The 69,003-nt window shown below is 55.6% G+C and overlaps 2 protein-coding genes across 3 annotated transcripts; both read right to left on the bottom strand.

Annotated features, from left to right (window-relative positions):
* Nucleotides 1-18,048: 18,048 nt before the first annotated feature.
* HES6 (hes family bHLH transcription factor 6) lies at nucleotides 18,049-19,977 on the bottom strand. 2 transcript variants are annotated; one of them, XM_032407372.1, is made up of 4 exons: nucleotides 19,802-19,977; nucleotides 19,642-19,728; nucleotides 19,438-19,519; nucleotides 18,049-19,203 (listed from the first exon to the last, which is right to left on the bottom strand). In XM_032407372.1, the coding sequence occupies exons 1-4, from the start codon at nucleotides 19,880-19,882 to the stop codon at nucleotides 18,779-18,781; spliced, it is 675 nt and encodes a 224-aa protein (XP_032263263.1). In that variant the 5' UTR covers nucleotides 19,883-19,977; the 3' UTR covers nucleotides 18,049-18,778. The 2 variants fall into 2 exon arrangements, with proteins under 2 accessions (XP_032263263.1, XP_032263275.1); XM_032407384.1 differs by having other exon boundaries at nucleotides 19,075-19,203; nucleotides 19,478-19,519.
* Nucleotides 19,978-24,391: 4,414 nt separating this feature from the next.
* On the bottom strand, nucleotides 24,392-63,993 carry PER2 (period circadian regulator 2). Its single transcript, XM_032391405.1, has 23 exons — nucleotides 63,866-63,993; nucleotides 54,012-54,244; nucleotides 53,479-53,541; nucleotides 52,151-52,302; nucleotides 49,607-49,728; nucleotides 48,628-48,829; nucleotides 46,351-46,402; nucleotides 45,361-45,503; nucleotides 43,736-43,814; nucleotides 41,004-41,110; nucleotides 40,293-40,446; nucleotides 39,914-40,022; nucleotides 39,053-39,178; nucleotides 38,558-38,639; nucleotides 37,206-37,365; nucleotides 36,993-37,117; nucleotides 35,967-36,131; nucleotides 35,004-35,243; nucleotides 32,325-33,163; nucleotides 30,885-31,071; nucleotides 29,636-29,828; nucleotides 28,552-28,702; nucleotides 24,392-26,547 (listed from the first exon to the last, which is right to left on the bottom strand). The coding sequence occupies exons 1-23, from the start codon at nucleotides 63,869-63,871 to the stop codon at nucleotides 26,398-26,400; spliced, it is 3,840 nt and encodes a 1,279-aa protein (XP_032247296.1). The 5' UTR covers nucleotides 63,872-63,993; the 3' UTR covers nucleotides 24,392-26,397.
* Nucleotides 63,994-69,003: the final 5,010 nt, after the last annotated feature.

Here is a 69,003-nt window from a genome sequence, read left to right as displayed (position 1 = left end):
TGTGTCCCTGGCCTGCCCTCCTCTCGGAACTGTACACACATATACCCCACCTACCTCCTGAGCATCCCCCTTGGATACCTAGTAGGCACCTCAAATCATGCCATTTACAGTATATGCCAAACACAACTCCTGCCCTCTCCCCAAAACCTATTCACCCTCGTCTTTCTCAAATCACCATTTACCTAGGCATCAGCCTTGATTCCTACCTTTCCCTCATCCCACACATACAATTCGTTAGTAGATCTTGCCTGTTCTACTTCCAAAACTCTTCCACGTCCCATTTCTGCCACTGTGACCCTAGACCAAGCCCCATTACAGGCATATCTCATTTTATTGTGCTTTCTTTATTGTGCATCACAGACACTGTAGTTTTTACAAATGGAAGGTTTGTGGCAATCCAGTGTGAAGCAAGTCTACTGGCGCCATTTTTCCAATAGCATTTGCTCACTTGGTAATTCTCGCAATATTTCAAACTTGTCCACTATATTCGTTATGATGATCTGTGCTCAGTGATTTTTGATGTTACTACTGCAGTCATTTTGGGCACTATGAGTGGCGCCCATAGAAGACAACAAACGTGACCAATAAATGTCGTGTGTGTCCTCACTGCTCCACCCACTGGCCGTTCCCCATCCCTCTCCTTGTCCTCGGGCTCCCTGTTCCCTGAGCCACAACAATATTGAAATTAGGTCGGTTAATAACCCTGCAATGGCCTCTAAGTGCTCAAGTGAAAGGAAGAGTCACATATCTCTCACTTTCTTTTTTTTTCTTTTTTTCTTTTTTTTATTTTTTTAAAGATTTTATTTATTCATTTGAGAGAGAATGAGATAGAGAGAGAGCATGAGAGGGGGGAGGGTCAGAGGGAGAAGCAGACTCCCTGCCGAGCAGGGAGCCCGATGCGGGACTCGATCCCGGGACTCCAGGATCATGACCTGAGCCGAAGGCAGTCGCTTAACCAACTGAGCCACCCAGGCGCCCACATATCTCTCACTTTCAATCAAAAGCTAGAAATGATGACGCTTAGTGAGGCAGGCACGTCAAAACTGAGACAGGTCAAAGGCTAGGCCTCTTGCACCAAACAGTCCTCCCAGTTGTGAATGCAAAAGAGAAGTTCTTAGGGAAATTAGCAGGGCCATGCCAGTGAACACACGGTTGAGAAGAAAGCAAGGCAGGCTTATTGCTGATATGGAGATAGTTCTCGTGGTCTGGATAGAAGATCAACATTCCCTTAAGCCAAAGCCCAATCCAGAGCAAGGCCCTGACTCTTCAATTCTGTGAAGGCTGAGAGAGGTGAAGAAGCTGCGGGAGAGAAGTCGGAAGCTGGCAGAGGTTGGTTCAGGAGGTTTAAGGAAAGAAGTCAGTCGTCAGTCTCCATAACATACAAGTGCCAGGTGAGGCAGCAGGTGCTGATGAAGCTGCAGCAAGTTGTCCAGATCTAGGGAGATAACGAACGAACGTGGCTACACTAAACAGATTTTTCCTGTAGACGAAGCAGCCGTATGTTGGAAGAAGGGGTTATCTAGGACTTCGACAGCTAGAGAGAGGTCAGTGCTTGGCGTCAAAGCTTCAAAGGACCGGCTGCCTCTCTTGTTAGGGGCTCATGCAGCTGCTGACTTAAAGCCAATGCTCACTGACCGTTCTGAAAATCCTGGGGATTTTGGGATTGTGGGAAATCTACTCTGCTTGTGCTCTATAAATATGATAGCACATCTGTGTCCAACATGGTTTGCTGAATATTTTAAGCCCACTGTTGAGACTACTGCTCAGAAAAAAAGACTCCTTTCAAAATATGACTGCTCACTGACAACGTACTGGGTCACCCAAGAGCCCTGATGGAGATGGACGAGACGAATGTTGTTTCCATTCCTGCCGACACAACATCCATCCTGCAGCCCATGGATCAAGGAGTCATTTTGACTTTCAAGTCTTATTATTTAAGAAATACATTTCATGAGGCTCTAGCTGTCATCGTGGCTCCGCTGATGGATCTGGGCAAAGTAAACTGAAAACCTTCTGGGAAGGATTCACCATTCTATATGTTTTATATTAAAACAGTCATGATTCATGGGAAGACGTCAAAATATCAACATTAATAAGGGTTTGGAAGAAGCTGATTCCAGCCCTCACGGATGACATGGAGGGTTCAAGCCTTCTGTGAGGAAGCCACTGCAGATGGGCTGGGAACAGCAGGAGAACTGGAATTACAAGTGGAGCCGGAAGATGGGACTGGATTGTGACAAACTTGTGATAAAACATGAGGGGTGAGGAGTTGCTTCCTATGGATGAACAAAGAAAGCGGTTTTCTGAGACAGAATCTAGTCCTGGTGACGATGACATGAAGACCGTTGAAGGGACAACACAGGATTTAGGATATTACATACGCTTAGGAGATAAAGCGGCGGCAGGAAGTTCTACTGTGGGTGAAATGCTATCAAACAGCATCACATGCGACAGAGAAATTGTCCGTGAAAGGAAGGGGCCATTGATGCACCAAACTAACTTTGTTGTCTTATTTTAGGAACCTGCCACAGACACCCCGGCCATCAGCAGCCACCACCCTGATCTGTCACCAGCCATGAACATCGAGGCAAGAACTTCCTCCAGCAAAAGGACTATGACTCGCTGAGAGCTCAGATGACGGTTAGCATTTTTTAGCAATAAAACATATTTTAATTAAAGTATGTATATTTTTTAGACATAATACTGTTGCCCACCTCACAGACTACAGTATCATGTAAACATAACTTTAATATGCACTGGGAAACCAGTAAGTTCACTTGACTCACTTAACTGCAATATTGGCCTTATTGTGGTGTTCTGGAACCGAACCCCCAATATCTCTGAGGCATGCTGGCATTTCTTTCTGAGACAAATGAGACTGCCTCCTCCCTGTTAGACTCTTGCCCTCCTATAGCGATTTTTCAGAAAGGGAGAGAGATCATTTTAAAACACAGCTTGGCCTATTGCCCTCCCCTGCTTTAAGTTTCTCAGTTGCTTCCAATTTGCTTGGAATCAAATCCAAACTCCCTGCCATGCTTATGAGGTCCTCCATTAGCTCCCCTCCTCCCCCCTCCAACCTCATGAGTCCCATCCCTTGTCTGTGGCGCTGCCCCTGGGCTCCTTTCTTTCTCCAGGACACAGCAGGTCTTTGGACCTCAAGCCTGGGTCCCTGCCGTTCCCTTTGATTAGAACAACTTCCACTCCTGAAGCGGCTGCTCACTCCCCAAATTCAGCTCAAAGGTCACTTCCTCAAAAGGCTTTTCTGGACCCCATCTCAGGCACTGAGATGAGCAATACACATTTATGAATATATTTGACTTTTCACAAATGAGATTTGATCTAACATTTTCTGAGAATTTTTAACCAGGAAAATAAATTTACTAGGACACTTTTATACTTTATTCATGTAAGTCAGTGATACATAGGTCACCATTATTCACTTTTTTTTAAGATTTTGTTTATTTATTTGACAGAGAAAGACACAGTGAGAGAGGGAACACAGACACAGTGAAAGAGGGAGTGGGAGAGGGAGAAGTAGGCTTCCTGCGGAGCAGGGAGCCCGATGTGGGGCGGGAGCCCGATGCGGGGCTTGGTCCCTGGGGTCACGACCTGAGCCGAAGGCAGATGCTTAATGACTGAGCCACCCAGGTACCCCACCATTATTCACTTTTTTATATAAAAAATACTTTTACTACTTTATTTCCACCGGGTACATAATTTTCTGCTATTTGTAATGATTGATTTCTTTGATTTTTTTTTTTTAAGTAAACTTTTTTTTACTGAAGTAAAACCATACTTACAGGCAAGTACACAAATCCTAAGTGTATATAGCTTGATGAATTTTTACCAAGTAAATACTCCCACTAACTAGGACTCAGATCACAAAACAGAGTATTTCATGCATCCCAGAAGCCATTTCCAGTCACCACCCTCAAGGTTAGCACTATGCTCCAGGTTGATTTTGCCTGGGTTTGAACTTCATATAAGTGGAATCATACAGTACGTGCTGTTCCAACTCTGACTTCTGTCGCTCAGCACCACGTTGTTGAGACTCGTCTGAACTGTTAGCGGTCAGACCTGACCTCTTCTCGTCACTGCCGAGTAACCTCCGTCTGGAGGCAGCGCCCTCGCGTTACAGACGGCTGAGTTGTGTGCAGCCTGAGGCTCTGAACGCTCCCATGCGGTCTCCTGGTGCGCACTGGCTCTTCACTGGGAGGGGCCCAGGGAGGCAGTTATGGGGTCTTGGGTATGTTTACGTTCTGCGCGGTTGATGATTTTCCTTAGTTGACTTTTTCATTGTGGTAAAATATACATAACAGAAAACTTACCATTTTAGCCATTTGAAGCGTCCCCTTTAGCGCCATTAGGTGCCTGACGACGCTGCACCACAACCACTGTTTCCAGAACTTTTCAGCGCACCGGACGCCAAGTGATACCTCCCGACCCCTTTCTTCCCCTGCCCCCAGTACACTCTAATCTGCTTTGTCTCCGTGAATTTGCCTACTCTAGGTAACTCGTGTAAGTGGAACCCTACACTGTTTGTCTTCTGTTTGGCTCATTTCACCTGGCAAATGTTTTCAAGATTCACCCATGTTGTAGCATGTATCAGAACTTCCTCTTTTTTTTTTTTTTTTTGCTAAATAATAGTCCAAAGATTTTTCTAAAGACTTTTTTTTTTTTTTTTTTAATGTTCTAGGCAAGTGAATTCACTGTGATTGGCTCATTTATTCCAAAGAATTGTCTTTATTTTTCATGCATACTTTTCTGCAGTAATATAACAATCAAATTTTTGCAATGCAAAAAAAGGTTTCAAAGATTAGAAAAATTTAAACAGAATCTGTGACCTTGAAAAGTTGATGTTTCTTTGTGATGGTCTCTAAAATGGAAGTGTTTTTTTAAAAATATTCAATCTGATGGTTTATTAGATGACGCCTTGCAGAAGATGATGAAATCAGAGAAACAAAGAATGGCAGAATATTTTTTTTTTAAAGATTTTATTTATTTATTTGACACAGAGAGAGAGAGACAGAGAGCACAGGCAGGGGAAGCAGCAGGCAGAGGGAGAGACAGAAGCAGGCTCCCTGAGGAGCAGGGAGCCCGATGCGGGGCTCCATCCCAGGACCCTGGGATCATGACCTGAGCCGAAGGCAGTCGTTTAACTAACTGAGCCACCCAGGCGCCTTGAATGGCAGAATATTTTGAATGATTTTAGCTATGACACTTTGAACAAAAAATAACGTGCATCTTAGAGAATCCCAAGAAACTGCTGGAAGTCCCTATGTCTTGTCTAATAAAATACAGAACAAATGTGTAATGCTGTAAGCAAACCACGTAGATCGCCTATCAAGAATAAAGGATGCAAATACTTCTCCTTACTCTCTGATTGTGCTCACTGTGAACAAGTGTCAGACTGTGAGGGCTGCTTGCGTGGAGAGTAATGTCGTAAGGATAAAATAACGTATACTGACTTTATCGAAATGAAAGAAAAAGCCTCCTAGGTCTAGCGCAGGAAAGTAGAGGTTGGAAAGAGAGTTGATATAAAAAGTGCTCGTGAGCAGGGATGTAATAAGGGAGCAAGGATGGCGAGTTATACAAGAGCGCGTACACCATGATTTTCCCCGAAATATGACTGTGTCACCTTGGTGCCTCCCTCACTCATAATCTTCATGTGCAAAAATGCCCCTTGTGTGAAACCAGATTTGATAAGCTTCTTTAGCACTGTGTAAAAGCCATAGACATGTATCTTTTTTTGTGATTTCAAAAAAAATGAATGAGCAGAAGGGATATTCTGATGTCTGTTCTAAAACCTCCGTTAAAAACACATCCAGATACCCCATGAGGTTCAAAATTAAATGCAATCAGGCACTTCACCCACAAAGATATTTATAAATATTGAAATATATATCAAATGAAAACTACAATACGTTGACATTGAAAGCATCGTAGTGCAAACAGACTGCACACGTCTCCGACTGTGTGGGACGCTAGACAGTGAAACAGGACTGTGCATCCAGCTGGGCTTAATGCTGTCCCTCTGCTTACGGCACAAATGTAACTTGAAAGTCGCCGATGAATGTAAGATTGTAGCAGAAGATATGAACATACGGCCTGAGTTTCAAAATAAAATATGAAAGTTGAAAAGGAATCGCTGGACAGTGGGGCTGATGATGAGAAAGCTGCACATCCGATGGAGATTAAGCTCCCAGACACTCTCCTGCCACGCTGGAAATGAAGACATGAAAAACGAACACGTCTTCAGATTCTAATGCTGTGCCAGGAACTACCTCTGAAGGCTACACATTCCAAGTTCAGGATGGCACTCCTGGAACCTTAAAAAAAAAAAAAAAAAAGTGCTGTCTTCAGATTCTGAATTTTTAACTGGAGAAAAATTATTTTCTGTGTATACATCTGATTTCCGCAAAGCAGCCACCGATTGGACTCTTCAATATTCTGACGTAAATCCAGAGTGTAGGAGCACCAGGGCCCCTACACTTCTTTCTCAGATTTTCCTCCCTGTTCCTCCACTCCCAAGACTGGACCATCAGGGGCTCTGGAAGTATAAAGAGATTGCGGGTACAGAAGTTTCATCTGGAATTATCTAAGCAGCATGCAATATCAGTACTTGATGATGTACAATGATCCCCGTGTCTGGCGTCTACATCTTCTAGAAGAGTTCACAGGGCGGAGTGCACGCCTCTCTACTCTGGGAGCGGCCTCGAGAAGGCCGTTCACCCTGCCCGTCCCAGTGGCGTCCCATAAGACATCTCGGTAAGCTGCAGTTCATGACCATGAAACATTTAAGCTCATCACGTGGTCAAAAGAAATCAACCTGGCCATTCTCTCCACTGAAAATAAGGAATAGACTTTGGAAATATGACTGAGTTTGTTTCCATTAAAACTGGTAAGGTAAAATCATCAATTGGTTTTGTATAAATATTTAAACTTAAGAAATATTTTGAATTTTAATATACCTATTTTTTAAATTTTCAATGGGTTTTCACCTGCTTTAATGCTCTAGAAATTCCTCTTGCTTTGTGCTCCAGGATTGCCAGGCAGGGTACTGAGCGTTTGCCTCTGAGAGGGAGTGGGGACTGATTGAGGAGCATGAGGGGACTTTCTGGGGGTGACGGGGATGCTCAGGATGTTGGTAAGGGTCTGAGTTACAAAGGTGTACGGATTTGTCACAACTCAGCAAGGGTTCACTTATGAGCAGGGCACTTCACTGTAAGTTTTGGGCCAAAAGGAATACTGTGGACAATGAATTCTAGTTAACGTGTGCATGCTGAGGCACGTAGGGGAAAGCATCCTGGAGTCTCTAATTCACTCTGAATGCATCAAGAAAAAAATGGACTCATGGATGGTTGCCCAGATGCAAGAAAGTCTAGGAAAATGTGAATGGTACAACTGCAGATTTCCATAGTAAAGTGTTGGGGAAGAGAGAAGGCGCCTCTCATCCTCTATACTTTGCTGGTCCACCTGAGCACCCCCTCCAGCCTGAGTGTCTCCTGGTGGAACCACTGGGGCGGATCTGGGTCCAGTATCCTGAGGGAGAAGTGGGCAAACCTCCAGGGGGCTGCATCAAGCCTCGGAGGAAAGAATTGGCACCAGGCAAGAGGAGTTCTGGAGTATGCTCCCCAAATCGGGCAGGGCTGGGGCCGGGAATCCATCTTCTCCCTCCCTTTTCCTTCCATTCCATCAAGGCTGACAGCTTTGCCGGTAAGGAAACCTTGAGCCCTTCCTAGATTCGGTTTATTACTTACACAGACGATGAAAGGAAGAATAGCCAAAGGTGCCAGCTCCCCAGGACCCTCATGCAGAGTAAAGGGGAAGTGGCCAGATGACCATGATGTGGAAGACCGCCCCTCCTGCTGAGGGCCCCTGCCCTCCCTGGCTAAGCTCCTGTATGGCTTCAGGCCTCATCGGAGCCTGCAGGTGGCGCACCCTATGTCAGGACAGCCCTGGGGACAGGGAGTCAGCTCCTCCCACGCCGTTCTGTTCGGGGAATATCACAAGGCGTTCTCTCAAGACTTGGATCCGTCTGGGGTCCAAGCCTTGTCTGTGTGGCCGGGGGCACCAGGGCCCCTACACTTCCTTCTCAGATTTTCCTCCCTGTTCCTCCACTCCCAAGACTGGGCCATCAGGGGCTCTGGAAGTATAAAGAGATGGCGGGCCCACCGTGGCTCTGAGGAAAACAAATAACTCGTAAGCTTTTTCTTTTTTTAAAAAAAGATTATTTATTTGAGAGAGAGAGAGCGCGCATGAGCGGGGGGGAGCGGCAGAGGGAGAAGCAGGCTCCCCGCCAAGCAGGGAGCCCGATGCGGGGCTCGATCCCAGGACCCCGGGATCACGACCTGAGCCGAGGGCAGACGCTTCACCGACTGAGCCACCCAGGCGCCCCTAAATAACTCGTAAGCTTAAGAAAAGATGCTCCATGTCACTCGGGAAATGGGAACAAACAATAATCAGATGCCCTGGAAAGGCTTACTCAGGGAATGACGTAGACGGAATGCTTTTTAAAGGAGGGCACCTCTTGCCACTGCACTGGGTACAACTCTCGGGGTACATCTCTCTCGTGATGGAACAATTCAGGCTACAGTTTGAAAAATGCCAGTAAAATAAGCAGAATATCAATGCACGGAACGCAGTATTGGGACACCTGGAGGCCCGGGGCCGCTGGAGGGGCAGAGACAGAGCGGCCCCTACCGCGGCCCTCGATGACCCCACTCTCCGGGTCCCCACGCCCGGGTGACCCCCTCCCCTGGAGTGCGGCCTGCACCGGACAGACAGATGCCCTCTTAAATGAGGCTACAAAAAAGGCAGCCTTCCTCCTCGCCTGCCCTCCCGGGCTCCCCCAGAGGGCAGCCGCCGGCCCCGCGCTGAGCTGCCCTCTGGAGAGGCCAGTGTGGCAGAGAGCAGGACAGAACGGGGCCCTCAGTCGGACAGCCCGGGAGGAACCGGTCCTGGCGCCACCAGCGAGGGAGCTGGCGCGTGCAGCCTGCCTGCGTGGAGCCTCTGACGGCCACGGTCCGCAGCCTCGAACCCAGCCCGGGGCGCAAGCCCCCGATGAAGCCGTGCCTGGTGCCTGGTCCCTGACTCCGGGACGGAACAGATGCTGGCCTTGGGCTGCTAACTTGTGCGGCGACTTGCTACACGGCCACAGATAACTCTGCTTGTCCACTTCTGTGGTTTTCCTTCTACGGGATACGGAGTCCGTGGCCAGCTCCCGCTGCCCCGGCTCGGCCTACCCTCCCTGCTCGGGCTCTGGCCCCCAGAGTTCAGGGAGGGCGAGCAGCACCGCTGGACTGCAAGGCCGCTGACAATCCCAGTCCCCACTGACCCCGGGAAGCTGCTCCCCGGGAAGCTGCTGGAGAGGGAGCTCATGTGGGGAGAAGCAGAATGAAGCCCCAGAGGGGGCGCTCTCTCTGAAGCACTTCCGGGTGCTTCACCCTCCTGGTTCCTGCCCCCCCCCCCCCCCCCCCCCCCCCCCCCCCCCCCCCCCCCCCGTGTCATTCCAGGGACCAGAGACGGCCACAGGAAATTCTCAAGTCAGATTCAGGAGCATGGTGACCTCTGGGGTCTAAAGGTAAGTCCTCCTCCTCTGCTTAACCTCCTACCTCCCCCTGTCAAGAACCTGGCTGTCCTGCAAGGCTCACATACCACCTCCTCCAGGAAGCCTTCCTTCAGGAGCCTCTGCTTGCGGAAGGTCATGTCACCCTTTCCTCCACCCTCCAGCCCTATTTCTTGTTCTCTCGTGGCCTTTGTGTCTTGTACATTAATGATCAGGAAATGTCTGTCTCCCCTGAAATTACATTGTCCTTAAGGGAGAGGCCCTGCTGCTCCGGGTGGTGGGATTTCCTGCTGGAACTCTTCCTGGTTACAGGGGGCACGGGCTGCCCCCGAGGTGTGTTCTCAGCTTCTCTGGAGCAGCGTGTGCATGCCCGCTGCCCGCCGCCAGCCCGCCCATCCAGGGCCCAGCAGAGGGGTCTCACACGGCTATGCCGTTAGAGCACGGAGACAGCCAGGCCTCAGCAGAAGTCCAGGGGTGTGGGCCTTGCTACAGACCAGCTCTTAAGGCAAAGCCCGAGGACAAAAAGCCAAGAGCTCTGTGCCCAAAGGACCTGCGGGAGCTTTTGGAGGAGGAGCCAGCTGGCCACGGGCTCCGCGGAGAGTCTCGGCGTTCCTAAGGAGCCCTCACCAGACCCTTCAGAGAAGCGCTGGGGTCTGGCCTCACAGCCTCACCCTGTAGCTCTGATCTTCCCACAGGATAGATGTGGGGATATGTGGTTCCCCCTCCTGACTTTGCCCGGCATCTCCAGCTGAGCCCGGGTCCTCCACTGAAGTCTGAAGCCCCCACGAGAGACCCCTCCCTGCACTGGTCCTCAGCTATGTTAACTAGGTAGCCCTCTTTTTTAACCACCAGAGTCAAGCCCGGCAGGAGCTGTCTGTGGGCACTGGAGGAAGAAACAGAAGAAGGGGAGCATCCTGCCCCCCACTCCCAGCCCACCTCTCCCCGTGGGCAGCCGGGCTCCCCGAGGACTCGCCTCAGCAAACGCTGGGCACGCTTCCGTGGTGCCCCACAGCTCTCCTCAGCATGGTGACTATGGTAGCCAAGGCGCTGCCCCAGGAAGAGAGGAGCGGAGGGCCCGGAGGAAGAGTCACCTGCCCTGCAGAGCTGGGCTGTCTCGCTCCGCCCCACGGCCAGAGAGAGGGGCAGGCAGCAGCCACAGGGCAGCGCGCTCCCCCGAGGGAGGGAGGCTAAGGCAGAGGAAGGCTGGAGCAAGACAGGGAAGGAAAGGCAGGAACAGAGGTGGGGGTAGAGGCGGGGAGAGCCCACGGAGGGTGGGCGTGGAGGACAGGTGCGATGGGGAAGGGCAGAGATGAGGGGCAGCAGAGCACGAAGAAGGAAAGAGAACAAGGTAGAGACAGAAAGAGAGGCCATTCTAACCAAGACCCGTGCACGTTTTGCCCCCACAAAATTCAATATCCTTCTCTTAAAAAACTTGTTTTCATCGTCGTAAATCAGTGAGATAGGGATGTCTACTATTAAGGAGAGTGCAGAAAACTGCCCCCTTCTCCACTGAAGGTGGAGTGTAATGCAAGACAGGTTTTCAGGGCAGCAATCTGACATTTACACATTTTCATGACATGCCATCTTAATTCTAGAAACATAGGGTACATGTTGCAAAGTACACAGGCTGTTCGCTGAGCACTGGTCTTGGAAAAGCCTTGGAAACCCTGTCTGCACCCCGGGTGAGGCTACTGTGCATGGGAAGCCTCTGCGCGCGGCATCGCGGTGGGTCAGGCGGGCCCCGCGAGGGAGGGGCTTTTCCTCCTCACCACTGTGTCCCTGGTGCTGAGGACAGAGTGTGCCACGTCCCGGGTACGCCACTGAATCAGGGTTGTACTGCTCGGTTCTAAAAGTTGCAGAATGGTACGTATAGGATGGTCCCATTTGCAGAAAAAGACGTCTATCCTAGATACGTGCTTGCAGAGGCATGGAGAGCATGAAAAGGGTCACCCAAGAAACTGTTAACTGTGGAGACTCCTGGAGCGGGGGATGAAGGGATGGGGTGAGAAGACAGAAGGAAGACCCAGGTTTTCCATGGCCGGCCCTCTGTAATGCTTGACTTTTCCTGGGAGTGTGTATGGCTTTTTAAAGAAAAATCTAGTTTAAGAAAAGTTACTTAACCTCTCTGAGCCTCAGTTCCTCACCCGTAAAATGGAGACTAGTAATACCTACGTCGGGTCGGGGTCACTGTGACATTTAAGGAACGGATAAGATCCCGTACACCGAGGGCCCTGGCAGCTGGCGTCAATGAAGGGATGGCACTGCTGTTGTTACGGAAGGAAATACAGACACACCAGGAACGACTGTGAGGAGACTATGGGGACCCAGCTGCCCAGGCCCCAGAACCAGCCCCACTTGCTATTTCTTCTCCCTGGAACATCCCTTCCCTGGAGAGCTGCTTGCTCGTTCCTCCACATCATCACTTCCCTGCTCGAATGAAGCCTACCAGCCAGGTTGTCTCTAGCCCACCCACCCACACCTGCACCCTGCTTCCGCGCCATTCCTCCCTGTCCTCTTGACCTACTTTATTTTCTTCTTGGCACAGAAACACTGCCTGCCGTATCATCTGTTTTTTGTCTGGTTCCCTGCTAACAGTGCACGCTCGAGAAGAAACTTGATCTCCAGCAACTGGAATCATGCCTGACAAAGAGTAGGCATCCAGTAAATATTGTGAGAGAATAAATAAACATTGTCTGAGTTCAACCATCAGGAAAATGAAAGAGAGACACTTGAAAACTGCCTAAAACTGGGTGCCCGGGAAAACCTTCCCAACCTTGAAAGCAACTGCAGAGAAGAGCAGCAGGGGTGTGTGGTGTGTGTGTGTGTGGCCACACACCTGGCAAGGAGACGGAAACAGGGACGGGAGCGGGGGAGAGGGGCTTGGAGGCGGAGCTCTGAAGATCTGAGTGGCCCCGGGGAGTCGTGGGCCTCCCGCGCTCTGCTCATCTGCACAGTGCTGGGCTTCTGAAGGCCTGCAGTTCAGGAGGTAATCCTAGGTGTAGTTTTCCTAAGGATCACTGCCATCCTCCAGCTGGGCGGTAAGAACCTGACCTAAGAACGTGGCAGCAGGGACAGCGGGAGAGGGACGAGGAAGGAGATGCAAACTCATTCATTCGTTACAGCGACTAAAGAGGTAGAACTGATAGTTCCTGGACGTTGCTCACATGGTGCAGCGGAAGGGCGAGGAGGGATCTCCTTGGCTGTCAGGCATCTGCCCTGGGTGGCTGAGGACGGCCGTGGTGCCCTCGGGGACCCAGAACACGACAGGAGGCGCAGGTCCTGCAGAAGAGCTGGGTTCAGGTGGAATTTGCTGAGTTTGAAGAACCTGCGGGAGCCATGAGAGCCAACAACCAGGGGCAGCTGGATAAATGGCACGAGAGCTCCAGAGAGCCCAGCTGGGCCGGAAGTCATTTTGAGAGTCAGTGACACAGGAGGGAAAGCCATGGAGATATACAGACTTTCGTCTAGAGATAAGAGGACTAAGGAAGGAAACACGAACAGAGCAATAAATCGTGGGCTGAGAAGAGCCCTGTCTAGAATCTGAGGAGGAATGGGTGAAGAAGCAGCAGGACAACTAGACCGAGAACAGGGTTTTGAGAAGCATGAGGTTATGGACAGTGCCAAATGCTGCAGTATTTACATAAGAAGAAAACTGAAGAGTCTGCTTGGCAATAACGACTTCATCAGAGACTTCCAGAAGTCTTCAGTAGAGTGAACAGAAATGTGGGCCAGAGTGAAATTTTATGATGAGCAAACAGGTGAACAAATGAAGAAAATGAGAATAGAAATGATTTTCAAGAAACCTGACTGTGAAGCAAATGCCAGGACAAGACTAGGGGATCTCAAGGAGGTTTAGCAAGTTTGTTGGGAGAGAGTGGGTAAGACAGAAGGTAGAGCTTACAGTTGGGAGCTAGCCTCACTGTGAGGGGTGATTGAGATGCCTAAGGGCAGGACAAGATTTTCCGAGGTTCAGGGAGGGCAGGATCTGGAGGGGGCAAGAGGATAGTACCCCAAGTGTCATCCACTGATGGTTGAGGCAGCAGTGAAGCAGAACAGGTCCAGCCAGAGTGAGATACCTGGGCGCTCCCACGAGAAGCTGGTAGCCTCTGGGTCCCCAGTGTAAAACCTTATCCCTTCTCCTCCTAGATGCACCCAAACCCAAGGACGGACCTGAATAATCTGGTAAGCAGGTGGCTTCCCTGGCTGCTCTCAAAAGCGATGCCTGTCTACCTCTGCAGGTTGCGGGGGCCGGTGGCTCTCTGTGGGCTCTCGGCCATTTAAGAGAATCCACGTTGCACGACAGCAGGGGTCTGTCTGGGCAGTTCGTCTTGGGCCGCAGCCCACACCAGGTGCTCGGCGCAGGCGGAGAGTGAAGGCCGCTCAAGGCGGGGCTTGTCTCGGGCACCGTCAGCAGGGCTCGTGCTCCCTCCTCAACGAACCCGCTCCCGTTCCACAGCCCGCAACGACCCCCTCCTTCCTCGGCACCAGCCCTGCGGGCTTTGCCTGCACCTTCATGCTCCGGACCTCCCGAGACCGGGCGGCAGTCTGCGCAGAGCCCGGCCGGGGCGCCCTCTGTCTTCGCGTCCTCACGCGGATGCGCGGCTCGAGCTACGAGGCGCCTTGCTCTCTTCCTGTCCCGGTCGCAGGGCTGCTGGAGAGACGGCAGCCCAGCCTCTGTCGGCCACCCGGCCCCTTAGCCGACCGCGCGAGGTTCCCGAAGGCGGCTGGGCTCCGCCCCGCGGAGGACCCTGCTCCGGGCGTTCGCGGCAGGGGGCGTGGCCTCCGGGCCCGGAGGCCTCTGGGAGTCGCGGTGCCGGCTCCGCCTGAAGCGGCCTCGCAGAAAGGGACGTGGAAGGAGAAGAACTACATCTCCCAGGAGGCTCCGCGGTTCGCCGCCGGCGGGCGGGGTGGGGGCGTGTTCAATGCCTCCGCCCCGCTGAGCGCGGAATGCCTCCCGAATGTCCCCAGGGTGCCCCCCAGCGTCTCCGAGCGCCTCCGTGAGCTGGGCGCCGGGGAGTCCAGCCCGAGGGCCCCTGGAGCTCCGCTCCCTTATTCCCAAATTCCTCCGGTTTCCCCAGCGCCGGCTCCAGGCCGTCCAGGAATAGCACTGAGCGAGACTGGCCGGATCCCCGCTCTCAGGTCTCTAGCCAAGGCCCGAGCCTAGAGCAGAGCTACGGGAGGGAGGGACCCTGGAGGCGGCCTCTGCCAGGAGCCCCACGTGGAGGTGGGGAGGCGAGTTAGCCCTGCTGCCCAAGTCCAGGTTAAAGATGAGATGAGGATGTCAGCACTCTGTTGGTGGAAAGATGACAACTGGAGACTGGATTTAGAAGTAGAGCTCATGGGGAGCCTGGGGGGCGCAATCGGTTGGGTGCCCGACTCTTGGTTTGGGCTCAGGCCGTGATCTCAGGCTGTGATCTCGGGTGGTGGGATCAATCCCATTGTGGGACTCTGCGCTCAGCGGGGAGTCTGCTTGGGACTTTCCCTCTCACTCTGCCCCTCCTGCTCGTGCTCTCTCTCAAATAAATACATAAATCTTAAAAAAAAAAAAAAAGTATAGGTCATGCACGTGATCGGCTGGAGGTGAGATGACAGGCAAAGAAAGAGTGTGGCTTCTATAGATTTTTTTGCCTAATCAGTAGGGTGCCATGAATGGGCAGTGAGTGGGGTAGTGACAGTGCATCAGGGGTGAGAGTCAGTGGCGCTTGGGCTGTGGTTTGTGATGCCCATCGGACGTTGGAGTGGAGATACTAAGCAAACAGGAGAGTGTAGGGGCCCACAAGGATGGAGGTGGGCTTTGGATCAAGGGCGCACGATGGAACAAACCAAATGGACCAAGTGGGGTCTGGGCAGGGGTGATAGGGAAGGACACAGAGTCTCAAGTGTGCATCTAGGAGAGGCGAATCTAGCAAAGGAGATTGGGGATGGCCAGTGACAACCCAGGACACCCGGTGTTTTTGAGTTCGAGAGGAGAGTTTCAGGAGGGAGGGACTGATAACTCACGAGTGCTTCACTGGAAGAAGGTTGAGCAAGAAACTTAAGGCAGGACCACTGGACTTGGAAACTTGGCAGTCACTGGAGATTTTGACCAGGGCAGGGTCATTGGAGGGGAGGGAACAATGGCCTGACGGAGAGGCAGGAAGGGAGGTGAGAGGTGCGCAAGTGGAGACAGCTAGCGTAAACAGCGCTTTTACAGAATGTTGCTTTCGAGGAGAGCAATGAGGCAGAAGCTAATAGGGTACGGCAAGTCCAAGGAGGTTTTATCTCCGCTTTCTCTAGATGGAGATATTTCAGCTTCTTTGCAGAATGAGGCAGAGGGAGGAGAGATTAGTGATGCAGCAGAGTCACTGAGAGGTCGGAGGGGACCGAATCCAATGCCTGCGTGGAAGGCTGGCACCATACTGCATCATGATGGAAGGCAGGATGCCTGGGCAGAGGCCCACGTGGGTATGGTTGGCAGAATAATGGTCCCCCAAAGATGTCCACATCATCATTCCTAGAACTTGTAAGTGTGTTACCTTACATGGCAAAAGAGGTTTTGCAGATCTGATTGAGGATTAAGGGCCTGGAGACAGGGAGATTATCCTGGATTATCCAGGTGGGCCCAGTCTCATCATGAGGGTCCTTAAAAGTGGAAGGAAGAGGGAGGCACAAGGGTCAGAAGGAGATGTGACTATGGAAGAAGGGTGTGATAGATGCATTGTTGCTGGCTTTGAAGGTGGAGGAAGGGGGCCACCAGCCAAAGAATGTGGGTGACCTCTGAAGCAGGAAAAGGAGAGGAAATGGATTCACTCTCAAGCCTCCCTGAGGGAATGTAGCTGTTCTGAAAGCTCTAGGCTCTTCTTTAGCCTAGTGAATCCTATGTCAGACTTCTACAGAAATGCAAGATATTAAATTAATGTTACTTTAAGCCACCAAGTTTGTGGCGATTTATGGTAGCCACAGAAGACTAATACAGTGGGCCAGGGACTTGAAGTGGGAGGGAGGCTCATCTCAGGGAATGACGAAGCAATGCTACCAAAGTCAAGAGCAAGGCCTGTGAGGGAGCCTTGGGGGTTTCAGAGAGGGGAGGTGGTATGAAATAGTTGTCTGGCACAGTGGGAAATTTGCAAAGAGCTTTTGAAGGAATGCAGGCAGGAAGCTGGTGGTCCAGGCTGCAAAGAGGCGAGAGCAGCTCTCACTCATAGAGGCTGATTGTGGTCGCCGCTCTGGGGACCACTTACATGTCTGGTGAAGAGGCTGCTCCAGAGGCACACAGTAGAAGCTGACTCAATCAGAGATGGGAGGAGGGCAGGACCAGAGCTTGGGCTTAGTGGCTTCTGACCTGAGGAGGCGACACCCTTCCCCCCAGGTCAGCCTCCTGCACCTTGCTTCCCGAGTCCTGGGTCCCCTTGGCCCTCTTCCAGGGTCTCTGGGAGAATGTGACAAAGTGTGGGCATGAGAGGAAGGAGTTGATGCTTCCAAACAGTCCCTGGCGGATGCCCCCCAAATGGCTCTAGGACTCATCACAGTGGCCTTTGGGTGCTGTCGGAAGCCAGCACGGGCACCTGTGCTCCATCCGTGTCCCCATGGACACATCCTGCATCAGTCTGTCTGGGGCAGCTACAATAAGCCCTCTCGAGCCCTCCCTTACGGAGCTACCTCTCCCACCCCGTCCCAACCTCTCCCCAGTCGCTAAGAATAAATCGCATCTGGTTAGAGCCTAGTGGCTGAGGTCTGAGACTGAACCACAGGGGAGCCCATGTGGCCAGGACCCGCCGGGAGGCTTTTGTCAAAGGGCTGCTGGGAAAGATGTTCTCGAAGCAAAGGCGCCAACCAGAGAGGAGACCCACGTGTCAGTCCTGAGTGGTCACACCGCAGCCCCAGTCTGGGCACCGGCAACCCAAGCTGCTTGGGGTCCTAGAGTAGGAGTGACCAGGCCAGGCTCCCCGGGGCAGTGACCGCTGTCCACTGACCACATGCTGTCTGCGGGCCCTGGCCCACCCCGGAGGGAACCTCCCTCCACCCTCGCTGCCCGTCCCGTCCCCCTCCTTCCAAGGTCTCTGACCTCTTGGGCCCACTTTGACCTCTAGTCCAAGCTGAGTAGAGCCACGGGGGCTTTCAAGCCACGAACGGGGAGGGTCTCCATGTCCCTGAACTCACTGGTACTGGGGGAAGATCCCTCTTCTGCCAGGAAAAGTGACCACCTCACACAAGTAGACTGACATCTGCATCACGCTCGTGGATCCTAAAACAGGTCTTTGAAAGAAACTTCCAAACCACACGGCTAGGAAGTAGGCATTAGTTTTGTTCCTAGAAGCTCACGAACCAGAGAATGGTCGGGGGACAGGCTGTTCCCCTGTTGCTTTGTTACTCTGGAGACAAACCCCATGGCAATGGTATCCGTCTCCAGGCTGCTGTGACACAGTTCCTGGGGAGGCGGAAGCAGTGTCCGCTGTGAGACACGCCGCAGGGTGTCTCCTCTCCGCCACCACTGTGCTCCTCACGCTGCTGACAAAGGGTGAGAGCTTCTAGAAACACTCGCCAGCATCAGATACAAGAAAAATGCCCCTAGAGTAGTATTTACACATTAGACACATCCATGACGCCACATTGTTCAGTCCTACTCCAGAAGGGTAGCTAACTCTCCAAAATGCTTTATTTAAGAAAACTGGAACATTTGATGGTAACCTAATACACAGACTCAAGACGTCCAGGGAGCTTTGCTTCTCTCTGGCAGGTGGAGGAAGCACCTGCCTCTCCTGTGTCCTGACTCAAGTGGCAAGTTCAAGCTTCTGCTCAGGCCAGGGCTGTCAGGGTCTGAGGTGTCCCTCTGTCCCGTCACTAGTGCCCAGGCCCGAGAAGGGCTTCGGCACCATTCTGGTCACCTCTGCCCCCAGATCCACACAGTACCTGAGAAGGCTGGGACAGTGAAACCCTGGAGAGCCCTGGTTCGGTAAGATTCCTCCTCCTGCCTGTAGCTCCTGCCCTCCACCCACGGGGGAGGGGGGGGACTGTGGGGTCCATAAGAGATACTTCCTTAAGAAACAGGGCTAGGGGCCTGACTGGGCTGATCATCCCGGACTGCCCTGCAACCCAGCCACTGGAGGAAGAGAGCAGGCAGCCCTGGGAGACAGCCAGGCCCCCCTGCCCCACCACATCTGGACCACAGGCAGGAGGGAACAGTGCAAGGGAACGCCACGCCCACCCCCGCAAACCTCGGGCTGGTGTTAGTCACCAAGGCCTCCAGACGCTCTGGGCTATGCGGGCAGCGGTCAGGCTGCCCAGGCCCGCTGGCACCAAGTCTGGCCCTTCAGCAGGTGCTCGGGTCAGTTCAGCCTCGGGGGCCTCCTCCAGGTCGGAGCACAGGTCGTCCCCGGGGCCTGGGGGACTGGGCAGAGGGGACCCCAGGACCCCTCCCGTGGGCCAGCCGCTTCGCCCAGGGGCTCCCGGAGGCCCGGCCAGGGCGTCCCCCAGCAGATCCCGGAAGCTGCTGCCCTCGCGCAGAGGCATGGACTCGAGCAGGTGGTTCAGGAGTTCTGCGGCGACGGTGGCATCGATGGCCTGGCACGTGGACACGAACGTGTGCACCTCGTGCATGCACTGGATGTAGCCAGCCGCGAAGCGCTCGCTTGCTTCCGTCTGCAGCTGCTCGCGCTCTGCGCCCAGGAGTGGGAGGGAGAGAGCGGCGCCCCGTCGGGTAAGCAGCCACCGCGGTGGCCAGGCCCGCCCAGCCCGCGGGGACAGGGCTCACCCACGAGACCCGGAGGTCGCCCTCGCCGCCGACAGTGCAGGGGCGCCGGGCGGGGAAGTCCCCAGTCCTCGGCCGGGGGCGGGCTGGGCGAACGCGCCCCGCGCCCCGCGCCCCGCCCGCGCGCGCCCCCGCCACTCACCGCGCGCCCGGCCCCGCAGCGTGCCCTGCACACGCCGCACCGTCAGCTCCAGCACCTCGGCGTTCTCCAGCTTGGCCTGCACCTGCGCCGGCGGGAGCGCCGGGGGCGTGGGGGGGGTCGGTGAGGCCGGGCCGCCCCGGAACCCCGCTCTCCGGCCCAGCGGCCCCAGGGCGCCCGCCAGCTCGCCCGCCGGCCCCGTCTCACCTCGGCGCCCGCCAGCAGCAGCCGCAGCTCCTGAAGGCTCTCGTTGATCCGCGCGCGCCGCTTCTTCTCCACCAGGGGCTTCCGGGCCTGCGGGGAGCGGGCGACTGAGCCCAGGTCCCGGGCCTCCCGCCCGCCTGCCCCCCTGAGGCCCGGCCCGCACCTTGCGGTCCCCCCGAGTCTCCCGGCCGTCCTCATTCTCCCGGCTCGCACGGTCCCGGCCGGGCGCCAGGGGCGGAGCCATGACCCGCACCGCCCAGAGCGAGGCGAGCGCGACGAGCGCGACGAGCGCCCGCGCCCCTTGCCTCGCTCCGCCGGGGCCGCCGCAGCCCTCGCTCGTTCGCGTCTTCCGCCTGCCGCGGCCCCGCCCCTTTTATAGCATCTTATTTGCATCTCAATGCACGGATTGGCCGCGCGGGCCCCGAGCCGCGGCCAATGGGGGCGGCGCGCATTGTCCGGCCCGGTCGCCGGAGTCGGCGGGCAGCTGGTGGGGCGTGGTCGGCGGGCGGGGCCCCCAGCCCGGCCTGCTCGCAACCCCAGCGGCTTGGGGCACCCGAGGGGGCGGTGACCCGGAGAGCGGCGGCCAGGGCTGCGTCTGGTGCCCTCCCTACCTGAGCAAGGCCCCCAGGTCTGCTGTGCGTGGGAGCAGCATTCATTCAGTCACACTTGTCCTAGTTCGCGCAAGGTGCCTCCCGGGAGGAGGGCTTCTGCGCGAGTGTCGGGGTGCTGGATTCTGTAGGGCAGAGCCACAGTCAGTGCCGCGGTCTCTGGACCGGGAAAGGTCTACGGGTCCGGCTTGGGATAGCTGCGGAGCCCCGGGGAGATGGGGGCCCACGGGGTAGCGGCGGTGGCAGCGGCCCTATGGCTCCGCTGAGTTTCTTGCGCATCTGTGGGTCGCGACACCGGACTCGACCCTCGACACCGCCCTCCGCCCGCGCGGGGATCCTAGTGGGGCGGGGTCCGCCGGCCCGCCGGCGCCGCCCCTCCTCCAGGCGCTCCTTCTCAGGTCACCCTTCCCCCGCCCGCCCCTTCTTCCCTGGTACCACCCCCCCCCCCCACCAGCCGCCCATTCTCTTCTAATCATCCTCGCTGTCTCTCCTGAGCTCCCCATGTCCCCCTAACCCCCTTCGCTCCCTTGTCCCCCTTTGACCTCCCTTTCCCTCCCAGCCACAGCCCCCCCCCCGCCCCTGCTGTACATCCCTGAACCCCTCCCCACCCTTCTCTGGTCCTCCTCCCGCCCACTCTTCCCGGTCCTCCCCACTCCCCGCTCGTCCTTCTGTGGTCCCCACTCCTGTTCATTCGCCCCGGCCAGTCTCCTTCGTCCCCGGTTCCCCGCCCCCGCCCCGTCCTCCCTCGGCTCCCTTTCCCTCCCAGCCCTCCCCTTACCAGATTCGCACAGGCCGCCGTCTGGTCCCCGTAACTTGATGCCCATGACAGTTGGCAGCTGCAGCCGCTTCGGTGGAGAAAAGCGGGGGCCGCGCCAAGAGCGACAGGTGTTGGCCGCGCCTTTGTCTAGGCCCGCTTTGTCCGGCGGCGGATGGCGGGTGAGCCTGTGTCCGCCAGACGACCGCCACCCCCACCGCAGGCCGCCCATCTGCCAGACTGGCCTCCCTGCGGGTGGCGTGAGTGGGCGGGGGGCCGCGCCCTTGGGCAGCACCCTGGGGACCGCCGCCTGTTCCCTGCTCCACTGGCCTAGGTACACTTCACAGTGCAGCCAGGCTGGAATGGCAAGATGGGCTCTGGCCGCCAGGCCTTCGCAAAGACTGAGCCTGCCACCTGGAACCCTCTTCAACACTCCTCCAGATATCTATTTCCTCACTGTTTAGGTCCCAGCTTCCCTATTCCTCTTGCTCTTTTTGGTGGGAGTGCACCTGCCCCGCAGTAGCCCTGCACCCTTACCCAGTCCTGCACTACTCACCAGGGATTGGGATTGTCAGGTTCTGGTCCACATCCCTCCAGACCATAAGCATCTCTTGTCAAGGTACCTACCTAGGACCTCCTATCTACCTCCAGCACAGAGCCTGGCCTCAGCAGAAGCCTGGGTGGGTAGGGAAGGTGAGGGGATGTCCCAAGCCTGGCTGGAAAGCAGTAGGGGAAGGAAACATCCAGGGACTGCAGTGAGGTGGGTGGTAGTACTAGGCCACAAATATGCCCCACCCCAGCCACCTAAGATGGATCTTACTCCCTGTAACTATTTCACTTTGGGCTCCCCACTAGAAGGACCTTTACAGACAGGGTGAGTTTGGTAAGAGGTTTGGCGTTTCCCAAAGTCACCTCACTGACGTCTATCTATAACTACCGGAGAGTTTCTTCTGTCGATTTTCACCTCTCATCACTCAGCCTCTTGTTTGCTTTTCTGTGAGAAGGCTTCTAAGACCTTCCCATTGCTCATCCAGGTAGAAACCTACTCCTTTACTTCAGTCATCCCCTGCTGTTCTCAGTACCCCCTGCATGCCAGAAAGCTCAGGTCTCTTCCTTCCCCCCTCCCCTGGCTGCTCAGAAACCCAACTGCCCTTCTCCCCTTACTCCTAGTGGTGGGGCTGACAGGGGAGGGGGCTCAGTGTGGACCCCATGAGAGCCCATAACTGGTCTGTGACTTTACTCTTCTTCACCACTTAGACATCACTCCAGGGAAGGAGACCCCTAAGTAAGTACAATTAAGTTTCCACTACTTTGAGAATCTGAAATATGAAAAAAGAAACTCTGATATTTCTTGTAGTCTGATGCGTATGCCTCCCTTTACCCATTGTATTATTTGAACAAAGCCAAACAGGTATTTTAGAGTGCTCTCCATGAAAGGCAGTTCCTGTTGGAACAGGATGGTCAGTGCCCCGGGGGAGGCCTCTGGGAAAAGATCAATAGAACACTTGATTGGTTGGGCCATGGGTATAGGGAGGAAGGCATGATAAAGGCGAATAGTGCAAGCAAAAAATGAGAGGCAACTAGGAACTCCAGGAAAAACAAAAAACTCCCCCCAAAGAGAAATGTAATCTCAGCACATTGACTGACCTAGAAGCTAACAGTTCTTTCACAGTCACAACAATGTAACACTGTTCATGAGGTTTCAACATTTAGAATCAATCTATAGAGAAGGCAAGGAAGACTTATTATGGTTATGGAACATGATATAAAGTTGACTTTGTAAAAACAAAAGGATAGGTAATAGTTGTCAGGAGAAGGGAGGAGGCTGAAGGGAGGGATAGGGACCTCAAGAGTCTCGTCTTACATGGGAAAGTGGGGTTTGAGGAATGCTGTCTATAGAGTTGAAGGAAGGAGAAATTAAGTGTGAGATAGTGTGACCAAGTACCCCGAGGAAAAAAAGCACAAGGATAGAGCAGGATATTAGGAATCAATAAGATCTTTGGTTGGACCAGAAGTTGCCCAAGGCCCCATCTTTGAAGTGTGCCTCAATTTCCCTTAGTGCATCCATTGGCTGGCTGGGTTGGCCTTTTCTTCCCAGAAGCCTGGTTGTTCCATCTCAGGGCCACCAAGCCCTCTCTCCCTCCTTTGCACGACCTCCCCTAGTGGACCCATTTCCTGCCATTTGTCTCTTGGACTGATCCTACCTTCAAAGGTTGCTTGAGCACAGACTTCCTGAGCATTTGGGCCCTTTGATCCCCCAAGATCCAGGAACAGAGGCCTGCAGAGGCTGGGCAGGGCTGTGGTGGCCACAGGGGGACCAGTTAGCGGCAGGGGTGGCAGGCCATAAATCCCCAGGGAACAAAGGCAGCAGCCAGCCTATGGATGTCCAGGCCCCTTGTAGGCAATCAGCCCAGAAAGCTTGGTGAAGCTCCTTTTGGTCTGGAAATAAAGGGGGGGGGGTGCCTTTGGGGTTATATGGTAAATAAAAATGCAATTAAGAGTCCCCAATGGCACTCAGTTTGGTGAAACAGCCATATCTGGCCATTTAAGGCCAGTTTGCAGAGGCTTCTATACTCACTGGGAGGACTTTGCCTTTGTCTCCCCACCCCCACCCTGTCCCCCCATCACCACCAGGCCAGGAGGCAGGGAGTCAAGCCCTCCCTCCTGCTCAGGGAGCTTCTGGGAGGCTGGGCACTGGATTCAGGATCCATTCATCTCCTTGCTCGGTTCCCCATGGTACTGGCATGAAAAGTGGGAGGAGGTTGGAAGCAAGAACTCCCGTTTGGACCAGGCCCCGCAAGGCTTCATCAACGTGGCAAGAACTAGGCATGTGGGGTGGGGGGAATGTGCGGTGCTGCCTCTATGGTCTCTGATGGAGACATGAGGCCTCTCTGGCTGGCATCCTTCTCACCTCTGCCTTCAGCCCCATGGCCAGCACGCTGCCAGCTAGCCCAGGAGGAACAGACAACCTCGGGCCGGGCACAAAGGGAACAGAGTAGGTGCCTGGGGCCACCTCAGAGTGGACAAGAGCTGGGAGCTGAGTCAGGCAGCCCCCCCCCACCCCCCGCCCCTGCATCTGCAAGTGAAAAGCCCGTGGGAGCACTGGATCACAGGATTAGAGTTTACATTTTGTGACTTTCACATCCTAAGAGTTCACTGGGCAGCTCTGGCAGTGTGTGATGAGGGTGCGCGGAAGAGAGATGCCCACGTGCACGTGCAGGAAGGGACCGGCTGTGCAATGGAAGAGATGAGGGAGCGCTTGGTGACAGACGTGTCCCTCACACAGCATTTCGGAGTTCTTTTTTCTTTTCTTTTTTTTTAATCTTTTGGTAATCTTTGATCTCTATTGTTTTTGCTCTGTGCTACATTAAAAATACATACAATTAACAACAAAAATATACTTGCTTTATTTACCAATTTTCTAAAAAGCAAAAACAGTCATAAAAAGACACAAGCAGTAAACAAACATATTGCACTGGGTGAAGAAAGTTTGGTTTGTGCGTGAACAAACCACTTGTCCGGCAAGGCTTACCAGGTCATTACACAGACTCTGAGAGCTTATTTACATGTCTTTTTAGGAATAGATTAAAAAGAAGGCTCAGTTTAAAATCGAGAAAAAAAGGTTTTATAACCCGTGTAAGCACACATACTAAAGGAAACACGTCTCGATGCGTGGCACCGTGTAAACAATTTCACAAAATGCTCCTATTGTCAACTTCTGAGCACGGGTTAAAGCTATGCACTTAACAATCAATGAGCACAAATCATGTAATAAAATAATGCTGATGGTAAACATTCATAACAGTGGAAAACGTTTTGACAGTTGTATGTTCAGGTGACATACATGTGACCTTGACTAGCATCTAATCCCTTAATGATCGGACTTCAGAGGGAGGAGGCAGGTTCAGAGGCATCTATTCTCCACACAGACGCATAGGTTATCACCTCATTTTGGGCATCTGAAGGTGCTGTTAATTTACAAACAATTAAAAAAAAACACCAGTATTCTTACATTTCAGCTTATGAGAAATCGGATTAATATCCAAACGTAAGACTGAAAACCAAGCCATTACAAGGAGGCTTTATTTACTCTAGCAGCCGCTTCTCCATCAGAGGACAGGGGGAAGCCCGCTTTCTTTTCGGTTTCTGCAAACTCGACCCGATTTTAAGTCCATTGTTTCACCTGTGGTAACTTTCCATTCACTCCAGGGACCAATATAGCTTTTCCCCAAACAATCTTTAGGATACATGATGCAACATGAGGTTTTGTAAGGAGATGCGCAGACTGGCCTCACTCTTCCCCAGGTGTCCCAGTGACCAGACGGTGCTGGTGACGCTAGGACCGTCACTGCAAGGACCGGAAACTGCCCCGAGTGAGGTCAGGCTCATGAAAAGAACGAGGGCCGGCGTCCCAGCCCAGCGTGCGGGGAGAGGCGAGCTCACGGCACCCAGGAAAACACAGACGGGGTCACCAGCTCACAGTGTCAGAGCTCATGTCTGGGAGGCTCCAACTGAAGGACAAACACCAACGGGTCCCAGATGTGGCGGTCAGAGCCTGGTCTGCAAAGGGAAGTCACCACAGAGATAGTCAACACCGTATTGTATCTACCTATGGGTCATGGTCTGAAAAGGATACAAGAATGATGTAGAAATATGCAGAAGGTTCTGGGTGTGTGCTAGGCTGATGGGGTTGGCCACACAAACCACGGGGCCTCTTCTGTCCAGAGTGAGCATCTCTCCTTTGTTCGCCCCAAACACAAGCTGCAGCGGATTGAAACGTCCGCCACTGTAGCAGCCGAAGCGGAAGGTGCTGGTTTGCCGAGTACGCTTCACGCCGATTCACGCGGAACACTTTGACAGAAAATTAGGAGAGGCTGTGATCTCCGTTTGATATGTTTCAAAAACAACTAGTTTGACTAAATGATGACTTAGATGAAGAGCAGCCCCCAGAGGACAGGATCTGATCCGATCCAAACACACCCAGGGCAGCTCCGGAAGGACCAGGGGCCTCCCCGCTGTTTGCCACAGCCTGGAAGATGCCTCTGGACACCCCCGGGGGCAGTGAGAAGCCTCCTCAAGTCCACGGACCTCCGAGAGCCCTAGGGAAACCTCCCTGCTGCGTGCACAGGGGATTCAGTCTTTCTCAAGTTAAATAATCATGAAATCTGTCCCAAACTCTGTATTTACGTTTTAAATATAAGTCTATTTCCTCCGAAACCCTTCCCACCCTCAACCGTTTTAAATCATTCCTTCAGAAAATTATGGTTTTTTTTCCTAAAACAAAAAAAGCAACATAAGTTTATCTGTCCATTTCATTACAAACAGATGTGAAAATCTTTCATCGCTTCTGAGCACCATCTAATGTAGATCACGGGCTGTCGGGCGCAGGGAGGAGAGTTAGGTCCGTTCTTCAAATTTGTGACTCAAGGGGGATCCATTTTCCTCCTCTTTGGCGTCTGTGGCTTCACTGAGACCCAGAGTTGGAGCATCTTCCTCATACGGTACGCAGATGTCGTCTTGTCCCTTATTCTCACAGTAAATACATTCCTTAAAGGGAAAAATGTAAAGTCAGTAACAAAAATAACATCTTCATTACCAAAAAGTAGTTCTACCTGAGGGAGGTGCAGGTGACCTGGGGTCAGCCGTGTGAGGCTGCTGGAGAGCGGAGAGGGTGGGGAGACTCTGAGGGGCTGCTGCGACCTCGCCTGCTCTGGAGGGAGGTCAGCGCTGCTCCCCAGGGGCCCCACTCCCCACTTCCCCAAGACCAGGGGAGCATCCGGGCCCTTATCTGAGAGGCAGCTCCACATGGTGAGGGGACAGCAGAGCCAGTAGGCCCTGGGGTCTGTCCCAGCTCCTCCCTTCTTGCCTGTGGGACCACAGTCAAGGTCCAGTTTTAACTGCCTTCTCCAACCTCAGTTTTCTAATCCAGAAAATGGGGCATCAAGAATGTACTGGCTCATTCCCTATCTGTTAAGCACCTGTAATGTGCCAGGCAGGTCCTAAGTGCTGGGATTCACCAGTGAACAAAGATGAAAATCCCTGCCCTGGTAGGGGAGGGGACATCCTGGTAAGGGGAGAGGGACAATAATGTCCCCGGTTTATTCAAGATGAAAGCTTAGGTGGACGTGGGACACGGCACACGGACGAGGCCTGCAATCTTACTCTCGACCTTTAGAACAGGCCAGAGAAGGTTCCTGATGGAAGAGGGTTCTGTGACACCCTCCCCTCACAGGGTGGACCCTCACTCCCCTTCCCTGCGGCGTGAGCTGCACTCAGCGATCGCCTCCCACCAAGAGGAGGTGAAGATGTGCTGGAGGGCAGTATGGGACCCCCGAGGCTGGGTCCTAAGAGGCACTGTGGCTCCCTCCTGTCCTCTCTGTGGAGCAGGCTGCCATGCCACGAGGACACCCAGGCAGCCCCACGGAGAGAGGCCCATGTGGGGTGCGTGAGGGAGCCTCCTGGGAAGTAATGTCTTCCAGCCTTCAGATGATCACAGACGCCCCAGCCAACACCTTGCTTTCACCTTCAGGACAGACCCTGAACCAGAACTGCCCGACCAAGCTGCTCTGAAATTCCCAGACCAAAGAAACACTGGGAGATCATAAGTGTTCACTGCTTTAGGCCACTAAGGTTTGGGGTTTTTTGCCATGAGGCAATAGACAATCCTGTGGCGTGGGACGAAAATCCCTGAAGGAAGCCAGGAGGAGCTGCATGACTGAGCGAAGGGCTTCCAAGCAGAGGGAAGGGCAGGTGCGAAGGCCGGACGGCAGGGGCCTGCCGGCCGCGTTCAGAGACAGGCGAGAGGCCCGTGTGGCTGCAGAGAGCGTGGGGAGAGAAACAGCAGATGGGGGGGGGGGCGTGTCAGATTTTTATGGCTTTGTAGCACTTCACTCAGACTGGGCTGGGGCACGGCTGGCAGGGACACGACTGTAGGGACACGGGGGAAGACCTGCAGCGGGGAGGCCGCCGTGAAGACCCCCTGAAGGAGCACGGCGGCTTGGAGCAGCGGGCGGTGCTGGAGGGCACGGGGGTCCTGTCCCGAAGGTGGAGGACAGACATGGCAGTGCGTTCGGCGGCTGAAGGACACGGACACCCTGAAGCCAGTGGCTTCCAGGCTGTGGGGCTGAGGGTGGGTGGGGGGCGGGGCTGGGCACAGACACGTCCCTGCAAGTCCAGGCGGAGAAGGCGCAGCTGCCGGCCCCTGAGGCCGCTGGGCGTGGTGGCCACCGTTACCTAACGGTCTACGGGGACAGTGGACACGGAGGGTCCACGATAGGACAGCTGCTTCCGGTTCTGTTTGCTTTCTCAATTGGAAACAGAATTGAAACAAAGAAACAGCATTCAAATTTCCGTAGGCAATTGAGATGGGATGTTCAGAAGACCTTTTTGGGAACAAGGTTGCAAAGTTCTTTAAAGTAGGCTCAATAGCATCCCTGCATCTTGTCTTCATGACCAGACTGTTTTTGGCTGGAGAGGTTTGAGGCCCGCGGGACAGCGGCAGGGCAGCAGGCAGGGGCCCCAGCACAGGGCCGCCAAGGGCGCCGAGCTCACCGCGAGGTCCAGGGCGGCAGGCAGGCGGCCGGCCCGCAGCCACGGGTGCGCGTCCTGCAGCTCCCGGCCCTGGCGCGCGGTGAAGCGGGGCTGCGAGCTCCGCAGCGCTCTCAGCTTCTCCCGGTCCTCCTGCAGCACTGCTTCCAGGGCCCTTCACAGAACAGACAGAGGTAAGCGTCACCGTGTCTTAAGGGGCTTCTGCGGATTCAAAAAAAATACACTCTTTTTCTAGCGACTCTTTCAGGATTAATTAATTTCAGGTGATTTTGTTTAATGCAAGTTTCCTTTTACTTTAAAATAAATTACCCTACTTAAGGCACCTTCATCTCCCTCGCCAATAATCTGTAGTTTTTCTATTGCAATGATAATCCAAGTCACGATCTTGGTTTTATTTTAAATCAGGGGAGCTGGGTACCCAGACGCTTGGTTCTGCACAGGCTGGTTAACTCCGTCAAGGCAGCAGGTGGAATAACCGTCCCTGGCCTCCTGCAAACACTGGGCTGGCTTGAAGCCGCTCTGGAGACGGAGCCCCGGGACCCCCAGGCCTGGCTGTGCTGAGCCTCAGCGTTCCTCCCTCCTTCTTTCCCCAGCTCCCCGCACCGTGGGGGCTGAGCAGCAGGGACCGCGGCGGTCACTGGAACAGCCTGACACGGAGCCACAGTGGCGGAGGCACAGACCCAGTGGCCACAGAGCAGCTGGTGGCCCGGGCTGCTCACCGCCCTTGGCCTTTGGCTCCCGCATCTCTAGGACAGACACGCTCCATTTCGCCCGCAGGGTGAACGGGCAACCGAGCCAAAGGGAATCATTGGCACAAACGCTTCGTGAGCACGGAGCGCGGTGCCTCGGGGGTTGGCGGGGAGCCCGTCCTCCTCACAGCCCTCAGCAGGTCACTCTGCAGGGCCCCGGGGCGCACCGTCCACACAGCAGGGCTCCGCGGGACCACGGAGCCGTCCAGAGTGACCCGGCTTCTCCGTCCGCTGTGCTCCACTCAATCGGAGATGAGGCTCTCAGAGGGAAGTGCCCCCGACTGGGCGGCCTTGCTGCTCGGGGAGCCCCACGTCCCTAGGGGAAGGTGGGGGGTTACCGGGAAGGCATCTGGTAGGTCATCATGACGCTGTCATCTGTGTCGGCCATCAGCAGCCAGACGGGGTCCTGGAGCACGTACTTGATGAAGTGCTCACTTTCCTCCATGTTCGCCTTCGCTTTTGCTTTGTGGTTATTCTCCGAAGAGTCAACGCTTCCGAAGTATTTGCTGGTATGACTCGTGTCGCTGCTGCCTTTAAAAACCCAACACGTGGCGAGTGAGGACCTCTCACATGAAGTTAAACCTCGTGTAACGGCAGTTTTAGGGGGTGAAGAGCTTTACTTGGTCACGAGTGCCTAGGTTGGTGGATTTTCCCTTCTCTTTCCAGGTCTCAAATTATCTGGATAATTCCCGCTAGCACCATGGAGAGGATTCTCTCCCGGGTCAGCCCTGAGAAGTCCAGATGGGGCTGCATCTTAGAAATGCCGCTCCTTTGGGACGCCCAGGGGGGCTCCATCAGTTAGGCATCCGACTCTTGATTTTGGCTCAGGTCATGACCTCAGGGTCGTGGGATCGAGCCCCGCATCGAGCTCTGCATGCTGGGCGTAGAGCCTGCTTAAGATTCTCTCTCCCTCTCCCTCTGCCCCACCTCTGTCCCCCCAGTAGAAATCATGCTCCCTGCTCCTTGACTAGGCCAGGCCATAGAGAAGCTGGTTTTGTAAGCGGGGGGCAGCTGGCCTGGCACACTCTGCCATGAGCCTCCCGCGGGGAGCGAGCCCAGAGAACAGGTGAAGGCGGGGCTCTCAGCCGGCCATTCCAGATCACACCCGAGTGATCCTCCCTGGTAAAGCATACTGCCCACAGCCTAGGTTCACATGAGGGGAGCTAGCTCAGCAAGGGGAACACTACTGGCCCTCCTGGCAGGCCCAGAGAGCCCGAGGGATGGTCCAAGATGGTCCCAAAGGGCCGGCGGGGTGGAGGCCCGCAATGACAGCAACGTCCATAGCAAATTGGTGGAGGGAATGCAGACCGGCAGGGCGGGTGCAGGAGGAAGGAGCCCTCGCCTGCCGGTCCCCACTGTGGCGGGCTCTGGGGAGCCACTTGGAGCACCAGCTGGATGCCCGTGGAGACCTGGTCTGCGCTGGATACTGGGCCCTGAGCACACACAGGCCTGTGGCCTGGGGTGCAGGGAAAGCTGGGGATGCCCAGGGACATGAGGTGACCATCGTGACCAAACAAACGTGAAATCCAGTGACTGAAACATGCCCACGCTCGCAGGATTCGGGTGCTCCCAGCGCCACCAACATACCTGTCCCACTTCTGGATGTATCGCAGCCCAGCGAGCCTGAGCCCAGGAAATCAGAGGTTGCCGAGGCTCCACTCCCAGACGGGGCCGACCCTGTGGCTGAGCACAGATCCTCGTGCAACAAGAGGTCAAGCAGGCCGCTGGATGTGGAGAGGGCATCGCTGTTCCGGGCGTCTGTGGGTTCCTCACGCTTTGGGAACAGGGAGAAGACAGCAGTCAGGGCTCTGTGTACAGAGCAGGGCTCAGCGCACAGTCAGGGCTCAGTGCACAGAGTGGGGCTCAGCGCACAGAGAGAGGCTCTGCACACAGTCAGGGCTCAGTGCACAGAGTGGGGCTCRGTGCATAGTCAGGGTTCTGAGTACAGAGAGGGGCTTGGTGCACAGAGAGAGGCTCAGCGCACAGAACGGGGCACGGTGCACAGAGCGGGGCTGGGGGGAGCCGCACAGCGCTGTCCGCACAGGGCCGCTCAGGGACAGAGCCAAGTGTGGTCCTCCTTAGGTCACTGGCCCTCCCTTCAGGTGCCAATGAAGAAGGCCAAATGAACACATCCCACGGTTACTGGGACTACAGTAACACCCTTGCTAGTGGTGTCATCTAATAACCGTAATTTTGGGCCAGTCACACCAAAGTCAGTGGTTCTTGGATCCCTGAGAGAAAAGCCTTCGTCCTGATCCCGCACCCCAGCGGCCGCTGCCCCTGGTGCAGTGGGGGTGGGGGGCTCTGGCTTCCCAGAGGGGTCGGCCTTGGTCTGGCAGCATCCTGACCCTCCGACCCTCAGAACCAGAACTGTAGGCCCAGGACCCCAGACACAGGAGTCAGGGGGGCCCGGGGCACACAGAGGGCATTCATCTGCGACTGCGAGGTTGCGTTTCCCGTCCCGGGAGCAAGGGCAGGGAGCGCCAACACCCCTCGGCGCTGTCACAACACACAAGTGGTTCATCGGAAGCACAATCAGTTTCCTGAACCGAACAAGAACTGCACACCAGCGTCCCGTAGGACTTGGGAGGAGGGGCGCAGATGGCCTGGTTTCAGAGCTCCGTCCTCCCCTCCACCCAGGGTGCCCCCACCGCCAGCTTCCCCCTGCTGCCCTCCAAGGGGCCTGCGTTCTGGCATTTAAGCTGACTCTGCTTATCCTTGGAGCTTCAGGTAAAATGTTGGGGCTCGCAACGAGTCATGAAGTCACGTAGGGGTGTTTGGACCCCTGTATTCACCATCAGACAATCCAGCCGGCTTCCTTCCTTTGGATCCCTAAATAATAAAAGGCTCCCACAGGCCTACTCTGACGGGGTCGCTGAACTGGAAGACATTCACGTCCAGCCCGTGTATTTACGTCGCGAGTGGAACCGTCTGGCAGGAGCCGCAAGTGTCTAAGCACCCGCACGAGAGCAGAGCGCGTTTGCCCCCGCTGCCCGCTTTAGAGAAGAAACGGCAGGAAATGCTTACGACTGGCGAGGCCTTTGGCTGCCGGTCCCAGGATGTGGCAGGTCTGCAGTCGGGCCCCGCACCCGCTGTCCCCGCTGTCCCCGAGGCCCCTGTTGCTCCTGCGGCCGCGCTGCTGCCCTCAGGGGCCTCCTCCAGCTGCAGCAGGTTGAGCTGCAGAGGTGAGCTGCCCCGGGACTGGAAGAGCGGAGGAGAGGCTCTGCCCGGGGGCCCAGAGGCGGCCAGCGGGGAGGCCGGGGTGGCTGCGCGGGACGCTGCTGGCCCACGCTCCGCCTGAGGACACGTGCATGGCGCTTTGGGGGATGAGGTCCGACCAGGGAGCTCGGGCTGTGAGGCAGGGATCACCTCGGACAGAAAGTTAGCCTGGCCTGGGAAGAAGGCCTGGGGCAGGCTGGGGGTCACCAAAGGGAAGGAGTAGTTGGGTAACACCAACGCCATGACTGGGGCCAAGGGGACAGCGAACGGCGGGTGCTGGACGGCAAACTCGTGCTGGGCATCCATGGGCATGGCGGGCACTGCGAAGCTGGCCTGGGAGGCCAGGGGTGCCGCCACCACCGTCCCTGGTGTGGGCAGGATTCCTGGGGCTGGAAACACGGGCAGGGAGTAGGCAGGCACGGAGGCAGGGAAGGGCGTCCTGGGGCAGCTGGACTGGGACGTGTCCGACGGTGACCAGGCTGTGGTGTTCAGGCCCATCAGTGGGGGCCGGTGGGGCGCAGGCCCCCCAGACCCAGTGCTCTCGGAGGAATGTCGAGGCTTGGCCCGTTTGGACTTCAGTTTTCTGTTCTTCCCGGTTTTTTTCCAAGATGAATCTATTCCAGAGGTATTTCTTAGTCCCGGCACGGCTAAAATAATGGGAAAACACCAGAGTTAAGATATAAACATTTACGTGACTCCTGCTGTGTCCGTTTTCAGACTCGTAGGCTCCCGGAACACAAGGACACCTCCAAGTTCGGCAGTCCTGTGTTTCCAAATGTCAGCCTGAGGCCGCTAGGACCACCATGAGGTGCTCCCTGGCCCTCAGTGAAGTGAGAACAGTCAGGGCAAAATGTTCATAAAACCAGAGTCAACCAATTTTAAGGATTGCCATTAACTGCAAAATCATGTGCCCTGTTTTCCTCTGGTGTTAAAATATCCTTTCTCTTACAAAATAATAGTGATGAAAAGTAGTATTTAAAAGGTCTCATTTGTCCAAAAAGTAAAAAGGCAGGTAAGTCTCTGCTGTTCCCCAACACTGGGTTGTGAAATCTGAAGGGTTAGACCCCTGATCCCATCTAACCTTATTTTTGAATTTTACAGGCTTCGTCACTACTGTTCCTTAAAGCGCGATGTTTCCTGCTTTGCCTGTCAGATGAAGCCTGGACTCCGGCCTGAGTGGAGGTCAGAGGGTGGAAGGAGCACACACTCTGGGAGCCACCTTCCTTCTCTCTGGTGACCAGTCCTTCTTGAGAGGGCTGGAGGTCTCCACAGGTAGCAGAAGGGACTCTGGGCTTGTGCCCACACCTCCCCTGGACCCGGGCCAGCATGAGCAGTACTTTGGGCTGGGGGGTCATGCCACGCCTGGGATGGGTCCCAGGAACCTCAGTTTCTCCTCTCATGTCACACAGGGTAACTCGGGGCTTCTGCAGCAGGTGTGTGGGGACACCTGTCAGCTGTGCCAAGGGGTGCTCCTTACCTTTGCTCCATGCTGAAGACAAATGGCCAGTCCAAGGCAAAGTGCTAAGTGGGTAGAGGCTTTGTGATTCGGACTCTGTCTGGTATTCTTTCTATAGGAAACCTGTCCCCTGGTGGGACTAGTGGCTGAAGCACTGGGCTCCTGGGATAGCACATCAGGGTCTAGACAGGGCTGCTGTGGACAGCTGCAGAGTCTGTGCACTGCAAAATCTGCTGGGCCAAAGGGGCAAGAGGGAGCTGGAACTCTGTACTAAGCCAGGCCCACAGGGCGGGTCTGCCCGGGGTAGGAGATGACACCTTTTCCTAATTTCCAAAGAGATTCTCTGTGGCCTGGTGGGTCACCCTAAGTCTGGGGAAGAAGGAGAAAAGGAAAAGACTAGAAAAGACATAATCCTTGACAGCATCAGTCTCTTTCACCACTTTGTGGTGTATCTGCCTACAGATGCAGGGGAAGCTGGGTCCTTGTGGTGCATGTGTCTCCTGGGCTCACTAACTCTGATCCCCGTGTCTGGCCTGGGGAGCCCTGGGAAGAGGTGGTGTCTCTGATCAGTCCTGCCCTGTCTATTCTTCTTCACCCCGTGCCCTTCGACCACCTGCTGGCTCTCAGCCTGTAACACTCCCAGGGTCTGTCCTCCAGCCCTGAGGCCGCCCAGCAGGAGGGCACGTCTCCTGGGGAGAAGGGGGCCACTCCCTCCTACGGTGTCCTCAGGAGTCTGACGCCACATGCCCCGTCAGGACCGTGGGCAGGTAGGGCCCCCGGCCCCTCACGGTCACCCAGTGAGAAACGTCTGACGTGGCGGCACTGCGTGCCACGGGGGCCAGCCTGGGACTGTCGCTGCTCTTGATAGCACTGTTCCCCCGGGGACACAGAGGACACCTGTTTCTACTGAAAGACTGCACGACCGCTAAGTTCCAGCCCATCTCTAACTGGGGACATTCCACACGTCCACAGGAGCACTGGACTCTGTTCCACCAAGAAGAACGTTTCTAAAATTGGGTTTCGTCACTTACTTCTCTCACTCAACTGCCCCTTGGACTTTTCCTGTAAGTAATAATGGCACCGAGACTGGAAGACATTGAGTTTCCGCATCTCCTTGAACTTGAGCAGGAAGCTCTGCTCCTCCTTCTGGGTGTGGGCGGCCAGCACTTCCTTGGTGAGGCCCAGCGTCCTGAGGGGCTCCTTCTCCGGGCCCAGGACGCACGGCCGGGCGGCCAGAGACTCGGGCCCACTCACAGCGTCTTCCACCAGCTCTGGAACAGAAGACGGGCCCCGGGATTTAAAACAATGGAAGACCCACACCATGCCTCTGAAGAAGGTAGTCCCTCGCACCCGCGTGAGATGCTTCATGCTGCCGCAGCTCGGGGCTGAAATCCGTGCGCGTTCAGGTACTCTCTGAGAAAGTTAACAATCAAGGGCAAAAGACAAGGACAGAAAGCCCCACGGCCTGGGCGGCTCCAGGATCAGTCTTTGAAGCAAACTGAAATGTGGGGTATCTGGGGTTTCAGCCCAACGTTGAAGATGCTGCTCCTGGGCTGTCCTTAGCCTTGAGAGCACGACACACTGCGCTGGCTCAGGGCCCCTGTCCTGGTTCAGGACCCACTGACTCTCTTCCGTGTACTTTCCCCTCACCGTCCCTCTCTTCTCAGCAAAGAACAAATCTGGGTTTCAATCCACCTGTGGGTGTTGTGAAGAACAAGGTAACTCAGGGATGGCACTCTTGGCCGCCCTGCAGGTACGACCTGTCCTGGCTCTTGTCCTCAAACGGGAGGGGGTGGGGACCCTCAGCCCCAAGGAAGGCGGGCGCCCAGGACCCCCGGCCGGTCGCCGGGAGGCCCGGTTCAGCACCACCAGGTGGCGCCGGAGCGCGGCGGGGAGGGAGACGGTGCGGCTGCGCCCGCCCCGCTTCTGCGCCCGATCTCTAAGATTCATCGTTAAAAGCAGGCCGCTCCCGACCCGGAGAACAGCGGGCGTACCGAGCTCAGGCTGCGGCTTCTTGTCGCCCACGTGCACGATGGTGCTGCTATAGCTGCACAGGCTGGTGAGGGACGCCACGCTCTCCGCCTTGCCGGGCAGCACCAGCGGCCGCAGGGGCGCGCTAAGCTCCGCGTGGCCGTTCACCCTGGAGGGCGACGCTGTCTCTTTATGGGAGAAAACGGACACAAACACGGAAATGCAATAGAAGCAAACGGCCCGGATAAGAAACACTGCTGTCTGCACGGTGCGCCGAGACCCCGGTGACCCGCTCAGCCTGCTCCCCCAGGCGTGCGACGGCCCCAGGTGTTTAGTCACAGGGGAAGACGGAGAAGATGGAGGCCTGAAATGGACACAAGCATAGTCTCCCAGCCTGCATCCTCTAAGGGGAGGTGGGCGGCTGGGCAGCTGCAGGCACTCGGGGTCAGCGGCCTCTGACCGGGGCCCGGAGCCCTTCCGCCGGCCCGGGGACAGAGGCCACAAGGCAGCCGGGAGCCCACCCTCTGCTGGGTGCTGGCCAGTGGCTGGCGCCCTCTCCCCGAGGGCCGGGGCAGGGACTGTCCACCACAGCGTTACTGCCCGACGCTAGTGCTCCGTCGACGACGGGATACCCGGTTTCTGAGCCTGCTGCTGACCACCAGCAGTACTCACAACGCCTGAGGGGCCCGGGATGTAAGCTGCCTCGTGGGGTGTGCTAACCTTCAGAGGCCCATGCTCCTCTGAGAGACCACGGAGACAAGACTGCCCAAGAATGACAATGTGAGATGCCCCCAGGCCTCCAGCAACCCCAGCAGGATCCTAGTCTCAAAGTCCCAAATCCCCTTTACCTCTAGCTTGTAAGAAGATTGCTAACTTTTGAGCTACTTTGGTCATTTAAAAACAGCCTACACGCACATACTGTGTCCTTGGAGCTGCTCAGACTTCCTATGGGAGGGGGCAGGGGCTCCGGGCCTTTGATGACACCTGACCCCACAGCGGAGGACCCGAGTTATCGCACGCACGCCGCACAGCTCAAAGCAACAAGACACCTGCGGAATGCAGCCCGGGGCCGGCCACTGCCTGTCGCTTATCGCCGGCCTTCTGCGTCGCCACGCTCACTGGGAACTCACACTTCCTCTTGAGGGTGACCGCCTCACTGCAGCTCTCCAGGTACCTGCGCGGAGGGTCGGAGAGGGCTTCATGGAACACGGGGGCCCCGAGAGGGCGTGAACGAGCCAGGCGGGGGCCGGAAGTGCCCGCACCTGATGACGCTGTCCAGGCAGCTGATCTGCTGGTAGGACCCAGCGGGCGGGTTCCTGCAGCCCAGCTCCTTGGGAGAGCCACCCGTGGGCAGGCTGGTGCCCGAGCTGTCCTGTTCCACGGGGACAGCTTTCATCTGAGCAGAGGAACTACTTGGTGTTTCTGAAAGAAGGACAAAATAGTTCTTTCAGTTGATGCCTGTTTCCCCCAAAGAGGATTCTCTATTCAGAAAGCATTTTAGTTCTACCTAAACGTCAGGCTGTGATTCTCAGACACAGAAACCCAGTGCCAGCCGGCTCTTCAGGCAGCCCTGCTGGGGCGAGCGCCCCTGTGCCGTCCCCAGAGGGAAGCCGGAGGGCGCTGTCACCAGCTTCCCCCTGGGGCTGTCCCCAGGGTCAGGGACTCAGCACCGGAAAAGGCCAGTTCTTATTGAACTCCTGAAACGTTCGGGGCCAGTAAGATGGCAGATGCTTTACGGTTGATGGATATTCCGTGTCTCGGGGAGGAGAGGACCACCGGAAATGTGAGTCGGCGGTACTAACAATTATGTGTCTCTGGGGCAGCCTGCTGTGGGCACTTCTCTTCCTGCCCTCTGCACACACACTGCGTGCTATCCCCGAGGGGCCCTCAGGGGCAGAGCCGTGTCCGGCTCCCCAGTGTGTCCCCAAAACCCACACGGACTGCAGCGTGCAGCATGGCCACTGGGGGCAAAGTGCACCCCCACACGTCCCGAAGGCCAAAATTCCTGGTGAAGAAGAGGCTTGGGGCAGCCGCCAGAGGAGGTAAGCCCTGAGTGCAAGGGATGAGCCAGAGCCCACCAGAGGGAGAGGTCGCGGTGAGCCCAGGCACAAGGGTGGCAAGTCACAACGTGGTGAGGCGGGCTCAGGCGGTGGGGGGTGGCGGACAGCCCCCTGTGCCTTTGGCTCCCCAGGAGAGGGGGGCCCATGAGCAAAGCTGGTGCTGTCCACCTGGACACTTCATTCACACGTATGAACGTTGTGGGTTGGCTGGGCAGCCCCCCGAGGTAAGCGTGTGCACGTGCTCACAAGAGTGTAAGCACCAACCCTCCGGCCACTACGCAGAGCAAGAACAGGGGCCGTGGGGGCAGACAGGCACGCCTTGGCCACACCTCAACAGGGGTAGAGGGCGCCGGGTGCGCGCCGGTCAGCGAGACTGACGGACTGGAGGCCCACGCTGCCCCACGTTGTCACAGAGCCGGCTGCCGAGCAAGGGAGGGGATGCAGCGTGCTTCAAAGGTCAATTTCCTGCCATCCAGAGTGAAAGTCAAACCGGGTCCCTCTCGCCATCTTGCCACACTAACGTTTTCTTACAGAAATGGAGAGAAAGTTTTTACCTGCCGCAGATTTTTCCTTTTGTTCTCCAGATTCCCCAGGATGACTTTTGTTTTTGACGTTGCCACCGTTTTTACAAATTTCCTTGAGGAGAAACAAAGGGACACGTTATTCCCCCTAGGAGGCCCTGCAGTGGTTCAGCCTGTCCCCGCAGTGAGGACAGCCGCAGAAATCCCCGCGACGCAGAAGCAAGTTCTGAAGGAGAAATCTGAGCGAGGCAGGGCTGGAGAAAACGCGTTTGGCCATCTCAAGAATGCAGAGCGACGTGCAAGGTTATGATTTTGTGACGTCTTCACTCTGGCTTGATTGCCTGCTTTAAGTCATTTTCACCCAAACTGTAGCCACAGCTCTTGGCTGCTCCCCCCTTGGAGAGTAGAGGGTAAGGCCCGAGTGAGCAGGGTTCCGAGAGTGGGCAGCCGGGGCTCTGCGGGCTCTGTGGCTCCCGGGCGTCCCCGTCTCCCCGGGACAGGGACAGACAGGGGCAGAAGGTGACTTACGGTCCTCCTCCGGCGGGAGTGCTCGTGACCGTTGCTGTCGCTGGAGGAGGTCTGGCTCATGAGGTGCTCGTGGGACCCGTTGCTGCCCAGGCTCCCGTAGCCACTGGAGCCGCTGTGGGGGACGGGCTGGGGGACAGCAGACAGGGAGGCCTTGGATGCGGCTGGGGGACGCGGCTGGTGCTGTGGGGTCAGTGTCCCCCAACACGCCCATCTCGCAGAGAGGCTGCCCCCTGCCCGGCGAGGACAGGTGGGGCTGGGCTGGCGCCAGGCTCAGGCTGCGGGGCACGCCCCAGTCCCAGCCACGGGAGACCCCCCGCGAGAGGATTCGTTCACCGCTCCCCCTCAGCTCACACGGCGTGGCCAGTCCGGGGTCTACCCAGGGGTTTTAGGAACACAGAAGGCGCACTGTGGTTTTGCCGCAGTCTAAGGAGGAGGAGCAGAGCTGCCCAGCCGGGGGGACTGGTGCTCATGCTAAGTCTGCTTGAGTGCTGCGTCCCCAGGAACAGAAACAAAGTATCCTCACGCCCCCCAGGTCCCGGCACGGTGACCCCCTCCCACCCAGCGCGCCTGTGGGGGCCACGAGTTGGCTGGCAGCAGGGCCTCGGGGGTGGACTCGGGGGCTGGGTGTGGCTTTCAGTCGCTTGCTCAGGGCTACAATTCAGACACAGGCACCCCAAATATGCAAGGGGGGCACTGCTCCCAACTGTGCAAGCCGCAGGCGTGCCCGACGGTCCGGGCCCAGGCCGCGGGCACCAGGGGTGCAGGGTGGAGCTGGACGGAGTGCGATGGCCCCCCCGGCTCTCCGGGCAGCTCCGGGCCACTTACACGGGGGGCAGGGGTGTGCAGGCCGTGAATACCCACCTGTAGCAGCAGCCGGTGGATCTGCTCCGTGAGCCCCTGAATGCCGGGGTGCAGGTCCTTCTCCTCCACAGGCGACTGAGCCGAGAACACGTCCTCATTCAAAGGGCCCCTGCGCGGTTTTCACTGGTCTGTTAGTTGGCCCCGTGCTGCACAGCCCGGCCAGGCTTGCCTCCTCCCTGCAGACCCCTGGGCTGCTACCTGCCCACTCACTACCTCCTCCCTTCCGCCCACTGCTCTGCTGCATGAGGTCCCTCCCACCTGGGGGCACAGGTATGTGGCAGGAGCTGGCTTGGGTCCTGGTCACCCTGTCCTGCACCATGCCACCTGCCGGTGGGGAAGCAAGGGTGCCCGAGCTGCGCGGGGCACTGGGAGCACTCACACCCTGACTCTGTGTCTGCCGATGATGAAGGAGATCTTTCTGCTCCACGGGTTGATGAAGCTGGACCAGCTGGTGTCCAGGGTGACGTACTCGCCATTCCGTGCACGGAACCGAATAGGAGAATAGTTGAAAGGCTGCCCACCGGACTGCACAACTGCGAGAGTGGGAGCCACGTGGGCGTGAGGACAAGTGGCTGTGCTCTCGGCAAGAGGAGAGCTGAGGTGCACTCCATTCTGGAATCAGCTCAGAACTTTCAGAGATGCCAACCTCCTCAACACTATGGCTTTCAACCCCCTGCTTTGCTTTAAATTGCAACAGTGGGCTGTTTCCAGAAGTGCCACCACATATTTCAGGACACACATCTCTGTTAGCCTTGACTGGTCTTCTCCAGGGGATGCTCAGTGTCCCCTGTGTCTGCGAGGCCTGGGCTTGGTGGGGACACGGGTCATCCACTCCCCTGGCCTGGTCAGTGTCTCTGCCACCACAGCGGAACCTGCACCCCGCCCCCCACCTGCCAGGGAAGCCAACAGTAAGAGCAGGGTGCCAAAGATTCAGGTCCCACAAAGGGACCCACAGGAGAGGACTACTCTTGACTGACGGAGCTGGGGCTCAGGCACAGAGCCAGGGCACCCATCCCCACATGCTGGTAACTGATTTGACCCGTGTACACTGGGTGCTGACCTCAGTATTTACCATGAAAAGGGGACCTACTCTTTTTGTGGATGGTGAGCATCAGAGGCCTGTCACTGGGGTGAAGCTGCACGAGCATGGGGGTCTCGATCAGGTCCTGAGGTAGGTAGCCCAGGAGGGGGACCGCCCTGCAAGGCAAGCAGACACACAGGGGCTCAGCTGCAGCTCCTGCCCAGCCTCAGCCGCACGGCTGCCCTTCGGGACACACTCCAGAATACCGCCTCCTCCAGGCTGGGCAGCAGACCATCTCCAAGAACCTCCTGCTCATTGGGAACAAGAGACAGACTCCAAATTCCCCAAAGATCAAGGTTTGGGAATTAGGCTAACAGAGAACAGTCTTTCAATTAATTAGCAAATAAAAGCCCCCCCCCAGGTCTGTGATAGAAAACTAGGCCCTACCAGGCCTGGCCCAGCACAGGCTCAGGGCTTAGCTCCTGAAGGAGTAAGTCATGATCATGTTTTTGCTGCTCCTCTTTTCAGATCTTTTCTTTCTTCGTGTCATTTGTAAGTTCGGCCAGATGTGGCTGGCAGGGTTTTTTTTGTTTTTTTTTTTTTAAGTGTTGCCTGGATTCTGGAAAACTGTGTGCCTCCTTTCTAGTTCCAGAGGGTTCCCTTCTCCTATTACTTTGGCCACTGGGTCTAGTCCCGCGGGGTCAACGCAGGCTGGGAGCCTTCGCTCTTCTCCTGCAGCTGCTGGGAGAAGGTTTTGGGGTGAACTTCTGAGTGCCCCTTCTGCCTCTGTGTCGGGCATCCTCTGCCCACTCAGCCACCGTTCCCTCCTCTGAGCTGCGTCTCAGCCTCCCCCTGGTGGCCAGTCTTCCTGCATCTGAACTGATGCTCCCTCAAACTCTTCTGCTCAAGTGCAAGGACATTCTCCAAGTCTTTAGAGCAAAGCTTGCTCATTCCCAGTAGAATGGAACTTTCTTGTGGGCCCGGTGTTATTATTTGATTTTCTCCTCCTGGTCCAAAACACACTCCAGGCCTGTGTTTTCCTTTGACAGGACATACAAAATGTTCCTGGCGCCCTTTCAGGTCAAGGCTTGGTGAGGGTGGGGGGAAGGAGGAGGAAAGAGAAGGAGAGGAGGAGGAAGGGGAGGAGGAGAAAGAGGCAGAAGAGGGGGACAGGAGGAAGAAAGAAAGGGGGAAGGAGGAGGAGGGGGAAGAGGGAGAGAGGAAGGGAAGGTGCAGAAGGGAGGGGAGGAGGAAGGAAGGGGGAGGGTAGGAAGGAGTCCTGGCCACCTGCCCAGCTGCCCTGTGCTCCGTGGGCTGGGCCACCCACAAGGCTTCGCTAAGGAAGGCTCTGCAGACCGTGGGCCCCACACCACGTGCGCCGGCTCACTAAGCCCTGAGCACGACACCTGTGGCGGCTTGCAGGCAGGCGCTCTCAGACTTCCGGAGGAATAAAAAATTATCCTGGGTTTGCTTTAAGAATGCAGCTCCCCTGGAGCGCCTGGGTGGCTCAGTCGTTAAGCGTCTGCCTTCGGCTCAGGTCATGATCCTGGGGTCCTGGGATCGAGCCCCGCATCGGGCTCCCTGCTCTACGGGAAGCCTGCTTCTCCCTCTCCCACTCCCCCTGCTTGTGTTCCCTCTCTAGCGGTCTCTCTCTGTCAAATAAATAAATAAAATCTTAAAAAAAAAAAAAAAAAAGAATGCAGCTCCCCGGGCCTACCCTCCAAGACCCTGCTGGAGAGGGCTGGGCGGGGCCCAGGAACCTGTACCTCAAAACCCCGTCTCTCTGGCAGTTCTGCCACAGGTGGTGAGCAGAACACCCCTGAGCGGCCGGAGCAGGAGGCTGATGCTTCCCTGGCTGCCCGGGAGCAGCTCTTTCCCAGGAGGCTCTGTGGCCTGTGTCCAGGGTGGGTACCTGGTGGCCCTGGGCCAGGTGTAGGCAGTGGGGTGGACTGGATCCTCGATAGCATCTATGGAGGCCACCCTGGCCCATCTGAGAAAGGCCAGAGTGCTAGTACGTCTAGGTCCACTTCCAGTGGGTCTTCTGAGGAAAGCTCTTCCCCACCCCTGCCCACAGCCAGCAGCATTTCCTGTTGCATGCAGGGGGAGCTGGGGGAAGGTGCACCACGGGACTTGGCCCAAAGCCGGCCAACCCAGAACGCTCTCAGGACGGCAGTGCTCCCAACTCCAACAAGAACCATCTGCACCAGCTAGAGCTCCTTGGGCGGGAGACCGAGCGACGCTCTGGGCAGGAATGAGGTGACCCCCACCCCCAGCCCTGGGAGCCGTCTGTGGTATACAGGCCGGAGGACGCATCTCTGCTGGGATCCTGCCAATGGCGTCTCCAGCTTCAGTCCTAGCTCTGTCCCAACCACACCGTCCCTGGCTGTACCATCCTTTACTCATGTGCGATTTTGAAATGGGTTTCAATAGGATAATACAGACAGACTCAATGAGAACAATTACCAGCTCCCCAGAATGCCCCATTTACACAATATTCACATCTCAGGAGATTTTTAGTGCAATTCTAGAATTATTTCATTGCCTACAGTTCAACATCGTTGTGGATTATCACCTAAGTAAAACTAACTAACAGCCTTCGCTTTAGCTACGTAGCTTCAATGTCAAAATCATGAACATTCATTGAGCTTTACTTAATGGCCACCAAGTAACCACTAAGATCATGATGAAACGCTAACCAGCATGTGACTAGTCTGCTGAAACAAAGGGTACAGTACTGACTCAAGACAAGCACCATGCAAGAGCGGGGGCCGGCGGACAGGCCAGCGCCACAGCGTGCTTACCGTTCGTCCACGTCCTGGAACAGACAATTTGGTGTATGTGTGGTCGTAAAAATTCTCTTTTCAGGAGGAATTCTAGGGGCTGAAAGAATAGAATTTTATATAAGTTTCTAAGAAATGCACACTTAGCACAGTTCTATTATAGCTACTAGAAAATACCACGTAGATTCGGATGGATGGGCAGCGAAGGAAGAAAATTAACAAGTGGACCCTTTACAACAGAGCCCACTGCACAGGAAACAGACCCTACGCTAGATGACCACCAGCCAGCCTTCTCAACTTCCTTCTGGGTGGGTTTAGTCTAGAAAGCTGAGAATTGCCACATTCACAGAACCATGTGGTGATGCATAAGCTTCTCTCAGCAAAATCATGCTGGAAGGCCAACTTCATGATTTTTAAGATCCAACGAGAGTGAGCTAAACAAATTGTTTTTAAAAAATGAGTTAAGTATTTAGATTCAAAATTCTCAGCAAATACCATTGTACTGGGGACTTCACAGTTTCTAGGGTGGGCAAAGCTGGTAGAGTAATTTGCGTTAAGGGATTCATCTATCCAGAATTTCCCTCAACCACCAAATTCATGGACAAAACACTCAAAATTCCAAAGCTTCGTCCTTGAAGGAGACTCAGATCATATTGGGGAGTAACTTGTTGAAATCTAAGTAACCCCTCTAAATCTTTATTGAATATTTGGAAGAGAATATCCGATATGAATGAACTCACCAAACATTTCCATCAGTTTTAAGAAATGACCTCGTTAACCACTGAGACGAGGTTAGGAATACAATGAAACATGGACCGAACTGGGTGCCCGGGGTTCGGTAGTTACAGATGCTGCCTGCCCTCTGAGAATTCTGACGTCAGTGTGGCTGGGTTGCCAGGGTGAGGAGGGTTCCCTGCCAAGTACAGTGGCCGGTACCGCACGAGGACCGTCACAATGCCGTTCAGCGGGAGGGGTCGCCGGAAGGATGGAATCAGGGTGGCTGAGCGCCTTGGGGCTCTTTGGGCTTCAGGGAAAGCCCAGATTTGGCAGGTTTTTTGGGAGGAGTGGCCTGAGAAGCTGGTAGGACCGGGGACAGACAGGTGGTGGGATAAGCCTGCTGGGATGACTGGCTTTCTACACATAGAGGAGGGGAGGAGCAGGCAGGAGCAAAGACTGGGAGTCGGGCGGCCAGCCAGCCTGCAGAAGCCAGTGTGTGTGGAGAGGATGGGGAAAGCACTGGAAGGTAGATGGGCCGAGGTGGGGAGGGAGGGGCATGGTTTGGGTTCTGAGCAGGTGGGGGTGCATGGGGGTGGGAGGGGCTTGGGGACCTGGTGGTGAGGGCCATTCTCACCAACAGATGGGAGGCAGTGGCTGGGGAAGGGGCAGGGCACCCAGGTCACAGCAACGGGCTGGTCACAGGTGGGAGATGCCGGCACCTGGACCTGGTAATAGACGCGGGGAGGTGGTTTGGCAGCGGCTATGGGGAGGGCCAGGTGACAGAGGTGGGTGTACGTCTAGAGGGAGAAGGAGACTCTCCCAAGGCTGGGGTTGAGGCCAGGGCTGGCAGCCTTGCTGACATTAGGTGGGAGCCAGGGGCGTCACCGAGGGACCAGACGGAGCCGGTGCCCACCTGGGCGGGCAGTTACCTTCGTAGCCCGAGTGCACTCTCTCGGCCAGCAGCACGCAGCAGAGCTGGCCCCCGGCGCCCTGCGGGTCCCGCACCTTGACCAGGTAAGGCGTCATGCGGAACGGGTGGTAGTGAATCTCGTTCTCGTGGTTCTTCCCAACACTGCGGAGGAGGGCCAAGGTTTGCAATTATGACAGAAGGAATTGACCTTTTTTGCTAGTCACCTCTCCCTCAGTAGCGGCTGTTTCCAAAGCAGTACAGAAGCCTGTGACAGAGCCAGGCTCCTCGCTCGGGGACCCGGACCTGGGTGTGCTGGCCTGGGCCTGCGATCTGGGCTCCCGCCCCGCTCGCTCAGGGCAGACGGAAGAGTGAACAGCCCTGGGCAGTGGGAGGTCTTCCAGGAGCCCTTCTCTAGAGCATTTCAATCAAGAAAAGGACATTGCTTCACCGGTGAGGTCCCATCTTCTGAAAGCGCCAGGACCTGGCCAGGGGTCACTCCTGACCCTGCAGCTGGACGCTCAAGCAGTCACCTTGTTTCGGGCAAAAAGCCTGCTGCTGGGGAAGCTGTGGGCTCTCCCTGGGAAAATGCACACTTGAACTAAAGGCTGCATGTGCCTTTTGGGTCCTCCCTGGGGGACATGCCTTCCCAGGGAGGGGCCCTCGGGCAGCTTCCCAGGTGACGGACACCAAGTCTAGGCTCCCCAGGCTCTTCTTGAGGAGCAGTGAAATCACCCCACTGCTGACCAGGCTGTCTTAATGCCTTGTGCACATTTTAAATCAGCTTATGGAAATGGTGTTTTCACACAGACTTTTTAGGAATATGCATGCTGCCTGGTAGGGGGTGCTCCTGCAGGGCCTCTACCCTGAAGAGCAGGGGTGTAGAGGGGCACGGGGGGTCACAGCCCAGCAGGAACTGGGTGGGGGGCCACTCCTACATCTCCTCACAAGAGGTGCTCAGGAGAAAATGTTTGTGCCATTACCAGCTTGGGATCACCTGTCCCAGGCTTACCTCACGCGGCAGAAGAAAGATTTCTCCTCCATGCATTCTTGAGTAAATGAATCTAAGAGAGAGAGCCCAAAGTCAGCCATCCGAGGGCACAACACAGTACAGAGTGCATTCTACTTCCCCCAAGCTACAGAGAAGCCGCAGAATCCAGAGTCAGGGCGTGAATGCATATTTACGCAAACACAAAGTGAAGCCCTTAGAGATCATTTATTACAGTTCTGACGAAAATCAAACCTATTTCATGAATGTAGCACGTACCAAATTACGGAATGCTAAAAGCTTATTGCCAGAAGTTTACCAGTTTTGGAATGGTTCCCCGGCCACCACAAACACACCAACTAATTAACAATTTAACTCTGGGAGACGTACTGACTGATGGGCAGAATTTTTGCATGTAAAGCCCTAAACATTTCAACCTATGTATTTTGGGGGATATTCAGTTGTAATAGAAGCAACTCAGGTAATTTCAAAGTTTACACCAATCTTTTTGATAAAATATTAACCTATTTCAAAATCTGAAACACCTAGCAAAAGCACGATGTCACTTGGGCGGCGTCATCAGAGATGAGGAAATGGTGTTTTCACAATATATGATTTTTTTAAAAAGAAATCTTAGACGTTGATCTTTCACATAAAGTTTCCTCTGTTCAAAAGAAGAAGGAGAAGTAGGAAATCACTAGTTAGGGAAAATGGTATAAAATTGCCGGCCTGGAAAGGCCTTGAAGAAGTCACCTGGTCCTTCTTTTTCACTCAGACAAAAATTCAGTGGCAGCCATCCCAGGCAGACGGTGCTGGCTTGTCCGAGCCGTAAACCCACGTGCAGAGTGATGTCCCTTCCACGCAGTGACCTACGGGTTCTCGTGACATGCACTGCAAGCTTTAGTGACCTGACTGTGGACAGTCCTCGGCTGGGAATTCTGGGAGAAGGCGGGCGGCTCTATATCCAAAACCAAAAGCGAGCATCTCTTTTTGTGAGTCAGCCCTAAAGCAAACGCCCAGGCTGTTTCAGGAAGGTACAGTCAGGGAACGGTGGTGGTGGCCGTGGGCGGTGGCCGAGTGGCGGCCCAGGCGGCGGCTGACTACAAGCAGGAGGTGGAGCTGACTACACGCGGCGGAGAGGGACCCACGATCAAGGAGGCGGTGGGAGTGGGGGTGAGGTGCATCTGATGTGAGCAGGGATGCGGACCCCTGAGCCAAGGGCAAAACGGGGACCAGTTCTGGATGATGCGGCCTCACGACTGAGGTCACGCCTGTCTGGGGTGACTCCCAGGCCCACTGTTTCCCGTCACCTCTCCTGGCTGCTGAGCGTTTCTGCCCACTCGTTCACCTTCAGCTCCCAGTGACCAGAGCCCAGTGAGGGGCAGGCAGACAGACGCCGCCGGACTCACACGTCAAGAGCGGGCTTCTGCTGGCCGCCCTGCTCTCTGAAAGCACTGGGGGTGGGTGGCTGCAGGGAAGGCCTGAGCTGGTCTGGTACCTTCTGCCAGGATCCCGCGCAACATTTCTGCTGAGACTCATCTGATCGACCTTCCCTCCTGCTCCTACTTATGGGCAAGGCCTGCACTGGCCACGGTAAGAGCTCCCAGCCTTCCGGACCCCAAGCCTCCCGGTCATGTGGGAGGAGGGGGACAAGGACACGCCGCGGAGAACTGCAAGAGGCCGGCTGCCGCAGCAGGGCGGCCAGGCCGGGCCCAGGAGCCAGACATGAGGCGGGGCACGCAGTGGACGCGCCGCATGGCCTGTGGCCCTGAAGCAGCGGCCGCCAGGCAGACGGGAGCCCGACGCGCCTGGGAAGCTGCTGGTTTGAGCACAGGGACAGGAGGACGTCACCGTCCGCCTGCACGAAGCTGCGCGCGGCCAGGGGAGGAGCGCTCCCCGGCCACCCCGATGTCAGCGCAGCCGAAGCGGGGCCTGGCCTCCGCCCGCCCGCCTTCCCCCGCTCCGTGGGCTCATGCCCGACGCCAGCGTCTCACGACAGCCTTGTTTCTAAAATGCCTAACGTTTCTTAAAGTCTTCTGAAATGGGTTTCCCTCTCCGAAATTTGTGAAAAGACTACTCTTCTCAGTTTATCCTGAACAAGCAGCTTTCCGTCTCTGGGCTGGGTCAGCCGTGGGGCAGGGGTGCCAGCCGGGCTCTGGCAGAGGGCAGCTGGGCCGCGCCCCGCACCGGGGGTGGGCCAGCCCGGCCCCCCGCCCTGGGAAGGCAGCAGCCCCCACGTTCCCCCTGCCGCGGGCGCACACGCCCAGGCAGCCCTGCTCGGCCACCGCCCCAGGCCCTCACCTGCTCCTCCGCACACGCTCCAGGGCGGGAGCCTGTAAGGCGTGGTGGAGGCGTGGAACATGCGGACGTCGTGGGGCGCCAGGAACTCCACGAACCTGGCGCCATAGAAGACATCCCTTTTACAGTGAAACACGGAGGCAACTTGGTCAGAGATGTACAGGATTTTCCCGGTGACCAGGGACACGGCGGCCGCAAACATACCCTGGAAGGAAGAAGCAGCTGCGTGAGGACAGCCTGCCCCTCCCCGAGGGGCACAGATTTTGGGGGAGGCCTCTGGGCCCCCTCCTCCAGCCCCCTCCTCTCACCTGGGCCAGCAGCCACAAACCTCTGCCAGCCCATCTCTCTCCCAGGGCGCACAGGGTGGGGGTGGGGGCTGGGGGGTGCCGCCCGGGTCCTGCCCTGCTAGCTAGCGGCCTGAGCCCTGGCCCAGAGCTCCCAGGGGGTTCAGCTGCAGCGGGGGTGCTGGAGGAAGGAGATGGGAGGGATCAGGGAGTCCCACTCTGCAGACCAGTTTTGCCACGATTCCAGTAGGTCTGGGTCCCCACCTGCCCTGTGTCTGCTCTCTGAGAAGTAGGGGCACAGGGGAAGGGACAACTCGCTTCCCTTCCCCTAGAACTCCAAGGGTGCCCCACCCTTATGGGGTGCTTAAAAATGCACAAGCTTTGGAGTCGCACGAGCTGAGTTCAAATCCCAGGCCCCCCGCCCCCCCCCAAAGTGAGCCTAAGGTCACCTGGTCACTGCTCGGTCAAGGCGGGGCTCGCTCCTACACACGCAAAGTTTGGGGGTAGATTGGCCATGAGAGAGGGAAGTCTCATGGAAAACAGCAGGAGTCTGCAACACAACTGCTCCGTGTGAATCACGGACTTTACGCTGTTGTTTTAAGGTAGGAGCTTCCGGAAATTCCAAAGGCTGTTGCTATAAAGCCACGGGCTGAAGGTGAGCTTTCTGGGGGAAGATGTCACTCCTGTCAGACACTCACTGCGTTCTTCACAATGAACTCGGACGTGACACTCTCAATCTCTTCTATGGTGTAAGAGGGCACATTGGCTCTGCAGGGGTGGTTCTCACTGGACATGAGCAGCTGGTAATACTCCTCGTTGGCTGCAGGAGAGACCAAGGCGGCGCATGAAAACGGCCCCACCTCCCCGTGCTGGGGGCTCTACTCTTGTCATGAGAAAGGGGGCTATGCACACTATCCTCCTGGGACGCCCAGAGAACGGAACAGAGAAATGTGAAGGCCAAGCAAACGGAAGTCTGTTTTAGTTTTCCTGAAAAATCCGAAGACCTTTGATTACAGAACTTTCTAAATGGTAAGTACACATTATTTTAAATAATACGGGCACGGAGTTCCACCTAACCCTCACTTTGCCCACAAGGTCTTTAATCACGACACAACGCTGATGTTTCCTCTTAGGAAACCTGCTCCTCGGGGGTGTGGCGATGCTCCCATCCAGACAGAACCCCCTGCTCAAAAACACGAGGCGCGAGAAACCACACTGCAGCGGACTGCTCCGACAGAGCCAGTGCCCCTCATCCCTGGACACACAGCTTTTGAGGGCAGACTATCACGGGGCTGCCCACCCAGCACCTAAGGCTGGGGGCAGTCCCCAGGGAGGGATGCTGGCAGACCCGCCCTTCAGGGAACCTCCTCCCCCTGCAGTTTGTGAGCATCCTTGGGTGGGCTGGCCGGGCATGGTGTCTGTTTTTACTGTATTAACCCTCACCAAACAGATACAGCCTTAGACAGGAGCCTGCAGAGAAACCTGGGGCTGCAGAGGGCACCCAGAAGGCCAGCACACGCCAGCACACAGCAGAGCCCAGCCCTCCATGCTTGGCGCAAGCTCTCCCCACCAGACTACACCGGGCAGGAAAAGTTGCCCTTCTGACAAACGCTGTCCACGCTTCGTATCCACCATTATTAGTGAGAAGCCCTGCCCTGCCTGTAAGCTTGAGAGTAACTGATGATCACAGAATAAAGCCCACTGTTTGACCTTTATCTCAGCCTTCACAACTGTCCTGCTTTTACCCATGTTTCCAGTGTGTGGAGTCCACTGGGACCCCAGTGTGCGTGTAACGCACAAACCCAGGTAAAGTAGGTAGAGCAGGGGTGGGGTTCCCACACCTGCTGGGAAAGGACACCTCCCTCGTCTGCCCTAACGAGATGCTGGCCTGGCTTCTGTCTCTGCTTGCTGGTCAGAAGGGACCAAAACAGCTAAGAAATTCCTCAAAGTGCAGGAGGGGGTGGTTTCCCGTGTAATGGGAAAGGATTCACCTGAGTGTTCGCTGCTGTAAGATCAGGAATGCACATGTGGATACTCCCTCCAAGCTTCCTGCTGCTTCCTCTGACACACTGGAGGAAACTTAAAAACTCTCAAAGCTCACATCCCCATTCCCAGCAACAGACCGAAAGGCAAGGCTGCATGGAACATTCTGACCGCCTAGAGCTAAAGCATCCTGAGATGACCCCAAATGCAGGGGTCACGACCCAAGCCCCCAGGGATGGGTGTCTGCAGAAGAGTTCACCCAGCAGTCACTAGAAATGCTGGTACCTCCTCCACGGCAGTGTGTTCCTACCTGTCCTAGAGTCAGAGGCACCTGCAGTTACCTGAGACCCAGGAGATCGGGAGGGGGGCGCAGAGCACCTGCTCAGCGGAGTCCAGCTGCAGCAGCAAGTGAAGGAAGGAAGACTCGGTGTTGTTGGAAATTATTTAAGGGGCTTGGAGTTTATTGGAATGTCAAGCGTCTGAGCTTGATGATGCAAATATGTTGGAAACTGCAGTGTTTGTTCATAGATTCCTGCACTGCATCTACGAAGACTTCTGCACACGTGTTCTCAGGTGAAAGCCTTAGTCTAGACTACGGACAGTCCTAAAAGCTCTTACATATTCTGTCACCTAATAATAAGGCCCAAGCATGCCCACAAATGGGAACGGAATGCGGCCCGTGGAGGTCTTGCTAGTGATGGAAGTGCCCCAGTGCTGGAAGGAGGCGCTCTGCATGGCTTCCTGGTTGGAAGACAACTTTGATGGAAATTCACGCCTTTCTAGACAAACAAGAAACGGACTGCCCAAGGTCTTAAATGCAGGAGCGCTAAAGTATTGTCCTGTAAGGATAAGATCTGGCAACAGTCTCCTTGGTATCTCCTCTTGTTATTTTTCAAAGGAGCGACCAGCCCTCAGCTCAACACTGTGGGATGTTTTGCTTAAATTCCGTGCCGAGCTGCTCACACATTTCAGTGAACTCCAGCTCAACTCTGGCCTGAGTCTGGAGGACGCTGGGCTCTCCTGACCATGACCTGACCCCAGCCCAGAGCACAAAACCTTTACGCCATAAATACATTCCTTTTTATCAGCTGGTTTTCTACCCGTTTTTTTTTTTTCTCCAGAAGTCAAGTACAGTAGAAAAGTTGTAAAGAATTAAGCCTTCTAGAATTTCCTTCTGCAATTTCTGGGTTGGGTTTTAGAAAGTTGACACAATCCAAGTTATTTCTACAAGTTCGGAACAAATACATAGGCCAACGTACCTTTCACCTGCTTCACACTCCTTAGCGCGTACTTCAAGGTGGCCAGCATGCTGGCTTTCCCCTTGGCCTTCTTGTCTACTGGCAGGTGGACCTTCAGCTCCTTCAGCGTTTTTATCAGCTCCTTGTGCGCATCTGCTTTGGTGGACCGCTCGCTGTTACAGCATTAAAGAAAGAGGCGATCACACGTTAACTTCCTGACTCCTCCTTCCTGCGCCTCTAGTCCTGCTTCTCAACCAGGCCACTAGGACGTCTCCGTTTGTGTGGTTCTCTGTGGAGCACTGTGGGACGTGTAGCATCCTTGGCCTTCTCCCCACCAGAGGCTAGAAGCACCCTCGCCAAGTGTGGCAACCAAAGATGTCTCCTGATGCTGCTACACATCTCCTGTGGGGAGACGGAATGCTCCAGCTGAGAACCACTGCGCTCACCCAACTGAGGGCTGCAGAAGTCCCTCCCCTGGGCTCTCTGCCCCCCAGCTGGAGCTGGGCTTTGCCCCTCAGGGCTGGGCCTTCCTGCCCTGTGTCAGACAGAAAAGGATCGAGTGATGGAGATGACAGAGGACAGCAAACTGGTTTCCTGTGGCAGGAACGCGAATGAGGAACACGGCAAGACCTCAGACAGGAAAGACTTGTAAGGAGGAGCTCTCAACTTAAGGGTACAGAGATGGGAAGAAGATAAAACAGCTGGGCCCTTCCTGTTTAGAGCAGAGGGTGCAGAAAGAATGCTGGAAATCAGGTGTCAGGATGAGACAGCCAGGTGCCCACGCACCCAGGCCTGAGAGCTGGAGTTTGCTCCTGTGGTGATACGAAAATGTCTGTGGGGGGTGCCTGGGGGGATCAGTCGGTTAAGCATCTGCCTTTGGCTCAGGTCATGATCCCGGGGTCCTGGGATCGAGCCCCGAGTCAGGCTCCCTGGGAGCCTGCTTCTCCCTCTGCCTCTGGCCCTCCCCCTGCTCATGCTCTCTCTCTCCCTCTCAAATAAATAAAATCTTTTTTAAAAAGAGAGAGAAAAAATGTCTGTGGATGTGAAATTAAGGATACCTTTGTTACCAACACCTAAAAAGGGGGAGGAACGTTCCAGATGAACGTGTCTAGGATGCAGAGAAGGCCTGTGCAGACGGGGCTGGAGGGGCTCCAGATCCGGGGCATCATAAGGGGCCCTGAGCAGCTGGTGTCTGAGCGGGCAGGGCCGGCTCACAACCGAGACAGCTGCGCAGACCGATAGGTTCTAGCGGAGGCTTGCAAAATGTCACATCACCCCAAAACTAACCTCCAGTAACAAGTCTCCATTTCTCTGAGACCGTAAATCAAGGGACGTGTGACCGGCCTTACCTGCAGCCACTTGCAGACATGCTGTGTTCGGACTTGGCCATCATGAGGCCAAAGGCATCGGGACTGTGAGCATGAGAAATAAAGGCCAGACTCAGAGGGCTGCATGCTCCAACCATCCCCTCATCCAACCAGGGACAACAATCCAGATTATCCCACACGTAGTAAGACAATTACGAAAAATATAAGGTTAAGATAAAGCCGGAGCATAAAACTTTCAAGTTTTAGGGACCGGGAGAAGGACTGACAGAGCAGGTTCATTTTCTATAGACCCCGGCTGCTAGCGGGGCCACGGGCTTGTCTGCTCCCGAGATCTTGCTATACTCACTCGGTATCTATCTATCGGCAATCAGAGAGTCAACATCAACAGCGGCATCATTATAGTAAATTTTAGTTCTCAGTTAATGAGATTTTTTTTAAGTGTTGAAAAACAGGGGAATCAAGATTTAAAGACCGCAAAAGCTATCAAACAACGGGATGAGATGCTGAGAAAACAGACAAGCGGCCAGCCTCAGCGGTCCGAGGGCCGCACCTACCCCGGGGGGACGACAGACGGCCCCATCAGCATCCCCAGCTCCTCGCCGCCCCGCGCATCCCGCCCCGGGGAGCGGTTCTCGTTGGTTTCGTTTCCGCTAGAGCCGCCGCTCATGTGCACGTCTTCCTGGAGCGGGGCTCCACGGGGCTCCTCGGGCTCCTCGGGCTCCTGGGCGGGGTGACCGCGGCTGGGCGGGTACTCGGCGTATCTGTTCATGTTGGCTCCACAACGAAGCTGGGAAAGAGAGAAACGTCGTCAGGCCTTGGCGAGTGCAGGGGGTCCCACAGCCACGCGTGGGATGTGTGCCAGGATCTGCTCCCACGTCAGGGTCTGTACCAGTCAGGGTCAATCGCGGTATTCTTTGTTCTTCCTCACTGAGCTCCTAGCTGCCATGAATTAGGAAGGCAGATGAATCCCGCGGCCACAGCCCCCAGGCATCAAGCTGCTGATGGCCTAGTCGGAGGTGACAAGAGCATCAGTGGGCACCTCCCAGCACGTGGGGAGCCTTGGGGAAAACGCAGATTCCCACTGAATGGCTGGCAGGGCCTAGGAACATGCATTTTACAAATCTCCCCAGGTGATGGGGAGGTCTTCCCCCCATCACGAGCTGCAGGAGACCCCAAGCGCAGGCTGTATGCAGGGGGATCCCCAAGACCAGGCTGCGGGCAGGGGAGACTTCAGGGAGAGAGGCGGCTGTGAGGCAGGCATTGCCTATGAAGAGGGCCGAGTGGGTGGGCGCCCTGACAGCAGCATGGGGGGGTGCTAGTGGGGAGCGGGGGGTGGGGGCAGCACCAGGCCAGTACCAGATGAATGAACTTTGTTGCATTTGGACAGGTCCTCACCACTGTGCTACGTAGAAACTTTAATTTTGGCGTTTAGGGGCAAGAGGGTGGAGAGGGGCTGAAGTCAGAGCCAGAACAGCCCCAAGGCTTCTGCAATAATTCCGGGAGACAACCATGGGGATAAGCAGACAGGGAGTATGCAAGGTGGGAGGGGTTCACCCAGGAGCCTAAGGATGGGGAGAGAGATGTCCCCGGGAGAGGAGGACCCAGGATGGTGTCTCCTCAGGGTCCCAGCTCGAAGCAAAAGATGTCTGGGCCTGGAAGCTAGGCAGGTGTGGGAGGGGGGAAGCTGTTATTACCCTGGTCCTGGAGGGCAGGAAGAAGGGTTACTGAAACCAAATGAACCCAGACAACCTGCAATTTGGGGGAACAGAGCTGGGGGGACGTAAACCCTTGGCTTCTCTCTCCTCCTGACCTCAGTGGTCAGGAAGCCAGAAAGCAAGGGGACCCACTGGCTCAGTCCTGGAAGGCCAACCTTGGGCACTGAGCAGGGGACAGAAGATCGGAGGGCCCAGCAGCAGTGCCCTGACTGAGCTGTCTCCAGGGGCAGAATGTGCTCCACAGCTTCCGTGTGCTCTGAGAAACAGACCAGACACCTGGTTGATGGCGACAACCACACACACTCACTGTTCCACGTAACCCTTGTGATCACTGACCACTGGACACCACATAGCATACCACTGTCCGCTCTAGCCTGCGAATGAGGAAACAGGTCAGTGGCCACACAAGGCAGGTGACAGCCCTGGATCCTGCGCCCGCCTGCTCCTGAAGATGGGGACCCCTGGAGAATCCAACCACACTACTCTCTGGAAAACAACAGGTCTCAGTAGACCTTGTCTTGTTCATGAGCCAACAAACGGGAAAAAGCCAACACGAGTCCCCTGAAAAGATGTGCAGCAAAGACCAGAGGGACACGCCTGCATGGCATGGGGGACCAGCAGACTTAGGACAGCACTTACTCCGTAGCACAAATAAAAATCGAGAAATGGTGGATTCAAGGAAACAAGTAATGAAGGATGAGCTGAAGCCACAGAGTGAGATGAAAATGCCACCTTCGAGTAGAGAATCAGGAAGACCAAGTCCAGAGTCAGAAACGAAGAAGATGACCTCAGAAATGCGGAGGACGAGTGCAAGGAACTTTGAGAAGCACCAAGGGAAAGAGCAATGACATCAGAGCCGTGTTTTTACCCGCGGGTAATAGCTCTTTCTGGAAGAGACACCACAACAGTGAAACAGAGACTCTCATGAAAGATACCCACCAAGAAAACCATCCTGGCCAAAGACAGATTTGCAACCGCCAGTCGAAGGACTCCTTGAACAGCACGCAAAGGTGCGTGAAGATCCAAGCCTAGAGATGTCCCAATGTAAAATGATATTTTCAAGGGGAAAAAAAAACTCTACCCACATCCAAACAGGAAAAACAAACAGGTTACCTACAAAGGATGGGAAGTCACTGAGTCCTGAGCAGAAGATACAGTCCACAGAGGTGATACGCGGAAGACAGTCTCCACAGCTGTGGTCAAAGGGAGCAAATCTCAGTGGAGCATACCTGCTCATCACGGCTTTAGAGAGCAGCATGTTACCAGGGTCCTGACTCACAGAGAACCCAAAGCCCCAGAACAGCAAAACACCTGACCAAAGTCAGGAACAAAACAAGCAAGTCTACTCCTCAGTCTTCATTTTGTTGGATTGCTTGTTTGTTTTTTAACATTTCAGGGATGTTCTAGCTGACTCAGTGAGAGCACGGAAAGTGCTCACTTTTGGAAAGAAAGAGACCAAAGACTAAGAATGCGCTGTTCCCACAAAGGAAAACACCAAAGATCCATAAACCTGGAGAGATGTTCAACCTCATTACTCATGAGGAAAACGCAAAGAATGAGGTCACCAAAAATTAACAGGACTGATGGCATCCAGTGTCCACAGGGTGGGGGATTCGTGTGTTGTGGTCACTAACGGTCTTTCTGGACAGGACTCTGGGCATGTCCAGGACGATTTAGAATCTTCACCCTTCTCCCTGCTAGGAGGCCCCTCCACTCCCCAGGAACGCCTGTACGTGCGTACAAAGACCCATGAACGTGGTGTACGGAGTGACAGAACTACCAAAGGACCATCTGCAGGGAGGCTGCTGGCATCCCATCTCAGGCACCCTATCCACCATGGGCACCCTGGCCCCACCCCAGTCCTCCGCTCCCCCTGGCTCAGAACACAGCCCCAGTCTGCACGAGGGTCTACAGCTCTACGAGGCCTCCCTGGCTGCCTCCGGAGAATCTCCTGCTGTGGCCTGCCTCCTCGGCCCTGACACTGAGCTCCAACCCCAGGGACTTTGCACTTGCTGCTCCGTGGTGCCCACGGGACTCATCCTGCAGACAGCTTGTCCATCCTGCACAAACAGCACTGACTTCTCCCCTACCTGCCCCCACATCCCCCGCCTGGCTTCCTGGCCTCCATGGGGCTGACCGCTGGACTCCACCTGATCTGCTGGAGCTTTAGCTGTCCTCTGCTGTATCCCCGGAGCCCAGCACGTATGGTTAACGACATAAAGCCTGGGACATCTGTGCTAGGGGATACTAAGTACCTACTAAAGACAGGGAGACAAGACACATGGATAGAGGGAGCTTCTAGGACACAAAGGATCAAGTTATGGAACAATAAAGAACAACAACAGTGGGACAGACAGCATATAGGCAGGGCTGGACACCGTCTTCTGTTGATTAGCTCACTCCTTCAGCACATGGCGCTTCGGGCTGGTGGACATCAGAGAATGGGACGGACGTCCTTCCTGCCCTTCTGAGCTTACGTTCCAGTGGGGAAAACAGATCATCCACAAGGGAATGGCATAGACAGTAGGAGAATGCTAAGCGCCACGGGGAAAGCAACAGAGCAGGGGATGAGGAGTGTTGTGCGGGAGAGGCTGAGAGCGCCGCCAGAGAAGGCGAGCGTACGGGCACCATCTGACCTTGTGCCTGAGCCCCCGTGTGTGGTGCTGATTCACAGCCCCTTGACCTCACTCTCCTGCAGGCCTGCGGCCACGGCGGGCTATACGCTCACCTGCTCCTCACGGCTTCACACCTGGGGCAGCCCAGAGGCTCTGGCCGTGCTGGCCACATGTGGCCTTAGATGAAGCCCGGCACGATGGGGGTGGGCCCTTGCCTCCCCAGCTGCTGCCAAAGGGCCCAGTGAAGCAACTGGCCGGGAGGGAGAACACACTCTCCCGGGGTGAACTCTGGCCGTGGGGGATGGGAGAGAGGACAGGTCAGCAGGTAAATCCACCCCTCCATCCCTCCCTGGGATGGATTTCGGAAGCTCTTCTTTCTATCCTTCCTTCTTTGTCCTTGTCTTTTCTGATGAGCTTTTTGATGAGGCCCCTATGGGCTGAGAGACCACCCTGCATCCCAGCCTTCTCTACTTGCCTATTCCCTCATTCTTGCTGCCTGAGACTGCACCTCCCAGTGAAATGCTAGCCGTAAGTGTCAGCCCAGACTCTGCTTTTAAGAGAACCCAAGCGAAGACAAACTGAAGAGAATGAAAGAGTGGGCCAGGAAGGTGCTGGACGAAGAATATTCTAGGCTGGGCGGGGGGGGGGGGGGGGGCAAGAATAAAGGTCCTGAGGCAGGGGCATTTGAGGAAGATGGACCAGTCTGGAGCAGAGTGGGCAAGGCAGAGGAGGGTGATATGGGGCACCTCACAGGGGCAGAGGCAGGACTCTGGCTTTATTCTGAGTGAGATGGGAAACTGAGTTCTGTGCAAGAAGATCTGACTTAAACTCTAACAGGGTTATAGGGTGGACACAAGGTGGAAGCAAGGAGACCTCTTAGGGGTCTCCAGTTGAGTAGTTGCCAAGGGGCTGCCCCAAGGGGGGCGAGGGCATTCTCTCCCTCCCCAGTACCCTGCACATCATCCATCTCATCTCACAGCCCTCCCCAGACAAGCAGCCTCTGTGAGTGAGATGTGAAGGCTGAGGGGTTACGTAGCCGCCCTGGATGGTAAGGGCATCAGCGGGTTCCACTGCTTCCTGGCCCTGTGATCTCGGGCAAGTCCCTGAGCCTCCTGTGCCTTGTTTCCTCCTCTAGCGAGGTGGCAGCACCCCTGTCTCTCGGGGGTTGCTGGGAGAGCTCAGTGACAGTGTGTGCCAAGTGTCTGGAATGCAGTCGTGGCCGACAAAGGCTGAGCTTTCATCATCACTGCCAATCACTGCAGGAAAACAGACGGGGTAACAAAATAATTTTTTTAAAGAAGATATTTCACTGCCACCAGAGCTGTCTCTGGCTTGTGTTTAAAGGACAAGGAGCTCAGCTAGCCACCCCCAACTCAGGCAATAAAGACATTCCCTGGAAGGAGGCATCGCACACTTCGCTTCCATGCACGCCCCAGGGGCTTGTCTCTCAGCTCCTCAGAGAACTCCCAGCTTTGCTACCCTCCCGGACCCTGGGAGCAAGTCTGAGTAGGATTCATTGAATAGAAGTCACAAGATTACCTTAGGCAGAAGATAAATCTTTGCAAAGAGGGCCAGACAAGCATGGCAGAAATGTGAAACAACAAACCAACCAAACCACCTGAAACTTCATCATTCCAGAAACTGCATCGCTCAGCACCACTGGCTCTAATGGACCGACCTTATTTTGCCAAGTTGACAAAACCAACTTGCTCATCAAAGCAGGCTTTGCCTCCTGCCTTCCACAAAGGTTTATGGAGCAGCGGCTTGTGCCAGCACTGCCAGGACCCCGGGGATCCCTGGGCAAACCTGTTTCCACCCCCGGGAAGAGGTGCTCATAGTCTGGGGCACCAGGGGCCCCAGAAAGGAAAGGACAGCCAGGCTGAAAAGGGGGCTGCTGGGGAAGCTGGGGTGCACCTGTCCCTAGAGTCCCCTTGCTGCCCCCCGGGCAGACGTCCGCCCTCTGGCTCTGCCCCAGAGAATGGGCAGACTGAAGGGAGGGAGCTAAGCTTGGACCCCGCTGCTGGTCATGTGACCACGCCTTACTAGTGAGGGTTGCCTTGACTGGACACAGGAACATTTAGAAAGTACAGTCCACAATGAGATCATAGTCTGGGGTGGGCCTCCCAATGATACGGGAGGGGGAGGAAGTGGGAGGGGGCATGGAAGGAGGGGGGCTGAGAGCCAGCTCGTTAAAGCCGGCTGATGAGTTCATGAGGGTTCATTATGCCATGCTCTCTACTTTCACATGTATTCATAGTTTCCATGATCAATAGTGGAAAACACTGGGAATGAAAGCACAGCCTGGTCCTCAGTTCCACCCTCCACTACCACCGCCAGGACTCCGGGACAGGTGAGGGCTTCTCACGCTCAATGCCCGTGACCCGAAGGGGGATTTACCACATTTCTTTGTGGAAATCAGAAGTCGGTGTATGTGTGGTTCAATCGCTTGAGGTGATCAATTTTTTGAAACAGAAGTATAAGATCCAGAGAAGTCTTCAATCGATCTATGCCCACAAACTGAGTACACTGGTGTACCTAGCACCCAGCTCTGGAAGCAGAACCCTACCAGTCCCCGAGGCCTCTGGTGGCCCTCCAGCCATCATGCACCCCCAGGGTCACCACCAGCCTGACTTCTGACAGGCTGGTGAATTCTGTCTGTTTTCACACTTTACAGAACAGGGCTCCATAGTGTGGACTCTGTGTCTCAGAGCCCATGGTATTTTATAGCCCCAAATATTGTAACGTGTTTGCTCCTTCCTGGTAGGAGCCAATTCCCTGAGGCCAGCCTGCTGTAATCTGGAGAAAATGTTTGTCCTGCTAAATAAACACCCGCGCTCTCCATGGCAACAGCTGGGTAACTGAGGAAAACGCCGTCCAAATATGGAAGGGAAGAAGGCAGGAGAGATGCATGTCTCGGCCTCACTAAGACTCCTTTGGATTCTCTCAACTCTGTTTCCAAAGCCTCAAATACGCATAAGCGTGAGATTTCAAACAGCGATAAGGCAAAAACGTCAGCTTCCTGGCTTCAGCATCTAGGGAAGGAGCTAGTCTGGGTGCCCATGAACACCTAAGCTGTTCCCACTATTCCCTGTCACCCGGCAGGAGCCCCCGGAGCCCCCAGGGCCACTCAGGACTGGCACCCCCTCCACGGCTGCCTGCCTTGATAATGCCCATGACCGGTCCTCGCTGCCCGCTCACCTACTGCTTCTGATTCCCTCTAGACTAGGAAGCACAGTAACAAGCTTGTTACAGACGTGGGGCTTAGAGAGTTCAAACCACAGGCTAAAAAAGTAGCTCAGGGGGCGGAGGCTCCTGTCCAGACCCCCCTGACTCTCTGCTGGGTCTGCAGGTGGGCCAGCTTCCCAGGGGGTGGGGGCACAGAGCAGATGCACAGTGGAGGGGTTATGTGTCTCCTCTTAGTTTTGCCCATGAAGGCAGTTTTCAGCGTCCCTCTCTTCTTTTGACTAAATGCCGAGAGGTCCTGCCAGCCACTCAGTGACCCAACAGAGCCTGTGGTTGCTGAGGCCCGGTGAAGTTACATCACCACTTAAAAAAAGAGCCATGCCCACCAGTGTTTTTCTGAAAGTTGAGTGTGTGCATGAGAAACAGCACAAATGAGGGGAACCTTTGCTGCTTCCTTCGAAGCATGGCAGATGTACCTCACAGGGGAACGTCATGTGACCTAAAGTCACATCAGACACCTCTGTCCCCTGCGCAGGGGCCTGAGGAAATCATCCATAGAGTAACCAGAATCCAAAAAGTCCCGGGAGATTGCCCAATCTGAGCCCTGCCGTGCAGATGAGGAAACTGAGGCCCAGAGGGGTGGCTGAGTCACGCCTCTCTGCCCAGCACCCCAGCCTCCACAGAAAGCCAGGCTGCATCAGTTCTGTACTGGTGAATCACACCAAGATGCCGGTGACAGATAACTGTGGACACCCACAGTGCCATCCCGGCGCTGGCATATCACAGAGCTTCCACTTAAGAAAAGAGGAGCCCCTTTCCTCATTCTACTCATACACCTTACAAGAAGTGATTAACCTTGTATGCAAGAACTCAAATTTCCAGTTAAAGCCCTCACATAGAGCCCTGTTCATTCTCAGCCAAACGCAGCCCGGGGCAAGAAACCCCAAATGGGGCTAGAGGGTGGGGTGTCTCCCCTTTGCAGCCAGGGAGAAGGCAGTGGCCCCCAGGATCAGACATGGGAGGTGAGCAGGATTCATCGAGGGGCTTCTACCATGGTGCTGGGGTTCTTGACATTTGGGGGACCTGGGGCTCCTCCCCCAAATTCTAGCCCACTCAGATTCAGCACCCAATTGCAGGCTTTTGCAGAACCTCTGAAGCTCATCCTGACCCAGATCAAGACCCACAGGATGATGGAAGGACCTTGGAGACAACCAGGGCCTGGGCCTGGTCCTGCCATAGTGTATGCCCAGCAGGTATCAGGGGCTCAGTTTCCTAATCTGTCAAGCCAAGGTATTACCCTGGATGATTTCCAGGGTACCTTCTGGCTCTGTTGTATGAATCAGCTTTCCAAACTGCTTTCTTTTGTGTAGGTTACAGAAACTCTGGCAACCGGGTTCTCATCCCTTACCTGGCCTTCCTGGAGCACTTAAGCAGGCCACTACCCGCCCCTGGTCCATGTCCGGGCCTTGGCAGCCAAGGTACACCCTCAAAAGATGGTGTGATTACTGCATCACAAAGTGGGATCCCCTTCTCCTCAGTCTGGGGTGAGGGAATAAATACAGGGAGGTCCAGGGGAGGCAAAGGGGGTGAACCTTGGGTGGGACCTCCCTGCCCACAGGGTTCTAGGCCTGGCTTGGAACAGGAACTTTCTTGTCTCTCTGCTCACCCAGTCCACAGGACCCGTGGGCTGTCCGGGTAACGCTCCTAGACCAGTGCCCATCAATGGCCCTTCCCCAGCCTGAGACTTGGCTGTCTGGCCTCAGAGCAGGAAACCAGCTCCCCAAGGGGTCCTGCATCTTCCCAGGGACAGTTGCACTGAACCTCAGTTGCCTTAGTCTTCCCGGACCCTCGCCCCATGGGGCGCAGGGAGGAGTGGGAGGGTCCAAAGAAAATCATCTAGAGAAGGACAGCCCCGTGTGGTAGTCACTCAGTAGCTCCATGACCTTACACAAGTTACCTAACCTTTCTGGACCTCAGTTTCTCCATCTGTAAAATGTGGATAACAGTACTCACCCCACCCCACCCCCAGGCCGGTTTTAAGCGGAGAAGGAGTCACATGGCAGAAAACTCTGGGATCACGCCTCAGTGGGCTGCAGGAGCGGCCGCCGCCCGCCGGGAGCCCGTCCGCCGGACCCCAGACCGCCGGGCCCAAGGCCCAGCGGGGCGGTTACGTAACCAGCCAGCCGGGCTGCCGGACCTCAGCCGGCGCCCCAGCCTGGCGCCCGCCGGCCCGACTACCCACCCCGCCCGCCGCGCTGCGCCCTCACCGAGCCGCGTCCCCTCCGGTCCGCGCGTCCGTCCGCGCGTCCGTCCGCGCGTCAGTCCGTCCACCCCGCCGCCGCCGCCAGCCGCCCGTAGCCCGCAGCGCCGCCGCCGCTGTCACATAGTGGAAAACGTGACTGCGCGCGCCGTGCCCGCCCCCGGCTGCCGCTATTGGCCGAAGCGCAGCCTCATCTGCATACCGGGGGGGCCGGACCTGCGAGCACCGCGTGTCCATTGGCTGCAGCGCCCGTCGCTCTCTTTACATAAGACGCACATGGAATTCCATGTTCACCGCGTCGGTTCCTCAATGAAGACGCGAAGCGCTCGTACCCCCTCCTCGTCCTCCCGCGTGGTCCCTTCCACTTCCGGCCTCGGCATCTTCCATTCAAGACTGCCGGCGTCCGCGGGCTTCGGGAGCGCCGAGTGGCGCGTACCACCGCGGGCCCGGGGGAGCTGGGCGCGGGCGGGGACCGGCTCCGGGGCACCTCGGTCCGGCCGGCCGGGCACCGAACGCTCGCTGAGGCCCAGGCCCTGGAAGGCTGCCACGTTCGGCAACGGGCCCGAGGCGCGCCCCCGCGAGAGACTCCCTGCGGACTCTTTCATTCACTCATTACCATTCATTCATTTACTCACTCCCATTCATTCTCCACTGGGCGCTGAAGCTGCCCGGGGACCGAGCCGAGGCCGCGGGGCAGGAGCGCCCGGTGCAAGTCCAGCGGGCCTCCGAGCTCCACGCTCGTTCCACGTCTGCCGGGACGGTCAGCTTCCAAGTGGCCTTTCTTCTTTTTGAGATCACGTGTCGCAATTTTTGATTCAGCAAATAGGGTCATTTTTACCAGGAGGAGGTACAAAAGAAATAAATGAGGTGCTCCCAACCACGTCATTAGGGAAAAAGGACCGGCTCATTCCTGAAGAGGGAACGTAAATAGTCGTTTGGGCGGTGTGGATCATAGATTAATGAAGGCCAGAGTTATCCGCAGAGGGCCCGCGGAGGACGCGGCGCTTGAAGATGGGCACCGAAAGGCATTTGGAAAAGGAAGGTTTTCAGAAGGCACAAGCCCCAGAGACACACGGGCCAGGGGCGGAGGGCTCTGGGAGACGGTGCTGGATCTGGAGCATCCTGGCTGTGGCCATTTTTCTTTCAGTAAGCATTGTCTGGGGCCGGTCAAGCCCGAGGTTTCTGTTCAAGGCACCAGGAGACAGTGGAACTTCCTCTCAGACCGGCTGGAGGCTTGAGACCTGCTCGTAGGACATGAAACAGCATGCAGCCTCCAAGGCAGCTCAGCTGCAGCAGGCTCTGAGAATGCAGGGCCCCAGCAGGGACGGTGGGCTGGCTGGGCTCTGAAGGGCAGAAGGGGCCTCTGGCATCTCCCTCCATTGGTCCTGTTCTTCCTGCGGGCAAACCCACACTCAGGACCTCCTGTGTTGGAGCCACTTCTTTCCTTCTCCTTGACAAGATGTGTATGCAACTTTGTCAGACCCAGATGCAAACTGGGGCAAATAAAGTTCATCAGGACAGCCCTTCCCACAGAAGCCCTGGGAGGCCTGCTGTGTGGCTCACACTCCAAGGTGATAGTGGCCCTCCTCCCGTTTCTCTGACACTGACACCTAGACACCCTTCCCGCCCCCTCCCTAACACACACACACACACACACACACACCAAGCAAATCCAGGCCCAGCTGCACCCTGCACACACCCAAAGGCCTTTTGTTTCTTCATGTACATTGACGTCAATGGTGAGCTCCATTGTTCTGGAAACAAGAGTAAACAGCTCATCCACATCACACAGAGATTGTTCTCCTGCTCAGCTTTTCCTTGCTCCTGCTCCATATTCAGTCTGTAGCCTAATGTCACATTTCCTCCCTAAATTTAGCCTTTTCTATTTCTACCCATAAATCTGGTAGAAAGATGTTGAAACCCATTATATAAAAAATTACAAAAAATGAGGCACCTGGGTGGCTCAGTCGGTTAAGTGTCTGCCTTCAGCTCAGGTCATGATCCCAGGATCCTGGGATCGAGCCCCACATCGGGCTCCCTGCTCTGCGGGGAGTCTGCTTCTCCCTCTCTCCCCTGCTCATGCTCTAGCTCTCGCTATCTCTCTCTCTCTCATAAATAAAATCTTTTAAAAAACATAAAATAAAAAATTACAAAACATCATGGACCTCTAGAACCCTTCAGAACCTAACCATACTTTCAGGGTCTTACAAATAGTTTTTTTTTTTTTTTTTTTTATTCTTGTTATTGGGAACTTTCATTCACTCCACAAATATTTGTGGAGACCTAAGTGTTGGGGGGTATGCAAAATGTATCTCATTGGCTCATTTGTTTGCAATGTAGAAGAGGTGATCCCCTAGGACCAGGCTAAGCCACGGGGGCGTTCTCACTGAACTGAGAATCCTGAGGGTGTTTGTGTGTGTGTGTGTGCGTGCGTGCACATGTTGGAGCACTAAAGTGGTGGTGGGGAATGAATCCTTTCCTGGTCAGCCTACATTGACCTAGTAATGTGTTGGGTTAGCTGTCACCTCTGACACAGAACCCTTGGCCAGGCAAATTGCTGTTAGCACTAAAGGAGGTAGCCTGGGGGCAGGGTGGTAAGCCAGTTTCCCCAGCTGCCCGGGGGATGCTGTTAGTGGAAGGAGTTGGCCTCTGGTGTCAGCCTTCATCCTGCCTCCCAGCCAAAGGCTGCTTTGCCCCTGCGCCCAGTCCAGTTCTACCAACCTGTTTCCGCCAGTGGGCCCGGCCCAAGTCAGCCCTGCCCCTCCATGCCCAGGCCCTGCCTGGAGGGCCCCTCTGCACCTGGGGTTCACCCTTCTGTAGAGCCGCTCACCAGCCCTCTCCTCCCCTCACGCACTCAGTCAGCCAGCTGTGTCCTGAGCAACTAGTATGGGACAGACACTGTGTTGGCCAGACGCACCTGCCGTGGTCAGAGTGGACATTCCTGCCCCGTTCCCCATCTGAGGGAGAAAGCGCTCCATGTTTCACCAGGAAGTACGATGTTCGCCTTAGGTGTTTATCCGTTTTATAGATGGCTTTGTCAGAGAGAGAAGGTTTCCTTCTCGTATAGTTCCCTGGGAGGTTTGTGGTGGTTGTTTTAAATCTTACACAGGTACATTGGGATTTTAATCGATAGCAATGATTATTATTTTACAGTAACTCCTCCAAGTTAATCTATTTTTGTGGATCTGCAAATAATTTAAATCACTGTAGCTTTGTCTCTACTAGATAACAACCTGTATAGACTTGCTTACTTCATTATTGTGATTAAAAACAAAAGATAGAAATGAATGAAGGGGTGCCTGGGTGGCTCAGTCGTTAAGCGTCTGCCTTCAGCTCAGGTCATGATCCCAGGGTCCTGGGATTGAGCCCCACATCGGGCTCCCAGCTCAGCGGGAAGCCTGCTTCTCCCTCTCCCTCTCCTCCTGCTGTGTTCCCTCTCTCACTGTGTCTCTCTCTCTCTGTGTCAAATAAATAAAATCTTTAAAAAAAAAAAGAAATGAATGAAAATATTAGTGCCCAAGATTCTGCTTTTTTTTTTTTTAAAGATATTATTTATTTATTCCTCAGAGACAGAGAGAGAGAGAGAGAGAGAAGCAGGCTCCCAAGGAGCAGGGAGCCCGATGCGAGACTCGATCCCAGGACCCTGGGATCATGACCTGAGCCGAAGGCAGACGCTTAACCATCTGAGCCACCCAGGCGCCCGATTCTGCTTTTTTTACGTTGTCAGCTTCTCCTTTATTTCTGTAGGAATCCAGTGATTAGATGTGTACCCAACTGACTTCTCTTATTATTAGCTTTCTAAAGAAAAGACATGGTTTTAACTGAAACCAAAACACTGTTGGCTAGCCTGTCACTTGAGAAAGGACTAAAACTTCAAACTTCCTGGTCATGAGGCCATTAAAAGAAAACCCAAGGACTGAGGTGAGAAGAAAAGTGTCCCCTCTGGGCTGGGAGGTGGGGGCGGCGTGGGCAGGTTGAGGTGTAGCCGGATCTTTGCCTCCGGACCTTGAGGGCTGACTTAGGGGTCAGCTGGTCTCTGGCAGCCTGAGCGCCTCCCCCACCCCCTGAAGGTTCTGGGCCACCAATATCCCTCAGTCTCCTGGTGGGGCCCAAGGAAAGATGGCATTCCGACAAGGCCACTTGTGTACAAGGTGACCCCATGTCCGAGGTGCCTCTGTCTTCAGAGGGTGGAAGTCTCTCTCCTTGGTTGGCAGGCCACGCTACTGGACGGTGCAGGCCCGCCGTGGGGCCCCGAGGCTGTCAGGTCAGTTTGGTTCGGCCAACGGTGTTGGGGTTGGCTCTCAGGGGTCGCCCGGGAGGCATCCCCCGACCACGGAGGTCCTGGGGCAGTGTCAGGAATTAGGGGACAAATGAGGCCCCTCCCCAGCAGGGCGTCGGGTCCTTCAGGAGGCTGAGGTCTGGGCTGCATGCTCGTGGGTGGGCACGGGCCTCGGGACGCCCCTCGCCTGCGACAAGCTGTGAGTCAGCACGTGCTTACCGTGTAAGGCACCATGCTGGGCGCTTCACGCGTGTGCTCTTATTTAACCCTCACAACTCCATAAGGACTGTGTCCAGGTCCCCACTGTCCCTTTGCAAAGACACCCTTGATGTCACCATGCACCGAGGAATCGTGTGGAGTCGTCTTACATCACCAAGGAGAGACAACCTTTGTCTATGGAATGATCTCATGGCCACCTGCCCGCCCCGCCCTTGCGGGGTCTGGGAACCAGGTGACCAGAGTCCAAACTCCAATGTCCCTCTGGTCCCCTGAACATCCTCCCCACCCAAAATCTCTCTCTATGACGTGGCTGGCCAGGTGCTGCCTGAACCCTCCTAACTCCTTTTCAAATAGCTAAAGGACTCACAGGTGTAGACAGCTGGGATGCAGGTCTTTCATTGGTTCCTAACACCCACCACATGTCTATGCAGCCATGCTGATTCACAGTGCCCGTCCTGGGATGACAGGGCCCTGTGAATTCTGCCTCAGTCTCTGCCTGTAGGTTTTTCCTCCAGTGAAGTCTATCCTGTGCCTCACAGTATGTTACCTGCCATGTTTGCCCTGATTCACTGGCTTCTCCTGGCTGCCCAATGTGGAAAAGATACCACTTGTCCCCAGACCAGAGCTTTTGGGAAGGAACAAAAGGGTTTGACTGGATCACTCTTAGGGTGGGAGCCACCCCCTCTAGGGGTGGTTGGTGGGTCACTGGGCTGAGGTGCAAAGGCAGGAGCCCAGGTGCAAAGGACTGAGCCCAGGTGCAAAGGCAGGAGCCCGGCAGCCTCAGGGCACACAGTGGTCCCGCAGCGAAGGAGAGCTTGGGGAGAGGGCTGCCGCAGGCCCATCTCCTTGCTCCTCAATAAGTCAGGCCCTATGAGGGAGGAGGAGGGGAAAACAGGAGACCCCCACCCCCGTGGCACTATCAAAGCTGCTGTGGCCCCAAGAGACCTTACGGGTGGGAGTATGCAGCTGCTCTGGGGAGAGATGGACTCCCCCTGGCATTGCCACCACCAGCACCCGGGAGCTCTCCGAAAGCCTGTTTGTCCGCAAGATGAGAGGCCATATCTGTTCCGCCGAGCAGAGCGAATGGCAGGTGGTGGGGACCAACCCAGGGCCTCTGCCAGAGTCAGTGGTCTGGACCAGCTTGCATTCCTGCCTGCATCTTGGAAGGAGTACTCGAGGGAATTTGGCATACCTGTCCTGGGCAGTTCCCTCAGGCTGCGGACAGAAACTAGGACACCCCACGGAGGCCATGAGACCCCGAGAGAACTGGTGGGG

The sequence above is a fragment of the Phoca vitulina genome, unplaced genomic scaffold (assembly GCF_004348235.1).
Source record: "Phoca vitulina isolate PV1807 unplaced genomic scaffold, GSC_HSeal_1.0 scaffold1, whole genome shotgun sequence".
Taxonomy (NCBI): Eukaryota; Metazoa; Chordata; class Mammalia; order Carnivora; family Phocidae; genus Phoca; species Phoca vitulina.
Note: the sequence above shows the minus strand (reverse complement) of the source record. Positions and strands in the feature narration are given on the sequence as shown.

What these genes read in the sequence shown, in the direction of transcription:
- HES6 (XM_032407372.1), bottom strand. Translation starts at nt 19,882, where the DNA reads ATGGCTCCGCCCCTGGCGCCCGGCCGGGACCGTGCGAGCCGGGAGAAT. An exon ending in AGACTCGGGGGGACCGCAAG is followed by an intron (nt 19,729 to 19,801) that starts GTGCGGGCCGGG and finishes CGCTCCCCGCAG; the next exon opens with GCCCGGAAGCCCCTGGTGGA. An exon ending in GCTGCGGGGCCGGGCGCGCG is followed by an intron (nt 19,204 to 19,437) that starts GTGAGTGGCGGG and finishes TCCTGGGCGCAG; the next exon opens with AGCGCGAGCAGCTGCAGACG.
- PER2 (XM_032391405.1), bottom strand. An exon ending in AGTGCACTCGGGCTACGAAG is followed by an intron (nt 43,815 to 45,360) that starts GTAACTGCCCGC and finishes CTATTCTTTCAG; the next exon opens with CCCCTAGAATTCCTCCTGAA. An exon ending in GCTCACCATCCACAAAAAGA is followed by an intron (nt 40,447 to 41,003) that starts GTAGGTCCCCTT and finishes CCACTCTCGCAG; the next exon opens with TTGTGCAGTCCGGTGGGCAG.